The following is a 72,089-nucleotide window of genomic DNA, read 5'->3' on the forward strand; positions in this document are numbered from 1 at the left end:
CATCAGTTTCTAATAGTAGGGCTTTTACGCAACAACAGCTAAAGGTTCAAGTTGTTTAAATTTTCCCTCACGTGTGTGATATTATGGTTTCAACTGCAGCAAGGAACTGCCTTAAAACTACTGTTGTTAATGACTTCTGTGAGGAGAATAGAAATGTTTTGTGGCAATCATCTTTAATTAAAGGTCAGAATTAGTGCCAATCCATAATCTCTGGGATGTATTAGTGTTTCATATAATCAGTGAGAGATATGTAATGAACAGGTTTAACTCAAAATGAATGATGTTCATGCAAAATATACTGAATCATTTGCCTTTTTTTCCAAATGTATCATTTGCATGAAAAACAAATTTTAATTGCAAGTTGTCAAGCCTGTCCTTTTTGTGCTATTTATATGCTTAGCATCTAATTGCATCACCTTTGCACCTCTTGTTGCATTTTTGGTTTTGGGTCATAATATTGGGCATTATATCTAACCTTATAGCTTTGGAACACTGAAAATACAGATAGTTCCTCTGATTTGTGCTCAGAGTGGGTCAGGCTGCATAGGAAGCCAAAGGGAAGGTTGTATATAATGAAGGTGGTGTTTTCTTTGTGAGTGCTTGCATGGTTTTTAAGGTAAATGGAAATATTCTATAGTGACTCTTTACCACAATACGTCTCAGAAGATACTTATGCAAATATTGCTTGAATTATAATCTTGTGATTTAATGGATTGTAAATAATAATTTAAATTTGAAGTCTTGGTCCTTTCAGCTGTAACTTACCATTAGGTACTTAAACAGCAATGGTCTCCTTTGTTAGAGCTTTTGATGCTGTATTAGAAATGTGTTTGAATATTGTGATGTTGTTATTTCATTGTATTGAGCCAAAATAGGTCTCTTCAGAGACAGTCTGCCTATGCAAAAATTAATTATTGATTCAGTTTTTCGCTCAGAATATCTCAAAATGGCTTTTATGCTCTTTATGGAAGAAATCTGCACTACACTGGAACAGTTAAGCAAACTATCAAAAAGACCGTTACATGTGCATGCATGGCTGAAGGATCTGAACTCTTCCCTGTGCAGCTCCAAGAAAACTGAGAAAAGGAGAAAGCTCTATGATTACGAATTTACCTCTCACCTTTCTTTCTCTAGCAAATGTATTTGAAAAAGACACTCTTAGTAATTCTCTAACCTGTCAAGTTTCGTAAAGATAAGTGTTACAGAGGATCTAATTATGTGAACCTCTTTAAATGAGAGTCACAATGGCCTCCAGACTTAAACAAACTGCTTTCAGGGTGCATTGCATGTGCTTCTGAAGTGGCAATCTTTTATCAGAAACTTTCCTACTCGAGGGAGACCAAACTGAAGGTGCCAGGGAATCGAGCAGTCTAGTAAAATTATATTCAAAGTGGAAAAATGTTCTGTAGAGAAACACATTGGTTCTATAAAGACCACACAAGTTGCTCCAATAGTTGGCATTTCAGCAGCACTGCTGAAGAGGCCTCTAGAAATGAAGTTGCAAGTACAAGACCACAGACTGAGTTTAGATTTCTGATTACATGGAGTCTGTCAGCCCTTCAGCAAGAGATTATAGATCACAATAGAAATGGATTGCTCATTGGAATTCTTTCTGGTTTGGTAGCAGAATAGACTTGCCTGTAGTCATTAGTTTTTGATAGGTTTTCACTTACCACTCTATAATCCAATATATCTGACTCATTTTTGGCATAAACTAAGAAGACCATCAGTAAGAACGCAAGTGTTATTTAGCCATTCATAAATACAAGTTCTTAGAGGAAAAAAAATATTCAGGGTTGGCTTAGCATGTAAGTGCAGCATTAGTAGTCGGACGTAAGCTGACTTCAGTTGTCATTTGTATCCTCGTTGGGATATCATTTATGGCCACTTACATAAGAGCAAACTATTTTGAAACTAGCATGGACATAGGCTGTAGGTTTATTGGCTCTTGAGTATACAGGAAGTTATGAGAATCCCAGTTTGTCTGAGATGCACAAGAACACAATTATTATTTAAAATAAACTCTACCAAGAGCCTAGTCATTACTTCAATTGACTCTATCAATCACCATGTTCTTTAGTAAGACTACCTTTCTTATGCTAGTTGTTTTCCTGTAGAGTTTATACTTAAAACCAGACATCCTCTGTCACATTTATCTTAAGTGGATCTCCCCAGGGCAGCAAGTAAATGTAAAACTGTTTACAGCCATTTTTCATTTCCCAACCCTTTTAATATCAGTCTCTCAGGCTTATTTCTATGTCATTCACTTCATAATGTGCTAAGTTTTCTTCCTACTTTCTATTGCTTTGCAATTTCATTCTTCTTGGATGAGCACAATCAAAGCCTGATGAAAATACTTTCTTTCCATGATGATTTCAAAGTTGGATACTGAAGGATATGTTACATCATATTAGTCAGGAGGTTATTTCTCTTCCCCTTTCGTGCAAAAAAACTTCTATTTTAAAAAAGCCATCATTTCATGTTCTTGTCTATGGTTTCCTAATGCTGAGTCTCAAAGCTGCTATAGGCAAATATGGCTTCATTTCAAGAAATATTCTTTAGAGCAGCTGGGGATTATTGGCTTTAAACCTCTCAGTAATCCAATACAGTGCTATAAAACATAATTTTAAAATGAAAAGGATTAAGACTTCCTTTCATAGGATTTCTACAGAACTCAGAATAGGATTCTACAAAACTTAGCATTTTTAAGAGAACTATTGCTAAAGATGAAAATTGTCAGTTCTGTAATGATTTTATGTATGCATTTAGTACATACAAATCTTGCCATGACCTAGAATTCCTCTGTAGTAGAATACTCCTAGAATCTTGGCTGTTTGCACACCATATACAAAGTTATATATATGCTTAGCTCTGCAGAACTGCAACCTCAGATTATAACCTTTGCAACTGCATTGTGCTCCCACGCAAAACAGCAGAATATGAATTGGGGGAGTGTGAGGTTCTCACTATTTAGTGGAATAACTATGAGATTTTTTTCCCCAGGTATCTTTAAATATGAAAACTTCCTTTTCTGGACTAAATACTTTGTCTTATAAGACTAATTATATTTTGTGAATGACACAAAACACTTTATGTCAATTTGCATTCAGATTCAGATGAGGGTTATTTGCTGTTCACTCCAGTGAGAACCGAAATATGCTTCAATGAGAGATTCAATGTTTCAGAAGGGCTCACAGGGAGTTAATTGCTGGCGATCTGCTTTAGAATTGGGAAAAATGAGATTTAGCAGTTACATATGCATCATGAAAATGTTTTCCTGTATCAGAGATCAGAGCTCTTGTCATTGAAACAAAATGGCTTGCATTAGACTACTGCTTATTGGCCTTTAATGCTTCGTTCCCAGTAGATACATATATATATGACTAGTCTCATGGGGTTAGTCATATTCATAAAATCAGTTTGCTGGATATGGAGTTCTTCAGTTTTTAATTTCTTTATTGTGTATGAGATGAGTAAGGGCCGTGGATCTGGCACTTGGAGAGCAAAATCTGCTGATGTGTGAATAGAGCTCTATGTCCTAATGCTTCCCTTGGAAAAGGGGTTCATTTGAGGGAGCAAAACTCCATCTCCTAATGGGATGGTTTCCTCCTGGAGAGATGTGCATAAAGCCCTTAACTGCTGAGGTGCAGCTGAGAGTTTAAAAAGCCGATGTTGTCTCATTCTCCAGTTCAGTTCGTCCCATTAAAGTATGTCTTGCAAAGGATGATGCACCAGTGTTGATCCTTTCTCAGTTCTGCATATCATGTAAGTAGCTCTACCAAGGAAAAATAAGGCATACTCTAGTTCCAGTGAAAAATAAAAAGCCATAATCCTAATTACAGTCTTGTCCAGATTTAGGGTACCTCGAATCTCACAGAAAGTTTGGTGTTCCTCAAGACTGAAGGATTTATTTTAAGAATTAGCTTTGTTATATGTGTTGTGCACACTGGATATGCTGTACAGCAGATCTGGACACATTACATAATATCATTTCATGTAAATAAAATTAGATGCCTTCTTTTTCACAAGTGGGTTGTACAGTGAGTCTAAGATAAAATCTATTCAAAGATTGGTCTGATAATGCAGAATATCTTAAAATCAGAAAGTAATTGCAAAAATTTATATGTGGAAGGTACTGATTCTTGGTATTACATCTTTTTTCATGAACAAAAGGGGCTAGGCTATTCATTTACTTTCATGTACCATTTCCTTGAAATGGGTCAAGGAAGAGAACAAAGTTTTCTTAAACAGGGAAAAAAAAATAAAAAACCCAACTAATTTAAATTGCAAACTAAACCCAAATTTTAAGTTATGAAGATGTGTGAAACTTACTGGCTAGGGCTGAATAGCTTTCTGTAGCAAGAACTAGTATTCTCCAAAATATGTTCATATTAATTTATAGAAATTTCTTGAAAATACTTAGGCATCATGTATTTGAATACAGCAATCTACAAGGGGATAAAAATATACACCAGACTAAACTCTTGCATTCTCACTGCTATGCATACATTTATACATACTCAATGCACATGAGTAATGAAATATGGAACTATTCAACGTCCCTCAATTCATGTATTTTATTAAAAACTCCTAAAGTAGTTAAATTCATGATCTGCCCTAAAGATTAGCCAGTGTGGGCTCAGTATTATTCGACTGATTATTTGATCTGCAAATCTTTTTCCTACATTCTTTCCATGTGAACTGCTCATTTTTCATGACCCTGATTACAGTATTAGAATACTAATTCTAGAATTAGAGAATGTTAGCTAACCACTGAAGTTAAACCATGGAGTATGAACCCTGAAGCTGCTCAGAACAGCCCTTTTCAAAAGCAGAAAATGCCCAAGTTCTTGTTAGCTTTAGTGTGCTGGATAACATGGAGGAGAGGCCCCTGCAAAGCTGGGTGTATTGCCTAGCCACAGTAGGTCCCTCCTTGCCTCCACAGGGATCAGCCATCTGTAGCCACCACTCCATCCTTATGCCCAAAATTCAGGCATCTTTAACTTCAGAACTAATATGATCCAATATTTATTCTGCTGTTAAAAAGCTATTCATGTCCCTGTCTGACAATAAAATTATTGTAAAATAAATCATTCATCTTTTCAACTAATTCTAATTACAGCTAAAGTCTCAATTGGAATGAGAGTTTACTATATTTACTTGATACTTTTGCAAAATATTTCAGAACATAATCATCCATTATTATATTGCTACAATGTGTTCTTGACTGCGCTCTGCCAAGTGTATTCCTGAGAACAATTGCTATTTCAATGTATCATCCAGAAGTTATGGCCTACACAAATCAGAAAAATTGTTTAGTCTATTATAATTTGGCATATGGTCATTTAATAGCCCACAGGAAGTCATCATGGATGTCTGGGATTATCTTTGCTATAAATATAATGAAAGAAATTTAAAATTGGCTAGACTTCACTTCCGCAACTGATGTTGTCATTAAAATAATCTTTGCTGGCTCTTTATTTTTGTCTATTAGTCATCTATGAACAGTCATTCAAATTTGTGTGTGAAGTTTTGTGGAGCAGACTGACTTTAGAATAGCCCTTTAGAGCTGGGATAACTCCACAATGCCACCTCTCCCCTATGCTGTGCTGTGGGTTGAGTCTCTGTGCTTGGCCACCTCAGTGCAAGATTGCACAAAGAGGATGGAGCTGATGTGCTGTGAAGCAGTCAAGACCCTGATTCTACTCTGTGCCAAGTACCTTGACTGATCAATTTACACAGGCAGCACTGGGAATCTCATTGCATTCGTGTGCCACTCTGGTGTGATTTGCTCTTGTGTGGTGGCTGGTTAACTCTTATTTTCCCTTTATCCCTGATAGACCTATTATTTAGTACCAAAATTTGCCAATATTTGTTTGTATTGAGTTCAAATATGTTAATGAAATTCTTCCTTTTGAGAAAAAGTCCATTTTAGTTCATGCACTATGTTTAAGGAAGTGGGAAGCAGACTTTTTTACAAATTTCTTCGGAAAACTTAGGATTTCAAAATTATATGTTGTGCAATTCTAAACAACAATGGAAAAAACCAGGATGTTGCAGTTTGGTCAACTTCCCACTGAGATCGGCTTTGCTTTAGTTGAGGATTATAATCTATGTGCAGAAATAACAATAATGTTGTGGGTATCTCCAAGGTCATGATTTTTTAAATGAACTGGAAACATTCACAGCAAATGCTTCTGACAATTTCCTATCTGTGTAATGTTGTGCAATGTCTCAAAAAAAATGTTTCAAAAAAAGAATTTGTGCCCACCACAGCAGCAATCCAGTCACTTGTGGCAATTGCCTTCGCCAGGTCTCTATTCCATGCTTACAGGATTATGAAGTATTTTTCCATGAGAAAAAGAACCACTTTATAAATTATTTACCTGCTTTTCTATATTTCCTACTTGAAGAAGTAGGAAACTAGAATTTCAGCAGCTGAGTTAAGGTTGAAATGTTTGAAAGGTTTTAAGTATATTTAAGTCTATTTTAGCTTTAACTTAAGAGCATCTTGTGTACCTTGCCTTTTAGGAAGAAACTAGTTTATGAAAAGCCAAACTGTAGCTGTTTTGAATGTAAGTAATTTCACAGACTTCAATGGAACCCTCTTGGTTTATTCTATTAGCTTTTCTTATGCCAACAGGGGTCAGAGGGCTTACTACTGTGGCAGGCAATCACTATGTAACTGAACAGAGTACGAACCTTAGGAAGAGAGGAGATGAGAGATGCATGAGGAGGCCAGGGAGACTGTACTGACTGCAGTTCTAGCTTCAATTTCAACCTGTCTACAAGTAGGTCAGATATTAAAGAGCCAACTTGGTATTACTGGTGAGGAGTCCTTTCACGTTATAACTCAAACCAGAAGCAATCACAGTAAAGAATCTTAGTGATTTTTTTTTTTCCCAAGTAATGGATGAGAGATAAAGTTTTCTTTATCTTGAAGACACGTGGCCTTATTGATTCCTCTCTATACATGTGTATGCAGAAGATAAAACAAAAGGCTACCAAACAATTATTGCTTTAAATTCTTATTAGTAAATTAAGCATGGACATGTGATTAATATTTCATTTCCAGCACTTCACACTAGAATAGCTGATAATAAGCAGCATACGTATCAGCCTGGCTCTTCCATTATTGCTAAGCATCTTTATACAATGTTTACTGATTTGCATAACAGTGTTGAGAAGTTTGGGAATAATGGTCATATTTGTTTACTTATTATCATTATTGAGATCATTATGTGGTATTAATGATGAATAATTATCAGCGAGTTTAATTTTCAAGTGCTTCCAAAATCTGTTAATCTAAACAGTTTGCTTACATTTTTTTTCACAGCAGGTTTGGAAATGCACAGCTGTCTAGGCGTTACCTTCCTATTTCATTGCTGTTTGGAGTATGTAGGCCACATTTAACAGTCCAAGCTCCAAACGCAACGCAGGAGTAACGTGCTGTAGATCCTTATAGCAGGAATACTTGTCCAGCATAATTAGCTCTGCTGGGCATGGCATTGAAGACTGTTGAGCTCAAAGGGCACTCCATAGCAAACTACATCTGAAACTGCAGTATCATTGATTAACTGCATGCAATTATGAAGCCGACTGAACTGGCCTTAATGTATATGTGAATTTCTGTAGACAAAAGCACCCTGCCACTGGGATGTAAATCTAGAAGTGTTTACTAAGCAGGACAGAATAAATCATTTTACATCTGTGGGATGAGTAGAGAATATAATGGCTTGTCTTTAAAAAGATTTACTATGGTTTAATAAAGTTAAATGATAGGGAATCTTGGTAAGTACTGCATACTATGGGCTTCAATTTTGTTTTTTCTATGCAAAACTGGGGGGAAAAGAAGTGTCCTTTCCTGTTAGAATTAACTATTATTTTTACATATGCCTGTATGAATATAACATTGAGGTTTCATTAGTATCTTGCAGAAGAGTGAAGTGAATTACACTGAAAGCTGAAACATTGTAGGGACCTTGTAAAAATTGGCTGTTCTTTAAAAACTAAAGGAAAATATATTGGAAACCCCAGGGATAAGTCAAAGTGGCCTTTATGATGGATTGCTAGCTACTGGAGGTATAGAGCTTCCTTCAGATTTCACTGTATTATGGAATTTCTGCTTCAAATATTAATTCTGACCTTCAATAATTATTACAAAGTAATAAATCTATATAATTCTGGTAGTTAAAAACACAGGAAAAGTAAGAATAAACACCCAAATCAAATGTTATCTCATCAAAAGTATCTGAATATGTTTTTGTTGGTTTGTGGCACTTACTATTACCAGCCCAAAGATGGCAGATTTGGCAATCAGTGCTGCTTCTCTGTGTTGATGACTTGATCCTGAGAGGGAGGTAGAACAGCTACTTCAATGGTCTAAATCCAAAATGTAGATCCTCTGAGTTCTGGCAGCCACTGCTCCTGCCTAGTAAAACACCGGTAGTTATTTTCAGTATGAAAATCTGTTGGCCATCAAAAAGCATTTCCTCAGGCATGTGTAGAATTTTTCCATTCTTGATAAGCAAATATCTTGCTATCTATCTTATATCTAAACCTATGGCTTAACAGCTTATATATAAGCCTTGTATATAAGCTCCAAAGACGACTTAGATATAAATTAGGTATTTTTACGCTTACCTTGCATCTTGGGCTAAATCCATTTGGAAGGATAATAAGATAATATGATTCTCTATCTTTCAACTTCCAAATGAGTCAGGAGCAGCAAGTCAGGAGATTTTACAAGGTGGCGGTTACATGTAACATGTACGCGTAACAAAACCACAAATATGTTCATTATTCAGTATGTCATAATTATTAATATATTTTACTCTTCTTATTATCTTATTTACTAAAGTAGTTCTAGTTTTATTTTGCTTAATAAAAAAATTACTGCACTTCAAAGACATAAAAGAACTGACAATCTTCTCTATTTTACTTTCTTTCAGGAATTAAGTTGGGAAGCTTCAGAGCATTAAAGTGATGTGCTTGATGTATGGTGGCATCCTATGTGCACAACATTTTATCTGAAACTTTTCAGTAGCCCCAAACTTTTTGACTTCAAAGGTGGAAGGGGTAGATTCTTGGATGCTCCTGTGCCTACAAAATAACCAAAAATGAAGGAGGATAATTGTTTACACGCTGCTCTTATCTGCCTGGGCATGTTGTATTACAGCCATGCCATAACTACAGAAAAACTGAACCACACAAGGCCATCACTTCATGGTCACCATGAGAAAGGAAAAGAAGGACAAGTTCTGCATCGGTCAAAAAGAGGCTGGGTGTGGAATCAGTTCTTTGTTATAGAAGAGTATACAGGACCAGATCCTGTACTAGTAGGAAGGGTAAGAATGAATTTCTTTTTTCATTCATCAGTTAATATTCTTAATTTATATTATTGTGTGAGTTGCTTCTTTTCTTGCTGTTCCTTTCTGTTGTGTTAGTTGCTTCTTCAGCAGCTTCTTATTCATCTAGAATTCAGGTGATAAACAAAATACTACTGAAGCAAATACAATTTTTTTTTTCCCATTGACCTCAGCAGCGTTCCAATGAAGGTGTACAAGCTCTTATTTAACACAATAGCAAGAGCCACAGCAACCACTAGAGCAGGAATATGTCTCAAGAATACATGGTATCCCTTTTTGGTCTTTAAAAATAGTAATGTCTAACCCAGCATGTCAGTGAAAGCGTACTGCTCAATAGGTATTTCATTGTCTTTTCATTTTCAAGTTATCAGTAAAATTAAATATATGAGGAGTAGATACAGAGGGAGAAATATCTATGTGCACATGTGTACGTAAAAACATCCTGGACTGATTTTTTATTTTGTTACTGTCTAACACTAACAGAATATAAATACATAAATAAAAAGTGTGTTTGCTAGTTTATAAATGGTCAGCATAACTGTGTTAACCCCAGCACAAAAAGAGTGGAGAACAGGATCAGTGACAGCAAATACTATTCTGGGTATGCTGGTTTAAAAGATGATTAGGGTTGTGCAATTTGTAGATATCAATATAAAATCAATAAGTCTGTAATTTGACTCAATGTTTCCCTAACTCATCAAACTGAAGTGTGCATTGGTTGTGAAAGTAAGAATATTTAGTAAGCGTTTATTACTTCTTTCATATTAAAGAGGTGGCAATTAAAAACTTGTTGGTAATCACTGACTGGATCATTCTTTACATCTCATTTGTCACTTAACACCTTTTACTTGCAACCTATTAGAATATGACTAGTACAAAGTGTACAAAGTGTAAAAATTACTCTTCCTTCCAACACCGTTTGAATAAATAACCTTTTATAACTATCTTCTTATATATTCTCTTCCTGAAATCTTCAGGCTTGGGTCTCAGTAGCACCCTAAGTGTGGTAGCAGCATGCAGGTCTCTGCAGGCATCTGCTCTGAATGCAGGGTGGATGTGTTCACAGCATGTGCCCGAATATGGATTATTGCTTGATGGAAGGCAAGATTTTTGAAAGATGTGAAATTATAGTAATATCATAAACTCTTATTTTCATGAACAGGTACACAAAATGTATACCACCCTGTTAAGATATATCTGTTTTTCATTTTGCAGCTGCATTCAGATATTGATTCTGGGGATGGAAATATTAAATACATTCTCTCAGGTGAAGGAGCAGGAATCATTTTCGTTATTGATGACAAATCAGGGAACATCCACGCAACAAAGACACTGGACCGGGAGGAGAGAGCTCAGTACACTCTCACGGCACAGGCTGTAGACAGGAACACTAACAGACCTTTAGAACCACCTTCTGAATTCATTGTTAAAGTTCAAGATATAAATGACAACCCGCCTGAGTTTCTTCATGAAAACTACCATGCAAATGTGCCAGAGAGATCAAATGTAGGTAAGTACTCCTAAATGCACTTCAATTCCTGGCCTTATGGAAGATGTTATATTGTCAGTATGTATTGACTTTAATTCTTGTTGTCTAGAGTTTGAGGAAGTAAAATTCTCTTCATGCTCAGCCAGTGACTCAGTCAATTTATCTTGTTTGCTGACAAAATCAAGCCCTGCACCCCACTAAGCTTCACGGCTGATGTGTCTCAACGTGGTTCCTAGTGTAGGACCTTTTCTTCCTAGGAAGGACCATTAGGATCCCCTGGAATTTATGGAGTATGAATCCTCTGTGGGGTAAACATGATCATTCCTTTGGCAGAGCTGTGTAATAAGAAAAGGGAGTTACTGCCACACTGTCTAATGCATCTTCATCTCCTGTTTGAATTTGAGTCTATATCAGAGATTTCTACCGGAATTGTTTCTCTGAAACTTACAGAGGAAAATATAAAAAGAAATCTCTATTGTTTGGCTGTCTAATGACAAAAGCAATATAATGCTTAAACTACTGAGGGAGAAACATAATGGTATGGAGTGACTGCTGACTTTTATATCTACCTCACTGTTTAGAACACTAATCCACATCACAGCTAGTGACAAATCTTGTTGGATCATATGAGTTTATTTTGTCATATGTGAATTGCCAAGTAGATTTTTTTCATTTACCAAACCAGGAAATAAAAATGTTAAGAAATAGTTATGCTGTATGACTGAAAGCATCTCTGCATGGTTCTTACAGACATGTTTGATTTTGACTGTATTGCTTCTGTGTTTGCTCTCCATTTTCAGGTACATCAGTTATTCAGGTAACAGCTTCAGATGCTGATGATCCTACCTATGGGAACAGTGCCAAATTGGTTTACAGTATTCTTGAAGGTCAGCCGTACTTCTCGGTGGAAGCTCAAACAGGTATTATTGAGCAGTTTATTTGAGTAGGACCTCATAAATGGAATTCATTAAATGTAGAACTAAATGTATTGATTGAGGCAGTACAGTTGGATATATCTACTGATGTGTTTGAGCAAAACTTCCTTCATTCTCTTCTGATTCTAGCTAAGTGTTTTTGCAGGTCGGTCCCCTGGCATTTGGTAGAGCTTCTGGGTACCCTACCAGTACCCATGACCTGTGTCACAGAGTGATCCGAAAGGAGTCATTTAGTATGACCTCCCTCCCCTTGGGACCAGTGACCAAGTTCATGATACCCTTGTACTGAATTAAGCTGAAAAGACACCAACCAACCAGTTTTATGATTTATTAACACAAAATATAAGGCACGTGGTTAGATATAATAGCTCAACAATGATTGCTTTAACTGGATAAGTAAGTCCCATGTCACTTGTGTTTACTTAGATCTAGTCAATAATCAGTGAAAAAGAGGGGAGAGGAGAAAAGAGAGAGGAAAAAAAAGGGAAAGAAAGAAATAAGAGACGTATCACCACCCATGGATGCCGTGATGTCTTGTTGGTCCTCTTTATCCATGGTATCCTTGGTGGCGGGAACTCTCCCTCTGACCTGAGCCTGTCACTTTTATGCTGATATTCTTTTGGGGTGTTGTCCATAATTTGCATACAAAACATAGAGAGGCATTACTATGATAATGATGGGCACAGTTTAGTGGGCACTTGTGCAGTTCTGAATCTGGGGTTCCCTTAAGAGTTCTCCATGTAGTTGTTGTCCCTCATGTCATGGTACCTGCTTTGCAAATCCATCCTCTGAGTGATCCTTGAGTCACCCTTTCACATTCCTGTGAAGGCTTATCAGCTTTGAAGAAAAGGGTCAGAACAAACCTATCTAATCAGTATTGATAGTCATTGATAACATCCTTGTCATTGGCTTTGTTTAGGCTCAAGCTTCCCATGGTCAAATGCAAATGGTGCCTGACACAAGCTCAATATCCAGGTTCTCACAATAGACTGTGGCTGAAACACTGCTGGGCTCAGTACCGGGTGTCTTCATTCACGGTGGTTATAGGCACATAAGATCAGAAGGAAGTACAGAAGTGACAATACATGTAATCATACATCACACGGTAGCTGTGCCAGTCATGAACAATATCTTCATTTAATAATAACATGTCTAAAGGTAACTGTTTTTACAAAACCAAAAAGTGTCCCAGTGCAAGTTTGAGAATTATGGCTCTGGGAGATCAAAGGATGGTGGTTATCCGGAATGGCAATCACAAGGCAAAAAACCCACATATTAAGATCATATTGTTTCCAGTTAGAGCAATTTGTTACATTTTGGCAAGACCGCAATACTGACTTGTTAGATACTGAGGCAAAAGTGAAGCCTGGTTTGAATGGTGTGAAACCCTGACGGTCTAATTCAAACTAGGCACTATTATTATTGGGTGGTTATTGTGGGGGGAGGACAGGGAGGGTGTTAGCTTGTCTTGTGGGACAATCTCATTCCACTGTATGCACCAGGTTTCATTTATTGGTTGATTAAACTATAGGATGTTAGTTTCTCATCCCCAGTGTTGTAAATATAATGTTCCCTATAAAATCTGATCACAGATAGAAGTTATGTTTAAGCCTTCTTCATAATATATGCAGGTTGTGCTATTGATGGTGCAAAAATTGAATGGCTGATTAATTTGTACAGAAACTTGTCTTCTATCTGAGGAGTAAGAATTGGCTACTTCAAAGAAACCCCAGGTATTCCACAGTCATAGCAAACTTCCTGATATGTCTATGGGAAGAATATCCGTGGAAAGGGAGTCTTCTACAGATTTAGGCAGAGGCAAGCAAGCAGTAATACTAGATTCATTAAGGGCAGTTGCAAACCCCTTTATCAATGTTAGGACTAAGTTGTCCTCCAAACCATGAGTGGTTTGAGTGGTTAAAGTATTTTTATGTTGGTTATGTTCCTGATTCTGGCAGTAGATTTGCTATAACACATATAAATATATTAATCCAAGACATATCTTTCTAACACAGGTTAAAAATGCTATTTGACTTGACTTCAAATCAGTTAAGTTGGTGGGGTGATAAAACTGCAGTTAGCTTACTTAGGGGACGAGCATAGATGAATGAATCACAATTCTCTGATGCTTGTCACCCTAGTTATACAATTTGATTACTGTTGGGTCTGTCACCCAGATGTGGTGGGTAAAAGTGCAAAAAATACCCCATAAAACACTTAGAAATTCCCCAAACCATTGGAGGTACCTGGTAGAGAAAAGTTAATGTAAATGGACTCAGTAGGGGAACATCAGCAGGTGGACACATGGATCTTCCCCTGATTTACTTTTTGGCTAGTCACTCCTGCAAAGGAAATTGTTCGGACTTCATAGTCCAACCATACTTGTACATAATTGATCTAAAAGGAAGGGATGATCCATCTGGTATGGATTCGATGATCTTTCCCATGGGCATCAGTAGCTACCCATGTATACAGATTTTTTTGAGCTTTCAGTACTAGAGATGCTTGTCCCACAGTGGGTAACGCCACTAAAACTGATTGTCCTGGGTAGTACAATGGATTCCTTGGGTTCTTATTCTCTGTGGTTCTGGGTAAGAGGGATGGAGGATTATGGCAAAATGCTGTGAGTCTGGAGCAACCATATACTCCCCATCATCCACTGACTTTAGTTACTGCATCAGATATTTGTCCCACCTATCTAGGGTCATGTGGTCTCAGGTTCATGTTAGGAGTCCATTAGTTCATTTTACAATACCATTTGCCTGGGGATAATATGGGGTATGGAAAATCCATTGTATCCCTTCATCTCATGCCCATTCTTGAGCCACACCAGCAGTAAAGTGGGTGCCATTATCTTGATTAGGTAACTCTGAGTTTAGAAAAAAAACTAAACCATGACTTCAGACTGTCCAATGTATATTCTCCTGTTGCTCACAGGACAGCTTCAACTTGAGTTAGTCCAGAAATTACCTCGACTCCTACCAACTCACACCTTTTTCCTTCTGAGATACAAAAAGGACTGATGTAATCTATTTGCCAAGTATCCCACAGCCCCTTGTTGTCCCTTAAGTGTAGGGTTTGGTCCTTGAGAGAGTTACGTTCCCATAGTCATGTACAGCATAGGCCACTTGCTGAGACAACGGTGTTGCATCACGGACCATCCCCTGCGGACTGCCTCTTTATAACCTCATTTAACATTCTAACACCTGTCCCTATTTTTCTCCTTCCACTTCCACTGCTAATGTGGCTGGATGTGTTAGTGGATCTACTTGATTATTCAAAAGGTGAGCAGGGTGATCTCCTCTTTGGTGTGCAGCTCCCCATCCTACTAGGAAAGATTTCTGTTAAGCAATGCTGAGGATTTCTTTCCATTTTTCTTGCTGCCACACCAGTACTTGACTAATTTCCCATTGGTTTTGTTCTGAAAATGGGAGCCATTCTGTACATCCCTTGAATGCAGCATATGAATCAGTGTAAATGAACACTGGTTCTTTGCTTTCTGCTTCTCGTTCTATCACGTTCCAAACTGCTATCAACTCTCCTACCTGAGCACATGCACAGTGAAGGGAAAACAGAATCTGCACCATCACTGCAAGTATTGCTGTGTTTTAATGCAAGATATAAATGCAGTAACCATTTTCTTATGCTGTAAGCTTGTGAAAATTTTCGTGCACTGTATTTTCTTTGGATTCATAGGAATTATACGAACTGCCCTTCCAAATATGGACAGAGAAGCTAAGGAAGAGTATCACGTTGTAATACAGGCAAAAGATATGGGAGGACACATGGGAGGCCTCTCAGGGACAACCAAAGTGACAATTACACTTACAGATGTCAATGACAACCCACCAAAGTTCCCACAGAGTGAGTAACAACAAAATCCTTTATCACATTTACTACTGGTGTCTATGTATGTATAGTAGCAGACGTACTCTAAACTTAAAAAAGCAGTAAGTGATGGATTTTCACAGCATGTATGCAAATAGATGAGTATTATTTACACATTTTTGCTTGCAACATATACAGCTTTAATACCTGAATTATTTGCTTTCTGTCGCAAAGTAAGAATTTTTAAGGTTAAGATTGCATTACAAAGATTTCTAACCCTACACTTAATTTTTGAAACTGCTGGACCATGTCATATTAGAAATACACTTATGATATGATATGGGACACATAGTTTGGTCTTCTCTGTTAAGAGAGAAAGAAGCCACATTTCTTGAGATCTGTTTTGTGTGTTAAATCAAACCAGTAAAATATACTAGAAACCATACCTGCAGCAGTGCTGGGATAAACTGTCAGTCAGCTGATCGGAGCTAGCCCAGCTAGAGCCGAGCCGACACGCTTCAGCGACCACGAGGTTCAGCAGAGATTAGGAAAAGCAGAGGGGATAGCGCAGAGACATCGCGATTCCCGACATCTCCCGACCCCCGAAGCCCCAGCAGCCCTTGCGGGAGAGCGGCTGACGTGGTGGGGGGCGTTCCCGCGGTAATGGCGACCGCACCCCTGCCCCTTGCCTTGAAAGAGCCTCTGAGAGGGCAGCGACGCTGCCCACCAGGCGCAGGGGGGAACAAGCAGGTCGTGTTGCGAACCCTGCTGCTGGTGTCCCAGACTGCTGACCAATATGGTCGCCTCCAGAAGGAGAGCTTGCAGTAAGGAGACTGTAGCAACTCAGACAGAGACCCTGTCCCAAACCGTGGCTGTTCAGGTCTCTGGCTGCAGGGAGTGCCAGAGCCTGCTGCTGCTGCTGAGGGAGGGAGGCCAGCATTCCACCTGTGTGAGGTGTGAGCAGGTAGAAGATCTGCTTAGCTTGGTGGCAGAACTTAAGGAGGAGGTCGAGACGCTGAGGACCATCAGGGAGTGTGAAAGGGAGATCGACTGGTGGAGTAACTCCCTGGCGTGCCAGCTGGAACGGTTCCAAGGAGATACCCCCCAAAAGGGGATGGACCCCCTGCCCTCTCAGACAGAGGGGGATGGCCCGAGACAGCCCCTGCCCTGTAGCTGTCGCACAGAGGTAGGGGACCAAAGAGACGATGAGGGTTGGAAGCGAGTTCCAGTTCAGCGTCGTGGGCAACCCTCCTCCCTTCCTGCCCTGCTTCCCCAGGTGCCCCTCCGTAATAGGTTTGAGGCCCTGGATCTTGATGGAGAGGTAGGTGAGGATGTGATGCGAGGCCCCTTCTACAAGGTCACATAGGAAAAGGCGGTCGACTTCGCACCTCAAGACTGCCTCTGATAAGAAAGAAAGAAAGGTCACTGTAGTAGGCGATTCCCTTCTGAGAGGAACAGAGGGCCCGATATGCAGAGTTGACCCTCATCATAGGGAAGTGTGTAGTCTGCCTGGAGCCCGGATCAGGGATATCACCAAGGCGCTCCCCAACCTGGTGCACCCGACAGACTACTACCTGCTGCTGGTCTTCCAGACAGGTGGGGGGGAAGCTGCTTCCCGCAGTCTGAGGAGGATGAAGAAAGGCTACAGGGCCTTGGGGCGGATGGAGAAAGAGTCTGGGGCTCAAGTGATCTTCTCCTCACTTCTTCCATCTTCTGGTGATGATGTGGGATTGAATGGGAAAATTCAGTCCGTAAACAATTGGCTACAAGATTGGTGCTGCAGGCAGGGCTTTGGATTCTTTGATAATAGCTGGTTTTATAAGGCTCCAGTCCGGATGATGGCACGTGGGAAAGGTTTATCTCACCAAGGCAAAAGGATGCTGGGGCATGAATTAGCAGGGCTCATTTGGAGAGCTTTAAACTAGATTCGAAGGGGGATGGGGTTGTAACTGGACTTGCCCCAGTGGGGCAGCACTCTAGAATTGATGAAGACTGGGAGGCCTCCTATAATCCTAGGGTGAAATCAGTGAGCTCAGCTCCCTCTTTGAAATGCCTGTACACCAATGCGTGCAGCATGGGAAATAAGCAGGAGGAGTTAGAGACCTGTGTTAAGTCAGGAGATTATGATCTGGTGGCAATTACAGAGACGTGGTGGGACAGCTCACATGACATAGTCATGGAGGGCTATGTCCTTTTCAGGAAAGACAGGCCAGCCAGGCGGGGTGGTGGGGTTGCTCTTTATGTGTGAGAGCAGCTACAATGTACTGAGTTCTGTCCAGGGACAGAGGACAAGCGAGTTGAGGGTCCATGGGTGAGAATTAAGGGGCAGGGTGGCAGGGGCAATACTGTTGTGGGTGTCTGTTACAGGCCACCAGATCAGGGTGAGGAAGTTGACGAGGCCTTCTACAGGCAGCTGAGAGCGGCCTCACAGTCACAGGCCGTGGTCGTTGTGGGGGATTTTAACTTCCCTGATGTTTGCTGGAAGGACTACTCAGCAACCCAGCCACAGTCCAGGAGGTTCCTCCAGTGTATGGATGATAACTTCCTCATGCAAATGGTGGATGAGCCAACCAGGAGAGGAGTGCTGCTGGATCTCATCCTCACTAACAAGGAGGGTCTGGTTGAAGCAGTAAAGGTTGAGGGCTACCTTGGTTGCAGCGACCATGAGATGGTGGAATTCAGGATCTTGTGTGGTACACACAAGCAATAGCAAGTAGAATTGCAACCCTGGACTTTAGCAGGGCAAACTTTGGCCTTTTCAAGCAATTGCTAGGGGAAATCCCATGGGCAAGGCTGCTTGAAGGTAAAGGGGCCAAAGATAGTTGGTTGGCATTCAAGAATTGCTTATTCCGAGCTCAAGAGCAGAGCATCCCGACACGTAGGAAGTCAAGGAAGAGGGCCAGGAGACCTGCGTGGCTAAATAAGGAACTCCTGGGTATGCTCAAGTGGAAGAGGAGAGTTTACAGGTCATGGAAGGAGGGGCTGGCCACTTGGGAGGAATATAAGGCTGCTGCTAGAGGATGTAGGAAGGCAGCTAGGATGGCTAAGGCCTCCTTAGAATTAAATCTGGCGAGAGGGGTCAAGGACAGCAGAAAGAGCTTTTTCAAATACACAGCTGATAAAACTAACACCAGAGGCAAGGTAGATACAGAGATGGCAGAGTTATTGAATGCCTTCTTTGTCTCTGTCTACTCTGCCGGAGGCAGTCCTGAAGAGCCCTGTACCCCTGAGGCCTCAGATGAAGTCAGGTCACTGGAGCAGTTTGCCTTAGTTGATGAGGAATGGGTTAGAGACCAGTTGAGCAATCTGGACATCCATAAATCCATGGGTCCAGATGGGATGCACCTGCGGGTGCTGAGGGAACTGGCGGAAGTCATTGCTAGACCACTCTCCATCATCTTTACCAAGTCTTGGGAAACGGGAGAGGTGCCTGAGGACTGGAGGAAAGCAAATGTCACTCCAGTCTTCAAAAACGGCAAGAAGGAGCACCTGGGTAACTATAGACGGGTCAGCCTCACCTCCATCCCTGGGAAAGTGATGGAACACCTTATCCTTGATGCCCTCTTAAGGCATGTCAAGGATAAGAGGGTTATGAGGGGCAGTCAACATGGCTTTACCAAGGGGAAGTCATGCTTGACCAACCTCATAGCCTTTTATGAGGAAATAACACGGTGGATGGATGATGGCAGAGCGGTGGATGTGGTCTACCTTGACTTCAGTAAAGCCTTTGACACAGTCTCCCACAGCATCCTCATAGCTAAATTGAGGAAGTGTGATCTGGATGATCAGGTAGTGAGGTGGACTGCAAACTGGCTGAAGGAGAGAAGCCAGAGAGTTGTAGTCTATGGGGTGGAGTCTAGTTGGAGGCCTGTATCTAGTGGAGTGCCTCAAGGGTCAGTATTGGGACCAGTATTCTTTAATATGTTCATCAACGATTTAGATGAGGGAATTGAGCGTACTATCAGCAAGTTTGCTGATGACACTAAGCTGGGAGGAGTGGCTGACACGCCAGAAGGCTGTGTTGCCATCCAGCGGGACCTGGACAGGCTGGAGAGTTGGGCAGGGAATAACTTGATGAAATATAACAAGGGAAAGTGTAGAGTCCTGCATCTGGGCAGGAACAACCCCAGGTTCCAATATAGGTTGGGGAATGACCTGTTAGAGAGCAGTGTAGGGGAAAGGGACCTGGGGGTCCTAGTGAACGGCAGGATGACCATGAGCCAGCACTGTGCCCTTGTGGCCAAGAAGGCCAATGGCATCCTGGGGTGTATTAGAAGGGGGGTGGTCAGTAGGTCGAGAGAGGTTCTCCTTCCCCTCTACTCTGCCCTGGTGAGACTGCATCTGGAATATTGTGTCCAGTTGTGGGCCCCTCAGTTCAAGAAGGGCAGGGACCTGCTGAGAGAGTCCAGCGCAGGGCAACTAAGATGATTAAGGGAGTGGAGCATCTCCCTTATGAGGAAAGGCTGAGGGAGCTGGGTCTCTATAGTTTGGAGAAGAGGAGACTGCGGGGGGACCTTATTAGTGTATATAAATATATAAAGGGGGAGTGTCATGAGGATGGAGCCAGGCTCTTCTCAGTGGCAAACAATTGATAGGACAAGGGGTAATGGGTACAAACTGGAACACAAGAGGTTCCACTTAAACTTGAGAAGAAACTTCTTCTCAGTGAGGGTGACAGAACACTGGAACAGGCTGCCCAGGGGGGTTGCGGTGTCTCCTCTGGAGACATTAAAAACCCGCCTGGACACATTCCTGTGCAACCTTATATAAGTATTCCTGCTCCGGCAGGCGGATTGGACTAGATGATCTTTTGAGGTCCCTTCCAATCTCTAACATACTGTGATACTGTGATACTGTGATAAACTGGTTTACTTCATTTCCCATTTTCCTAATTATACTGTGGATGCAAAAGATACTTTAAAAAAGCAAGCAGCGTTTGCTACTCTGCATGGGCAACAAGAACTTTAAGAAATCATTGCAGGGAAATTGGAGGCAGTTAAAACAAAAATCCATACATGTATTGGGAAGGAACAGATTCTTCTGTGTTGGGAGAGTTGCAGTGTGCACACATAGCATGTATGCATCAGAAAGCTTGTCAGTTAGATTTACAGTGTTTGAAAGAATTTCCTAAGTAGTCTTATCACGCTTTTCATTACTCCAAGTTCATAGCTATTTGCCAGTACAGCTATGATGGTAATTTGCAGTGAACAAATCCACTTTTTTTTTTTTGATGAAGATGGACAAAGGAAAGGAGATCTACTTTATGTTCTTACAGTTGCATTTCTCAGGTTTGAATTCTCTTACTTTTCTTGGGCCTTGATGAAAGTGTTACACAATATATTAACAGCTCCTGATTACGCCCTTTCAGGTCTTTGACAGACCTTCAAGTGAGAGAGCATCATTTTTTATTTCACATAGCCTTCCATGTTAAATGTTGATGCTTCATCCTTCACTTCTATAAACAGTTCAAATGAATGATAAATGTCCATAAAGATAAAAGTTAAGACTGGACTCTCAAGACTTATATTTGTCATGGCAATGCAAACTAAATTTAGTACAATTGAATTTTTAAACTGGTATTTGAAGTGTATTGCTCGTGGTCAATAAAGCTATTTTTTTATACCTGTGCTATTTATTTTTCACATATAAAATTAATCACAGCTGACATGAACAGATTCAGTCTTCACAGTTGGGTGGAAGTACATTAGTAGACCCACACATCTGTTCTGCATCTCATCTCCTCATGGGGTTTATGTGTTTTTTTTTTTTTTTTCCTTTGGGTGCAGTGTGCACATCATCCCAGCCCCCCATGGTTCTCCTCTGAGCAACTATTATGACATTGATATATTCTGGACATGACTGTGTCTCCTGACAGCAGCTCTTCTTCCAGTGTTGCAAACTTGGACTCTCATGGAAGTGTTTAAATGACAAAGCCAATACCTACATGTAAAATCTATGTCAATATTTTCTACCATTCTAATAGGAAAGTATTAAAATGTCAGGTTTTTCGTACTTCACAAACATACCTTTTCACACCAAATCGTAGTCTGGGATCTCAGTACATGGTATTTTATTTATTTAACTCCACCAAATTATGGATTTTTCTCTACAAATTCAAGCTACTTTACTGAGTGTTTTGGGAGAATATTTAAAATTATCAGACATTATCACAGTTACTGCACTTAATCATGCACTTCCAACTGAAAAACTTAATTTGGTATGCTTTGTACCTGAAAACCAGGATTTGACCTGTTTATATAAATATCCAAGTGACTGATTTTTTATTCTTCTCCTTTTTTTTTTTTTTCTTGCTCATTGCTCAAACCCTTAATGAGTCATGTGTTTGAGTTTATAGTTCTTTGTGACTGAAGTTAATGACCTATTTCTATGACATGTGCCAACTGTTTTTGTGGGTAATGAGCCAAGTTTCTGCCTGGTGTAAGTATCCTGATATTCCTAGGGTGCTCATGTAGCAACAAAGAGCAATTATGAAGGGGGACATAAATTAGGTTATTTTCTCATGCTTCTTTTTTTCCAGTGTATTAATACTGATGAAGTGGCAGAAAATGCTAACATAGATCTGTACATTTAGGATCAGATTGTGTTATCTGAACTCGAGAATGAGTTGGGAAGGTTCTAGAATTGGTGCTGCCTAAAAGACAACTTTAGGAAAGCAAATTTTTCCAGGGTCACCATTGCTTTCCTCTAGTATGCCCAAATACTCAAGGAGAAACCTGTACGGCACCACATCTATGGGATGCTTGGAGATGGTTTTCCTATTAAAGTCTGATGAGGGAAAGCCATTTTTTGTTTAGTATGGAATTCCATACAATTTGGTATGTATTCTCTGTTGTGTTAAATTTTAATAATCATTGCTACTGTATGTTCACACTCCAAATTAAAGCCATAGAAAGCAACAGATTTATTTTCTAGCTAACACAGCAGCGAGCTCTTATCCAATTCATTGTATGTAATTTGTGGCTCCTGAATGATCAGAAAAGCTCCTGGACTCTACAGAATATAAGGTCATACCATCAGTCATATGAAAGAGAATTTTCCTTCCATTTTTCTAATAACATTTCTGATACGAATGGTAACCTTGATGTCAGAACAATTTCTGCATTCTGAATGATTGGTTGTGTTTTTAACTCCTCCCTGAACAAAGATACACAGATATTGTTTAAAACATCAGTGAGAAGGTAATATTATATAGATTACCAATGAATTTTAAGATTTCACAGATGACTTGCTTCTCAGAGCTCTCTACAACATAAAATTCTCTCAGAGGATGTAAGAACTACTGTGCTTATTTGGAAGTCACAAGTTAAATGGGTAAATATGCAACTGGAAAGCAGACTGAATACTTAAAGGCAAATGCCTTTTCTTCTTCCACCAGGTGTGTACCAGATGTCAGTTTCAGAAGCAGCTGTCCCAGGAGAGGAAGTAGGAAGAGTGAAGGCCAAAGATCCAGATATTGGGGAAAATGGCGTAGTAGCTTACAGCATTATTGATGGGGATGGCATGGATATGTTTGAAATTACAACAGATTATGAGACTCAGGAAGGTGTTGTAAAGCTTAAGAAGGTGAGCAATGCCTATTAATGTGTGGTATTCTTCGATGCTGACAGAATATTTGGTAATAATGGATTGCCACCTAAGCTAAAATATCAGTAAATGCAATTTCACTTAATTTGTTTCTAAAGCTGTGATTAACTCTTAATATTCCATTTCCCCATTAGCTGAATTGGAATGGAAGAAAGTAACCCAGAAGAGTTACATAAATACTGTACAGTGGATTAATTGCACAAACTAAATGAATTCATAATAAAAAGTCACGGTAAAATACAATGCCATCAGCTTCATTGTTAATGAAGTTTTGCCTAGTGCTGATAAGTAGCAGACATTCACTGTTGCTTTATGTTCAGTCTGAATAGCCTCATGCCCTGTAGTTTGAATTCTTCAGCTGTGCATTGTCCACAATATTGTTCTGAAGGAGTCACAGGCTATGCGAAAAGCAGCAAGAATATTAAGGTGATCTCACATACAGTACAACAATGTGATCTTTAAAAGTGTTATTAAATGAATTTTCAATTACAAATTATAAATCATAAATCTTATTCATTATTTAAGCATTATTATTTTGCCCTTTGTATCTTATAGCTGTTAATCTCTCTTGGAGATAATCAAAACTCAAAGAAGAAGGCCTGGACAACTTAACTTCAAAGTTAGCCCTGCCCTGCGCATCGGGGCAGTCTCTCAGGAAGAGACCCAGAGGTCTCCTCTGCTCAAAACTATGCTGTAGTTCAATTACTGTGTCTGTTCTAGAGGTGGGAGTGTATTGTATTTTTTGTGTATTTTAACATGTGAACGAACTGTCACACCATTCAGTCTATGGATTAGCATACTTTGTGAATTGTGGTTGGTACCTGCATGACCATTTTGAGGCTACCAATACTGCAGCACTGCAGCCATTTCGTGTCAATGACAATGCAGATATGCTGTCACTTTGATCAGGCTTCCAAAAGGACTTAGATCATGGGGTGTTATTTACCTCCCCTTTGTAAAGTCCTATGAGATCTATGGATAGAAAGAATTACAGAATTGAAAGCACTGCAAACCATCTTGTTTCCTCTACTGCTTAAATTTAACTTGTCTGTGTCCTATCTCATGGTGCACCTAGTAGCAATTCAAGACACATCCATATCTCTAAAGAAATGCCTACCAGTTTGGGATAGATCAAGCATGGCATTTTATGGAAAACCCTTTCCTATCCATCACCCTTGTGCTACCTGGAAGGTTTCATGTAGAAAAGGTTAATTTTCCCAGCAAAGATTATTTCCTGAGTTATACAGCAGTCAGAGAGCTAGACAAGGACACTATCATGATATTTGAGTGCCGTCCTATGCTGCTCCATACATAGAATGTAGCTCCTTCCATTTGAGTCTTTATGCTTTTAAATACACACATTTCAGTCCAAGCTTGTTGACAGATGCTTACATTTGTTTTATGTCATTGAATACGAGGGAACTGCTTACTGCTTTTGCAACTCTAGTTTTCCTGACTGTGCAATGCATTATTGTCTTGCTTCTTGCAGGTCTTGGATTTTGAAACCAAAAAGTCCTACAGTCTGAAGGTAGAGGCAGCCAATGTACATATTGATCCTAAGTTCATCAGCAATGGACCCTTTAAAGACACAGTAACAGTGAAGATATCAGTAGAAGATGCTGATGAGCCACCTGTGTTTTTAAAGCCAAGTTATATTTTTGAAGTACAAGAAAATGCAGCATCTGGTACTGTGGTTGGAAAAGTACATGCCAAAGACCCTGATGCTGCAAACAGTGCTATAAGGTATGCTTCCTTAGGGTAGGCTGTTTCTTTCTAAGCATTAGCTTTTAGAATTGTTACACAAGTTATTAAGATAGTATGATAGATCTACCATAGTAATATTCTAAATTCACCCAGAATAATAACTTTAACCATACAGCATTGTTTTTATGTCTTGTTCCATAAGCTACCAGTTTCTCAAAGCCTGTATCACTAAGAAAGCATACCATAGCTATGTATAAAATATACTTGACATCTGTGCTAAACTCTATTCTAAATTATATTTTCCATATATATCCTGTGCTGTTATCACAGCATGTTTTTTCTCAAAATTTAGAAGTCTACACAGTAGATTTTATATTATGTTGGCTAATTGCTAAGCATAATGATGAGCACATACACAGGCTCTCTGCAGTTACATTGCATAGTCTTCTATTCATTTATTTTTGTTTGTCGTGTTCTCAGTGTAAATTTAAGTATGAAACTCTTTTGTGGGTATAGTTAACATTTCAAAGAATTGCAACTTAAAGATACATAAAGCAGAGCTGTGTAAAGCCATACAAATGTGTAGATAATGGATAATATTTAGTAATCTGGTATGATTAATTAACATTCTGAGTAACCCAGTGACCAGAAGACTTAAAAGATCTTCATGATTAATATAAAACAGAAGAAAATATAAATATTTCAGTAGATATGTTTATCATGTTTTATAAGAGAAGAAAATACAGACTATTTGGGGGCTTGCTTACACATAACCACTTTAAAAAACAATAGTTTTCACTCACTACAAACATTCTGATGCAATATTTTTTTCTAAATATAATAACCAACCAGGTGAATCTCCTTTTAAAGAGTGCATATCATCCCTTTGACAATGATATTAAGGGTAACAATAAGTGCATTACTTACAGGTTTTTTTTTTAAAAAAAACCTAACCAATTTGGATTCATGAAAATAGTATCTCTTTTATCTAATTACTGACTTGCAATCTTCTTTAGATATTCAATTGATCGTCACACTGACCTTGAAAGATACTTTATTATTAATGCAGAAGATGGCAATATCAAGACAATAAAAGCTTTGGATAGGGAAGAAATTGCTTGGCATAATATCTCTGTCTTTGCAGTTGAAGTCCGTAAGTATTTTACTGAGGTATTTTGTAATCAGTGCTATAAATTCTGTAGACTTCTAATTGTCGTAGTTTGTTAAGATGAAATTAATCTTAATAGAAATACTTTAGCCTATTTAATTTTTAGCTGGATACAGCTGGGGTGTTGTTTGCTTTGAGGGGATTTCTTGCTTCATTTTAATTTCAGTTTTACTTGCTCCTGTAGACAAACAGCACCAGGAAGCCAAAGTTCCAGTTGCAATTAAGGTTGTTGATGTGAATGACAATGCTCCAAAATTTGCGGCAGCTTATGAAGCATTTGTCTGTGAGAATGCTCGAAGCAATCAGGTATGCTCGTGCCCAGCACCTTCCTTTCTTTAGGGTGTTTGCCCAGGTTTGTGTTGGCAGCTCAAATGAGTGCTAATAAACAAACATTTCTTTTGAAATGTTGGCCAAAATGCTTAGAGCATTTGGAAAGGGCACTTTCTGCACATTTGCAGAAGGGTCTTTTCCTGTGTTTTTATTTTTGACAGCTATTAACAGTTATAGATCCAATGCTTCATGCATTTCATATCATTGGTGTTGACTGTGAGTATCCACCATCACATGGGCAATGAAGCTGATTGGGAGCAGCTTTCCCACTTGTGAGCCTGTTTTGTACATTACAGAAATACTCACCATCTTATGAGAAGAATCATAGTACAGTGCTTGTAGAGTTTAGCCTACAGATTTATCCCTGAACAATCTGTGAGGTGTTAGTACCACACAGAAACATGGTTCTACTCATTGTCTGCACTTTTCCAGTTAGTGTAGCAGTTTAAAAAGGACATTGTGTTTAAATCCTTCTGAGCTGCTGATTTTTATGCAGAATTTTATTTAGTTTATTAAGTTATCACTAGAATGTATCTGTATATGAGAATTCATATAGGTGTATACTTTTACATCTATAATTCTGTGTTGTTTAAATGTAATAACAAATAAAAATTGCCTGTTTGTTAGTTTTGAGTCTGATCTATGTTTATAATTGAATACATTTTTTGAGGTATTTTGGGGGTTTCTGCTATTTCAAAGTTGTTTGTATTCAAGAAATTTCTCAGAATGCTCTCTATATGTGATGTACCCAGAGAAGGAGCTGTTTGTTTACAGAGTACTTTTCTTTTACAGCAATTTATTACAATTAGTGCTGATGACAAGGATGACTCAGCCAATGGACCAAGATTTATCTTCAGTTTACCGCCTGAAATTATTCATAACCCAAATTTTACACTCAGAGACAACAGAGGTTTGTGTGAAGATTCCCTTTACACTAGAGTGCAAAGAAATGACAAAGTAAAACTAATAGCCAGCGTAATGTCATGCAACAGCTTTTTCATTAGCTTTGACAGTCTCTTTTCCATAGATCTAGTGGAGGAAGGCAGAAAAAATACAGCTGAAATACAAGGATGTTCTTGAAATAATGTAATGCTTGTTAATTCACTCTCATTTTCTTGAATACATATTTAAAAATACATAATAATACCTTACATGAAAAATCACTGCCATTTTATATCCCAAAGAACAGGTTAAAAACATTGACAGAAACATTCGCTAAATGTAATTGGCAGATCTCCTGGATTTAGGGAAAACTTACTTGTTAAGCTAAAATTAGCTGAGACAGGATAAATTGTTAGGCTGCTTGCATTTGTTCACCTTAGTCTGCATGCTAGTTTTTGTAAATTATGGATCACAAAAGACATGAACTAAGTTCCATTGCCAAGCTAACCTTTTGTAGGACATACAAATGTGGATGTCTGGTCTGAAACCTACCCAGATATGGGTATCACGATCTCTTTGTCAGTTTTCTGCTCATGAACTATATTATTTGAGATACTTGAGACTGTAGTGACAGGACAAGGGGTAATGGGTTCAAACTTAAACAGGGGAAGTTTAGATTGGATCTAAGGAAGAAATTCTTTACTGAGAGGGTGGTGAGGCACTGGAATGGGTTGCCAGGGAGGTTGTGAATGCTCCATCCTTGGCGGTGTTCAAGGCCAGGTTGGATGAGGCCTTGGGTGACATGGTTTAGTGTGGGGTGTCCCTGCCCATGGCAGGGGGGTTGGAACTAGATGATCTCAAGGTCCTTTCCAACCCTAACTATTCTATGATTCTATGATTCTATGATACATATTGTTGTTAAAGTATTAGAAATTTGTCGGCAAAAATGTTCAGGCATAGGTGAACATCAAAACCTGATCGTCTAATGTAAGAGCATCAGTGAACCAAACTTCCTAGAGGTTGAGGAAGCCAGAGAGGGGTAAACAACAACAACAACAACAACAAGACAGGTTCTGCAATTATATGTATTTAATTATATGTATTAATTATATTTATTTTATGGTAGTCAATTGGATATTCTCATTCAATGCTAATTTGTCATTTTCCTGTACAGGGAAAAAACTGCTTCAGCTTCTAAGAAATTGGTTTTAATTAGCGATTTTCAATGTTTGAAGGAAATTTGATCTTTTTCTCAAAAGTAAAACTTGGTTAAACTGGTTTAAATAATGAATCCAAATGATTTCTTTTAGATTGCCAGAAGTACAAAAGGCAACATAATCCAGATACGTGACTTCAATGAAAACTCGTCTCTCTTGAGTGTTATGTTGTGGCATACTTTATATCTCTGTCAGCCTCTGAAGTGAGGGCAACTGTCAGTGGAGTTCCCAAACAAAATTCCTGTTACTCTTGAAGGATCAAAGTAATGCTGTTGCCTGGTGCTTGACACTAGTACATATGTAGGCAATTCAGAATGAATCCAGTGGAGGGGATACATTTATTCTCTTTAAAGTAGTAAACCACAATTTTTGAAAAAATGATGGCTGTATTTTTAGAGATAAGTAAATTAAAATGTATTCTTTGCTTGAGATCCTGAGACCAAGTTGCTCTTTAAAATAAATTTGAGGTCAAATTCTCAAACTGAAAACAGATTAGATTTTAGAATCTAACAAAGAAAGCATAGGTCAGAATTGAGATGCTCTGATGGAGACGCAGGGAAACAGTATTATGGTTCCTGGCTCCAGCCAATTCCACTAATCCTTCATTTCCTTATGCAGCAAATTAATTCCTTTTTTAATGATAAAAGAATAAAACATAAAAATGTTCAATTACAAGACATAAAAATGTTCTATTCCAAAGCATGAAAATGTTTTGGAATTGAAATTATGATGACGATTAAGTGTAGTGACTGTACCTGACAATACTGCAAAAGTTTATTTCAACAAGACAGTATTTAAGTGCTGAATATTTCTGTATAATTTTGTGTTTGGGAAATGACTAATGTAATGAAATCCATCAATTTCCATCTTGTCTTTCCCTCATTTTTGTATAGTCCTCAGTGCAATTATGTTGTTAGTATAACTATTTCTGAGGGGAGGGGGGAGTTAGGTAAGTTATGGTAGAGAGCAAATTAAAAATTTAAAATTGTATGTAGTTCCATATAAAAAAAGCACACTCTCTTAGACTGTGTTATCATTTGCAAATCGAATAACTTACATGATCATTTCAACTTTGGAGTTTCCTTTAGTTGTAAATCTGAGTAGTCTGTATACACCATGCCATTGCTTTCAGAGGGAATTGCTAGTTTCAAAGAAAAATGGCTTTATTAACTGTGGAGAACAGTTAATGAAAACTCCAATGTTTGGGTCTATTACAGAACTTTAAAATGAATACAGTCCTATAATAATCATTTAATAGAGTTTCTTTCTACCAACTCCTAAAAGTAATCACATATTGCAGTAATCCAAAAAATGTAATCACATTCTGCATCCTATTAATAGCCTACTGTGTTACCAGGTTTTTCAGCTGAGGCTATCTTCCATAGAAAACATGAGATAATGGCTTATCACATGCTGTGACAAAACACTGAATTACTTTTGTGCTGTTTACTTACATTATACCACGTAAATAAACAGCATTGTGTTTGCCTAGGCTCTGTTCAATTTTACTCCCATTGAAGCCAGAGCTTCAAAAGAGCGGTAGAGATTCCTGACGCTTCACAGCAGAGAGATGGATTTTTAACAAATGGATCTCCTGCTTTTAATCCTGCTCTGTCCTAAAATGAAATGCCCTTTACTTGGGCTCACTCACCTTGCATGAAGGCCTGGCACACAGCCAGTGTTGCTGGGAGGATAGCAGCCACCTTGCTTTGCCATGCTGCACAAGGACAAATTACACTGCACTGGCAAAAGCGAGGTGTAGTGATGTTCTCAAATACACAAGATAGTGCTTTACAAAGACTGAAATTGAGTCCCTTAAATCAGTGACTGAAATCTGCTTTTTTAACAGAAAATTTTCCTCTGCCTCTCAATTTCAGATGTTTTAATCAACACATTTTGAAATATATTAACAATACCACTACAGGAGTTTGCCATGGATTATTCACATAAATTGTTAGTGCCTGGTAATGATTTTAGACAGTTGGACCTCTGTAATAGTTTAGGTTTCTTGCTGAATCAGCATTCACGCTCTGATGTAGGTGAATAATGTTCACACTGCAGTCAGTGTCTTTAATCTAGAAGCCTACTTACACAATATGTATTTGTTAACAAATACATATTGTTAACAAATGCAGACAAAATTGCCAAGCTAAAGTTGCCTGTGTATAGAGGAAAAATTGGAAAGCCATCAATAAGATCACCAGAGAAAAATATAAAAATCAAAGGTCAGGAAGATCACTATAAAGGTCACCATTAAGTAATGCAATTTTAACTTCTAATTATGAAGATTTTATGGAGAGCATAGGTAATCTACACTTGCAACACTTCTGGATATTGGATATCCCAGACAATAAAAGCTGGAAAAAACAGAGCATGTATGTTTGTCTGGATTGTGTTGAGAAGGCTATTTTCATCCTTCTCTCTTGCGTTAACCCCCATTGTGTTTGTTAAGACTGTCAGTCAAATAGGTCCCTTATGTGTTAAGTAATAGTTATAAGCTGGTATTGACATTTAACTTGTTTCTTTACTTAAAAAATGCCATTATACCTGGATTATAGTTATACTCCTGGGACTTGAAAATAATGAAAAAGGAAGGATGAGAATATTAGCTAGGATTATATGTTATCTTTTATCTACGTAAAAGAGGTTTTTTTCTCCTTATGGATATTATGTTTCTTTTGAATATGAGAAGCGAACATAAACAGAAAAAAAAGTTGAAAAAATTACCTTTTAGAGTTGACATATTCTAGTCCTTTTCAAACTTTAGTCAGGCATGTTGATTGGCTTTTCTTTAAAAAAAAAATTTATTAAACTAGAAATCTTTTAAAGTTAAACCAGATAAATCAATCATTGGATCAAATTCAGCCTTAGTGTAATGTAATTGCAATGGAATTTGCCAGTCTGTATAATAACTGAATAAGTTGCCATCCTTTTCTTACTTCTAGTTAGGAATATTATTTAAGCTGCCAACATTTCAGAAAAATAGAATACATTATAATAAAAAACGCATAGCCAACAGACTAAGTATACTAATATATGATATCACTTTGCAGACTCTAGGCAGTTGTAGCTTAGCCCACTGTTAATATCAGGGTTTTTTTGCCACAAGAATAATTTATCCTATTGTGATCTTTCATTTAATAGAGTAGGTCTTTGTTCTTATATTGAGGAAATGAAGTATTAAACACATTAATTCTGTGGAATAGTTTTATTTTATATCAATATATATTAATTCAAGTGCTAGTTGATAGGTTAATTGATATTAGATGTTACATTTCTGTTTATACCAAATTGTTCTGAGCCCCTAATTTAAAGTCCTAAAATAAAACTCCCGTCACACAGACACTGCTATTACCAAGGTCCTTAAAAAATTGTGCCACAAAGCCTAGCTGGGCAAATGTTGCCTGTAAATATTTAGGAGGTTAGAAAGATTCTTAAAAGAGATGAAGGGCACCTCCAAAACCTAGAAGTAATAAATAATTAAGTCTTTATCAGCTTCTCTGTCCTTAACAAATATGAATATTATATAAAGGAGAAGTTAACAAGCTGTTTGCTATCCATATGTTATTTTTGTGAGACTTCAGTATCAGAAAGACCACAGTTGTCATGCAGAGGTAATAACCACACTGGGCATCCAGTGTGGTGGTCCTGGCAGGAGAGGTGCAGATATAGGGAGATTAATTAATTTGGCATATAACAAGCAGATCCTATCTAGAGCAGTCCTAAATGAATTTCATTGTTTCTGGTATGATCTGCAGAAGTTACTAGTAAAAGTATCAGACAAGCAGGACCCTAGTGCAAACATCCTTCTCATCCCATAAATTGACCTGGGTCCACCAAATCTGGGGACAGTTTCAAACTTCATCCTACATCGGGATACTGCCTGCAAGGGTAGTTAATGCAAGGACAGAGTACTTCTCTTTTGGTGTAATTTATTCACAAACTTTCATGGAAATCATAGTGATTAGATCATTAAGAGAGGTTTTATGATTTGCATTATTAAATTCTGGAATTTGTGCTGACTCTTCAACAGGAAAATGATTAATCTTCTGCAGTGCCCCAAGGCAATAGTAAAATTGTACCGTAGGAGGTGAGCAGCCCTCCCTTAGTAGATAAAAGAACCTTTCTTTTTTATTTTTTCCGTTCTATAGTGAAAAATAGAGAACATGACAAAATAGAAAAGGTTGTGTGAAGTAAATCCTCATCCAAAACTAGTTTTTGAAGGTCTGAAAGCCACGGATATTATTGTTTCATTTTATTTACTTCAGGATGTTTACAATTGTATAAACTTTGGTTCAGTTTGAGAACTGAGAAACAAGGAACACAAAGAAAAGCTGTCCATGTTTCCTAGTCTTTGTCTGGCGTGGCTGGGAGCAGGAAGCACTCCTGGCCATCTCATCCTAGTGTTTCATGTCACACACTTCCCTTTCAAATACTTTTGCCCCAGGAAATGTGCAGGACCATCCAAAATGACCTTCTGTGCTAAGGTGGCAGCTCAATTTCCATCTCCTGTGACAGGAGGCCCATGACAGGCAACCAGTCCTTGAGAAAAAATGGAAATAGTGTTATAACAATATTTTATCTCTTTGTTATATCCACGCAATTTAAAATGTGCCCACATGTACTATGCATGCGTGATCAAGGTCCCTGAATTCTGACTTTGTGAGTTAGGGTAAAAACCAGGTTCTGATAAAATACTGCGTGCTTTAGTATTTCTCACTGAAACAGGCCAACACTGAGGCTCAAACCTGCTAATAGACAGCAAATGTTGGCTTTCATTTTAGTGGGAGTCACAGTAACACAGGCCATTTTCGTGCAGATTTCTGCCTTCCCTTCCTGTAGGTCTGACATTGAGAACAATAAATCAGGGTTGTTGTTTTTTTTCCCTTAACTGGAGGCTTAATTCTGGAAAGAGAGTAAAACCAGCTCAAACAGCAGTGCCAAGGCCCAGTGGTTGGTAGTTGATGAGGTATTGTATTTCCTAGAAAGTTAGTAGGGTGCTAAAGGGAGATACTAACAGATTTTTTGTGTTCCTTATGTTACCCTCATCACCCTAAAATAATTAAAATTGAGTGTGGTATGGAATCAATGAAACACAGTACAGTAATTGTTCTTGGGTTGTTAAGAAGGGGATACTGTGTGTTGGTTTACTGTACAAATAATGCTAAGGCATCTGAAAATTCATAGCCACTGTAGCAAGATTTTTTTTGCAATATTTCTATGAGGATGACTGTGGAAAAATTATGACTTTCTTCTTTAAACAGATAACACAGCAAGTGTTCTTGTTAGACGTGAAGGATTTAGTCGCCAAAAGCAAGATTTATATCTTCTTCCTATTGTAATTAGTGATGGTGGACTCCCCCCTATGAGCAGCACCAATACTCTCACCATTCGTGTCTGCGGTTGTGACAGCAATGGCTCCTTGCTTTCCTGTAATGCTGAAGCCTACATCCTCAATGCTGGATTAAGCACTGGAGCTTTAATTGCCATTCTTGCTTGCATTGTGATTTTGTTAGGTAAAAAAAGTTCTTATTACTCTTCTATATTTGTTTGTGTCAAAGAAATTAGCTTTGCCTTCAGCTCCAAGGTGGATAAATGAATCTTAATTTCTTAGCTTTTATTTTTATAGGAGGTGCTAATCTCACTGGCTGAAATGCAATATTTGATAACTGCAATAGCAAACACCAGTGAATTTGTCTAGGTGTGCTCAGAGAATGTCCTTTTGTCACCTGATATCATACTGGGGACACTGTTTAAAGGAGGTCATGACATACAGTTTTAAGTTTTGTGACCTTCCCTGGATGATAAGTTTCTTTTTGAGGTCAGCCAGGAGTAATGGCTCCTGCCAGCTATTTCTCTCTGACTCCTCTTGTGTTTAAGGCAAATGAGAAGACCTGCTTTAAGAAAGTGCTGTAAAGCATTTCCTGATGATTTGAAAATATTTATATAAAATGTTTTAATTTGCCTATAGCAATTTATAGTCTTTTTTTCCTATGTATTTTAAGTTATTGTATAGAAATTTGAAGTGAGAAGGAACACAACAACAGAGGCATGTGTTTTGAGGTATTGCTTAAGAAAAATTCTAATTTCATGGAAATGAAATATGGAATTAGTTAAGCTTTGGGCATATACGAGAGAGTAAATATTCATCTTTGTTTTGTTGCAGATGTACACCTGATTGGGCTGCTCCAAGGCAGTGTCACTGTTCATGTAACACTGGTAGCCCGCTTTTTTTGAATTAGCTTTGCAGTAATGAGCAATTAGTAAACGCAGTAGCATTCAGCCCAAACAAAAAGCCTCAAATCAGCATGTTCAATTTTGTATACAAACACAAATGTTTTTACCTAGCTAGGTATGCTAAAAATGCAGATGTTAGCAAAAACACATGATGTATTGCAGCACAAAAGCTGAGGTTTCAGTGAATGCATTAATATACTTATAAATGAGCTACAGTTTTAGAGTGCAGCCTAACTTCTTTTTTTCTTTTTTCCTAGTCATTGTAGTGTTGTTTGTAACACTGAAAAGGCAGAAAAAAGAACCTCTAATTGTTTTTGAAGAAGAAGATGTGCGAGAGAACATTATTACTTATGATGATGAAGGTGGAGGAGAGGAAGATACTGAAGCTTTTGACATAGCTACTTTGCAGAACCCTGATGGCATCAATGGATTTATTCCTCGTAAAGACATAAAACCTGAGTATCAATATATGCCAAGACCAGGGCTTCGGCCAGCTCCCAATAGCGTTGATGTGGATGATTTCATCAACACAAGAATACAAGAGGCTGATAATGATCCAACTGCTCCTCCTTACGACTCTATTCAGATCTATGGCTATGAAGGAAGAGGCTCAGTGGCTGGTTCACTTAGCTCCTTAGAGTCAGCGACAACAGATTCTGATTTGGACTACGACTATCTACAAAACTGGGGACCTCGATTTAAGAAACTTGCAGACTTGTATGGCTCCAAAGACACTTTTGATGATGATTCTTAACAAGAAAGTTTAAGATTTGGCCTTAAGAACTGTGTCCAATGATGTGATGAATCCAGAAGAAATGTAAGCAGGTATTTTTTTAAAAATCAAGAAAAGTCTCATTTAAACATTTAAGTCTGACAGAGAGGATTGCTTTGATAAAGGACATAGAAGTGGTAAATACTGTGAAGTACCTTTTCCTACAAAAGGCAGATGTAGAAGTTGGCTGCCAACTTCACTAGTGGAAAAAAATCCACTTACAAAACACAAAATATTTAAATGAAGGAAAATGCTAAATGCAAACTTACAAATATGGGGAATATTTTATGTATTATGAACAGCTAAATCTTTTATGTCAAAGAAGCTTCCACACATTAGGAAAGATAACAGTTGTGAGCTGTAATTTCGCCTTAAACTATGGACACTCTATATGGTAGTGCATTTTTAAACTTGAAATATATAATATTCAGCCAGCTTAAACTCGTATGATGTATGTACAGTACAATGTACAATTATTATGTCTCTTGAGCATCAAACTTGTTACTGCTGATTCTTGTAAATCTTTTTGCTTATACTTTCATCTTGAACTAATATGTGCCAGATATAAAAACTCTTGTCTTGTTGCAGTGGGAGGCGCCCTATTTCTATGTCATTTTTAATGTATCTATTTGTACAATTTAAAAATTCTTATTTTAGTATACATACAAATATCAGTATTCTGACATGTAAGAAATGTTAAAGCATCACACTTATATTTTATGAACATTGTACTGTTGCTTTAATATGTGCTTCAATATAAGAAGCAGACTTTGAAATAAATGGATTCTTTTTTAATTCTTGTTCTGGTTATTAAGCATATAGGGAAAAGCATAGTGTTTCTAATGTCCCATTTATAGTTCTGACTAATTTACTACAATTGTGACCTTTTAATAGCCTTATTTATTATGTGTTTGTAGTTGGTTTGTTGCCTTGTTAAGTGATTATTTAAAAATCAAGTACATTTTAAAAATGTTTTTTAGATTAAAAAAAATGTAATGTCTGGTGAACATTTTGTACCCTCTCTATCTACAGCTTTGTGGCTGCTCCCAGAACACAGTAATAATCTTCATGTAATATGACTGTGTTTTCTGGATTAAATTAAGTGTAATACTTTTCAGTATTTCCCATGTAATATGCATTTATCTTATATCTTAGAAATTCCAGAGGTTTCAGAAATGACTTTGTAAGTGGACAGGAGTACTTACAATTTACTCCACGCTTGTGAATTTCCGTATCTGTGCTAAGCTTCTGTGGGTTCTAGAGACTTAAATCTGACCCAGTTTAGCTGTAAGTTCCCTAAAGACTGTTCTACCTGACAATTACCTTGCTTGAGTAGTAATTAAGATTCTGGCACTTTTTTTCATCTTTTGATTCTTTTTTTTTTTCACTTACTGCAGTAGAATAGCATCGTCTACTGATAGGAAGACATTTTAATTTGTGATGGCAGAAATACAGAGTGCTTTCAGAGTTGTTCTTCGTAATGTATGTTTTTAATCGGGAAATGATCTATAACTTTTTTATATTAGTTCAGAATGAGCAGGGGATATGTTCTGTGCACCAACATTTCAGCATCTGTGTACAGCTGTATTTTTGCTAAACTTAATGGAGTTTGCTATACAGTTAGAGATCAGCAGCTGCAATATGGGAAGAGACAATAAATGGAAATGATATACATTTTTCTATCATTCATTTTACAGACCCTCTCCTTCATTTGCAGTCAGATACCAAACTGCTCGATCTCAGAGGAAACCTGATTTGTTGGTGTATTGCTCTTCTGAAGACCTCCGTATATGTAGTTAGATGAAAATTTAACTTGTTAAAATTATGAATGTTGTTTCAGCTCTATATTCATAACATATTCACTTGTCCCATTATATTCCTATGTTTTATAAGGCAGGGTTTGCTAAATCAGAAGATTTGCTCTACAATGTTTATTGTAATATTTCACTTTACTATAGCTGTATGCATTCTATATAGTTCTATAGTTTATTATTAACTTGATTCAAATTTCTTTGGTTGTTGATTTTTCTCTGTTTATAATCCAAAGAATATTTTGCTAGATTTGCACATTTCTCCATTATAAATTTAAATAAACCTTAAAAAATGAAATTAGTATCAATTTACGAATTAACAAATTGAAATAAAGCAAAAAAAAAAACAAAAACCAACGTAATTTGTAGGACTCCATCGTCATTGATGCTGTCTGGGTTTATTTCACTTTTGAGCAAGTTTTAGAATTAATAACTGCATTTTCTACATTTTTATGTTTAATTTTTATGAAAGACATTGTCAACTGCATTTTTTAATAGTTTTAAATGCCTTGAGTTTTAGTCTCTATTGTTTGTAGCACTCTCATAGATGCTTGGAAATAAATTTTCTTTCCCTGCTGATTTTGTCTTTTCATTTGATTATTTTCCCCCCTCCCAGTGAATATGCATTATCATAGTGCTTTATTAAGTTGGTCTCGCTAATCTCAGCCAACACTACCTCTGAAATGCTGGGAATTATACTAATTATGTATCATCTGCAGCACCCCAAATGAACAGCGTGTTTTGGCAAAACAACAGGATATTTATTTGTGTTAAACTTCACAGCAGTGGTCGCTGGAGTCTCAGGTTTATAATCTGAAAGTGTAAAAACCAGCCCAGTGCAGCAGTACTGGGTTAGTCCCTGACACAAATTAGAGAAGCCTGTGAGCTGGAGTTGTAATTTGTCGCACTGCTCCCAAGGATCAGAGCAACCTGGGAAGGGATTTACTTGCGTGAGTTACTTTAGCATAGTGTCTTTCTCTTTCCTACTGAGCTCAGGGAAGAACTGAGCCTCATATACAGAAAAAGCAACTGAAAGTTTAATTACAACTTCAGTGGGTTTGAAGACAAACCCTAATTAAAAGGAATATCACCATGACTGAGCCAGGTAACGTAAGGGACAATAACAAGTGCAGGTGATGTTTATTCCCTTAAGTCCTGCCTGAGATTTCATTGGGAGGGGGATGGCGGGTGCTGCAGGGCTCAACAACCCCCCCTCCAAATACCCTTAGTAACAGACAGTGTGATGTTACCAGGAGTGATATTTCTTTTGTGAGCTAAGTTTATGCATGTGCTCCTGTTGGCAAAAATACACAGTTCCTTGTCTAGCTGCTTATCGCCAGGAATCTTGCATCTGGGCAAGGCTGACTTGCCCCTCATCTCACATACATCCAAAGTGCATTTGTACACTTTCTCTCATCAAGTGTAAGAAACGATTAGGTATGCAAGTTCAATGCTGGTTGCTAAGGCAACTCTCAAAACTTACACTGATATGGAAAGGAAGGGTTTGTTTGGGATTTTTCAGGTTGCCTTTGTCATGTTCTTGCCATTATGTCAAGCAAGTTTTGATACCGTGTCAAGGGGTGCAAGCTTGCCATCTTACCACCAGCATTCATGTGATCTTGTGTAAGATCATGCCTCAGAAACTGATACAACCACAGATGAGAAAAGCTTTTAAATAATTTGCATGTTTTCTTGGCCACATAATGTTGGCTGACTGACAAAATAAGATGTTGAATTTTACCATGTTGGTGCTGATAAACTTACAGAAAATGTGAAGAAAGGAAGTTTAAATCAGGCTCACAAAGAGGCAGCCTTAGTTTTCTGGGATGCAAAACCCTGGAATTCATTTCTGTCTTTCCCATCCAGAGGAATTGTCAGAATTATGTATTTTTATTGAAAGACTCAGAAAACAAAAAGCTAGGTAGCCCCTATGCATGTTTCCAATTTGACTGATCAAAATACTGAGCTACTGTAAACCAAAACTGAACAATCAGCACCAGAATCACATTCTGTATTAAAATAGTAATAATAATAAAAATGATAGTAAAAGGGAGAGAGAGAAGAAAAAGGAATGGCTTCTGAAAGGGAATGAGTGAGCTTGTCAATTAGATGCAGGTCTCTGGAGCTTTGCTATTGTTTTCACTAATTTGGGCTTGGGCTGAGACTAGGGATCAACCAGTTTGAGCCAGGCATGCTAGTGAACAAATTTTCCATTATTTAATGTCACTAATTTCAGCATTTGATAAGGAAGGCTGTTCCAAATCCTTCACTAACTGAGCTGGGCTGGCTATGACTACGCAAGTCACAAGAAGAACAATTTTTACCAAGAGCGGCTGATCTCCTACCTACCTTCTGTTGCTTTGAGGCAAGTATACAGCATGAGGAGGAGTATATTTTAATTTTACTGAAGTATATAACACAGGACTATTCTAGAATATAGTAGAAGTTCAACTCTGATTTGTAGATTTTTAGTAGTTTGTAAAATCAGGACCAATACCTAAATCTGGGAGAAGACTTTTGGTTTGTCTTAAATTCTTATGTCTAGGACAATATATTAGCCTTTTATTACAGGGGTGCTTTTTTAAAACAAATCAAAATAAAAGCTTAATATTTTTAATTTTAGTAGGTTCAAAAACTAGAAAGAGAAAAAAAAAAAAAACCACAACCTTAGTCTGTAGTTTTTTTCAGGCAATTCCCTAATTTTAAGAAATGTCTAGCATTTTTATGGTTAGTGAAAGAGACTCAGGCTTTGTGTCTGCTCTGGATTGATGTCAAGAATTTCTTTTATTTATTTTTTTTTTCAAACATGTGAAAAACATGTTTGTTTTAATTGACCAAATCCATATGCTGTTCTCCAGGCATTTCTGCAAATGAAGGTTTTATTTTGTTGTTGTTGTCTTCTTTTCCAACCTAAATCATTCCATGAGTCCATGACTCACTACTTTTGCTGCCAAGGCAAATTTCCTCTAGCTCTATCACCAGCAGGCCTTGCAGATATACCTCTCCTCTCACAGATCTGCTTTATAAATATGAAGCACTTCTGTATTGTTCTTTGTGATAAATAGAGGTCTTAATGAGGACAGGGGTGGATATTTTTTGGTTTGTTTTGGAGCTATGGTGCTTTAACTTCCACAGCTACAAAACTGGCTTTCCACGTTTGCATGCTGTGCTCAGTGCCCTATCTCTGGGTGGTAAGGAGCAATTTTTCAGGGAGTAATAAACTCCCTCATAGTTGGCAGGGTGTCTTTAGAAAGCCCTATTGTTCCCTGCTTCCAAAGATGTCTTTCCATCCAGGAGACGATTCTCCCTGCTGCAGCCTGAGCTCACATTTTCCTTCTTATTAGCACACTGAAGAAAGTCATCATTAATCAAATGCAAGCACATTTAGCAAAGTTCAATGTGTATGAAAAATTTATGTCAACCTTTAGGCTCTATGACAGCCCCAAGGCTTCGCTTAATAAGTTCTATAATGACTTACTGTTAATGGCCAATTCACGTTATCTCTTTGAGGTCTATTGGGCCTTTCAGTAACATTTTCTATTATTGATTATGGAGCTGTTGTATGTTACCCAGACATATAAGCAAAACTTGTTTACATTCTTTGCTTTCTAAAATAGAAAGCTGAATTCACTAAACTATAAAACCTCAGAGAGCAGGCTTCTCTCTGCAATACATGTTAATTTATGTAGCTCTAGTATAGTGCAATAGTGACTGAAAGAGTAGCTACTTGTGGGGGCCTGACAGAAGCTCTTGGAAATTACTAGGAATTTGACATAGATTTAGCGGAAATCTACACTTCAAAACCCAACTATCTATCACTCTAGCTAAAAGTCTCAGAAGAGGTCAAAGACAGAATGACTGACTGCCCTAGGTTCTGCACTTTCGATTGCTAATGAATCATATTTAATCTCAGACATTTGATTTCTTCCAGAATTTTATCTGGAGGAAAAAAAAAAATAAAAGGGGAAGGTTCCTGACCACTGAGCACTGCCTATTTCTGTGGCTTTACACCATGCTTTAGTAAATGCTTTCCACCAAACACAATCTCTCAAGATCATTCAGTACCAGTAATTGTATTATTTTCTAAAGCCCTAGATCCTGTGTACACTTACTATTTAGAACTTACTATTTACTGTGAATAAATGATAGCACTCGTAGTAAGTAAGTATAATGGGGTAATACTACTATAATCTAAATGCTCTGACACTCCTGGAAGCTGATATCTTGCCCTGTGTTGAAACATTGTTAAATGAAAGAATATGAACACTTTATGTGCCTACGCATACTGCTGCTGCACTGCAGACTACTCTGAAGTGCCCAGTGTCATGTAAAAATTCCTTTCATAGAGAAAAATTCCTCCAATAACACCTAAACATCTCACTAAGAACTGCTGAAATGGAATATTATTTTGTCCTGACCACCCAAAGAGAACTGATTGTACATTTCATTCATGTAAGTAACAATATGCAACTGCAATAAATGGGAGAAAAAAATAGAAGAGGAAAATAAATAAAGCCACAGTATTGCCTTAAAATGTTTTGAAAAAGCAAGAAGAAAACTGCATGTATTCTTTGTATTGAGAAATATTGTAAATCAACAGTGAGGTCAGCACCCACTATTGACCCACTGCGACATGTAAATCAAAAGTTTTTCTTTCTTGCTGCCCCCTCCTTCCCTTTCCCATCATAATTAAAAAACTAAACTTCTCCAAGTGTAGAGATTCAAGGCCAGAAGCCATTCGACTGAACACACAATCACACCAGTACCTAGAACACAGATAGGAGGCCTTTCGTATGTGCCCTAAGGCGTACTGTAAAGCCACCTAATACTAACTGGATAGATTTGTAAATACATGGCATGGCTTTTGCATTATCAGCTTCACATTTCTGATGCTACACCAGTGGCTTGGTAGTGGAAGAAATGGACAAGCACATGCAGAAATCTGCTGGCTGCTTTTCAAATGAGATCACAGTGTAAACAAGCTATTTATCACCAAACTCTTTAAAGAATTAAAAGCTGTGCATATCCCTGTCTATTCCAAGGAGACTGTTGCTGATAAACTGCTCTCAGCCACAGTGCATAATCAGAAACTTTAGCAACAAAAGCTGTGTTATTAACTCTGCTTCAAATAAAAAGGGCCTCTGTACCTGACTGTAATAAATAAAACTGGTGCAAAATGTCTGCATGATAATAGCAGAGACTACAGTTTTAATGAGAGTTGGGAAAAAATAAAGACTAGAATTTCTGAATGTTTATTTGCCCTTGGTGGATTATGAGATAATCCCTGCTTTTTTTACCATGGAGGTCAGTGTGGAGTTGTGCTAATAAAAGAACATTAGACTCCCACTGCACCTATAAAATTCAGAACGTAAACTAACTCTTCCAGTGCACTGCATGAAGCCTCATGCCAGCGATTCATTGCAGAAATGGCTCCTTCCCATCACACGTGCAAGAGGTGAGTCAAATTTCAGTAACAGTCAGCTGTTCTATTTATTTGGCACTATGGAGGCTACTGTAATAACCTGTCTCCAAGAACATAGACTGTGTCCTTTCTTGTGACCTCCCTCACAAGCCTTGGGTGTTATCATTCTTTGTTGCCAATATGTGTTGGCTGCAGAGTTTAAGGGCAAAATTTATGACACATTTCTGGGAGTCACAAGCTGGAATAGTCACAGATGGGCAAGAGATTCAGGATGCCCTGCCTGGCAGAGGGGACATGGGCTCTCTTGGGAACAGTGTAGGTGTATGAACTGCAGATCTGCATCTGCCACAAGAATGATGTGCTGTGACCAAATCACCATCCTCAAGATGGAAAAACACTTCCCAGCTTGTGGAGTCAGGAAACTAATGAAGAGAAGCATTTCTAGGTAGGCTGCCTGCATATGAAAACTAGGTAACAAAGAAAGCGCTGAAGCAAAAGCATCAAGGGAAGGAGGAGATCAGCTTAAACAATCTTAGCCTCCCTGTACTTACTTTACTATTTGTCTTGAAAGCTGCTTCACGGAAGAGTGGGAGAAGATTGAGGCAAACTATTATGTGGCTGATTGGTACAATGTCATGCAGGACTAGAAATCAAATTCTACAAGACAAGCAAGATAATACGAGCACATACAGAGGTGCAAAATGGACTTAGTTCTCAACGCTTGCATCAGGCCCCATTCTCCAGCTGCTGCTTTGTTTGTATTGCCATGATGAAGACTTGACATCAAAGCACAGTCAGGGAGACAAATCAATGTGGGGAAAAAGTTTGCTCCTCTGCTAGAAGAAGGCTGTTCTGAGGCCATGGCAGATGGAGGCCCTGCAGATCTGTTGAGGGTGAGACATCTCAAAGAATCTAGACCAACACTGACTTGAAATGTAACCTTAGAGCTCTTAAAAATCCCTTTCTCTCATAACCCTATTGATCTTTAAGAATAGTGACATACCCTAGGAAACTTTCATCTGTTCTTTGCTGGGTTCCTTTCCAATCATGTTGTGCTCCAGGAGTCCCCAGTTGGTTTAGTACATTTTTGCCGTCATAGCAGTGAGGGAGTCATATTAGACCACTGTAAAACATGAAATATCCTTTAAGTGCTTTGCTCACAAAAGCTTCCTTGTTCACAGCTGAATGGCAGTAAAGTGGGGTGTCCAGCAGGTGAAAGACTGTTGAGCTTAATGGGCACAATTAAGAGTTATTTATTTGTGAAGAGTTTCCATCTCTCAGAAATGTCAGACTTGGTCACTGTCTGTCATTTTGAATCCCATCATTATTTAAACTCAGACAACTTTATTGTTGTGTTGCTTTATTAGACCTGATGCCTGACAACTTTTTTTTTCAGGTTCCCCAAGTAAAGTTCAGCACACTTTTTTTACTTTATTTATGCTACTCACAGGAAAGGTTGCATGCTCAATTTGGTCTCTGTTTTCAGTTGTTTTCCCTGAAAGATGGTATTTTCTTTCTTGATCTCTTTTAGATTGCTGTTAAAATGTGTTCTGCTTGCCACCTGAGTACTCCATTAATATTGCTTGCCATAAGCATCCAGAACTCAGTGGATTACTCTCTGCTAAGAAAATTTACAGTGTGTCTATTTTTTTTAGTTAAAGATCAGTGTTTTCATGCAAGAATAGTGTCACTCTCACCAGTTTAATGAATAAATACTAAATGAACGAATAAATGAATGAATAAGTGAATAAATGCTAAATCATTGCTCACTTATGCAGGTCCTTTGTGTTGCTTGTGTTTCACTTCCAGAAACTATAAGGAGAATAGATATTGTCTATGAGGGCAAAGTTTGTAAAGTTTAGGCACCATATTAATCAGAAATAAGGTCAGAGGAATCACTAGATTTATGCTAGGGAGAAAGGGGGCCATATGCAAATTTCATGCAGAACAGTCTCACCCTGCCAAAGAAAAGAGAAAGAAAAACACAGAGGATTTTAGGGGCTGCCAGTGCATATTATTCAACTTTCATTAGCTCTCCTAAGAACAAGCCAGAGAATTGAATTTGGATTCTTGCTGCAGTGCTAAACTGCAGCCCATCTGTTTTCCATCCCCGACAATGGTGGGCCAAAATGTATGAAGAAAAAAAAAAAAACAAAAAATTGCTGTAGGATTTGAAAGTTTAAATAACAGTTACCTCAAAATCTGGTGCATCTCCCCTCTTTCAGAGATGTGTTTAAGAAGGGTGTTTTGTGTTCAGGCTTCTTACAACTGTGTTTGAACACTGCTTGAAATGATTCAGGAGTTTTGCTTGACAAACGATTGCTGTGATCCAAGGCCCATATGGCTTGTTTTGGAGTGTGTAAAGGTCATTGCTTCTGTTAATACAACTAGTACAAATACTTCCCTGCCATCTGACGATGTTCCTCCTTATTCAGATTGGCAGCCATTTCCCCCCCACAATCTGGAATTTCCTTTCAACGTGGGTTGTTGAAGTCGAGATGATAACAGTTTTAAAATCAAAGGTTGAATGCTTCTGTTGAGTTGTACTTGGAACCAACCATGTTCTGTACAGTGAGAACATCCCATATGGAATGGACATATGTGTTGGATACAATAATACATAAATAGTGGATACAATTTTATATAACCTTTATATTTTTCTAGCTGTTACATATCCTTCTGTAATGAGACAGGTGAAATAGATTACTTTGATACTGATATTTAAGTCCATACGTTGAAAGCTTACCCAAAAATAGGGAATTTTAAAAGCAGATGTAGTGGTTCACTAATTTTCGCCATTAGCACTGATATAAGATAACCTTGAAAATCTTATCAAAGTGTCCTTAGACAATAATATAGACTGCATTGTAACTTCACATTAACAAGAGTTACCTTGGATGGACATGCACACACAGAGATTCATATTTAGACTAATTTTTTTTTTTTCTGGATTAGTTAAAAAAAAATTAACTTGTTTTTGAGGAACAGAATAGGTGAAAAGCTTCAGTGAAAATTTTAGAGCTAAGGTTAAAAGGATCCTGATGACTGGTTTTGTTATGAAATTTCAGCACTGCTGAGATTTGGAGCTGGGATGTGGAAGCTGGCAGGAGGGTAACCATGTCATCACTGATATACACTTAGCTCTCCTTAGGAAAACCCTTTCAAATGCAGAAAGTGTATGAACTTGTTGGGGGAAGGAGAGGAAATAAATCTCAGTTACTGGTCAGTGAAGACCGGTTAGTACTCGGCAGCAAAATTCTTTAAAGAATCTAGGCAGAAAATTTTCCAGTCCTCTCCTTGTCCTCCCCAGGCTCAGTGCCTAATGGACAAGCTTGAGCATTGAGCTGCCAAGAAGGACAATTAGAATATGGGAGGGGTCACCATAATGACATTCCTGTTTATTTTAAAGGAGTTTAAATAAGTTTTCTTAAGAAGTTATGGTCACTTTATGAACTTGCATTACTCAGTTCCAGAAGTCAGGAAACAGTAGCAATACTTTTCATGCTTATAGCTGCAATAAGCAATATAGTTGCAATCATTTTTTCTTCATAACTACTTTGTGGAACTTTCCAGAAATTATAGGAGTATTTGTTTCCCTTCTAGTGACTGGAACTGGTTTTGTTGGAATAATTTTTTAAATTTATTCTTTTATTTTTTCATCTTTACTTTTCATTTTTCTATCAAAAAATACAAAGCATTGACATTGCTTTGTGAGAACATTTTGAGCAGAAGATTTAGGGAAATACGTTATTCTCTTAACATATGTTCTCTGGAAATTAATCATCTATCGATCAGACGAAGAACCTAATGGTTTGTGGCCATGCAGTTGTGACAGTCACACTAATTACAGAAATGTAACTGCTTTTTTTCAATGGTACTGTGATAGCCAACAAGCCTTACAGAAGAAATCCACACTCTTATTCTATGCTTTTTCATATATCTGATTAAAAAGTAGCTGAGTGTTTAAACTGAGCTGTGTGCCAATTGAATATAAAAGAAGCATTTTAAAGACTTTAAAGCTCTGTTGCTGCCGAGTGCGGGCTTCAAAAGAAACCTAAATCTGAAATGTTCCTTTTTTCAAAGCATTTCCTGAGATCCTCCTTGTAAAAGGATCTGTGCTCCATAAATCTATTTGAAAGTTTCCATCTTCTTGTGGGACCAAGCAATTTTTTGTTTGCTTGTTTGTTTGTTTTCTATCTAAATAATTAAAAATGCTGTGAATCAAACTGGGTGGGAAAAAATCCTACAGTGAATTCCAATGGCCATAGCCAGGCTATTAAAGAATAGATTAACACTGCAGAATCAGAATATATTAACCGGCATGACCACTACAAACTGGGTAGAGAGCTTGTTGCACTCTACACAGGAACAAAATTGCTTCTTCTCACTTAGCAAATGATTCATTAACAGTTTTACAGCTTTACAGCCCTAAGAAACAAAAACTTGACTACTTCATAAGCACTTTCAAGTCAAGTTGCCTAGAAAAGACTTCATTGATTTTTTTATAATACCCTTATTATAACCATTATTGACAAGCTTCAGCCTCTACAGTAGGTAGGTAGGTGTCCTGGGTTCGGCAGTAGCAGTCAGTTTTTCTCCTTCTTAGTAGCTGTTGCAGCACTGTGTTTTTGACTTTTGGCCTGGGAAGAGCTGATAACACTGATGTTTAGACTGACCAAGGACTTTGTGAGTCTCATGCTCTGCCAGGGAGGAGGGGAAGCCGGGAGGAAGCGGGGACAGGACACCTGACCCAAACTAGCCAAAGAGGTATTCCATACCACAGCACGTCATGCCCAGGATGTAGAACTGAGAGTGCCCGGAAGGGCTGGATCATGACAGGGTGGGGGTGAGGTACCGGTTGGTGAGCGGTTGTATTCTCTTGCTTGTTATTTCCTTTATCATTATTACTATTAGTGGTAGCAGTAGTGATTTGTGTTATACCTTAGTTATTAAACTGTTCTTATCTCAGCCCGTGGGAGTTGCATTCTTTTGATTCTCCTCCCCGTCGCTCCAGAAGCAGAGGGAAGAAAGGTGGGGGGGGAAGTGGACTGCGTGGTTCTGATTTACAGCCTGGGCTTAAACCACGACAGTAGGGATTTTCACATCCACCAAAAATGAAAGAGCAAACTTCCATAAGTTTCCTCTACAAACTGTTACAAAAGTTATGATGGGAGCTGTAAAGAGCCTTCTTGCACCCTTCTGCTGCCTCTCACACATTCTCAGTGTACTAGCTCTGATGCTCATCCAACCTTGTTCTGCAACATTTAACTGGCAGAAAAATATATATATTTTAAATGAAGTTAAATTCTGGCTGGTTTAATGAGCTGAAATGATAAAGCAATAATAAAACTGGCTAAATAACAAAATTTCCTGGAAGCCACCCAAATTGGATGCAATGTTTTACCCACTGTGATGATGACCCTTCATTCTTACCAAGTCTTCTGATCACTGCAGGAAGGCACTATCATTTAAAGATGTAAAAAAATCCTGCAGCCCTTTGAATAGTGCAGTTGATCCTGCAAGTCATCCTGTGTGTAACCTTTTATGCCTTTCCTTTTAAAAATAATCAGAGATACTGTGAAGCTTGTTCCGCAAGTCATTCCCAAGTGAAAATATGTTTTTACTCTTTTGGTTTTTTTTAGTGCACATATCATTCGCTGAATCACACTGACACACATGCGTGTAACTTCCAACAGACTGCTGTATATTTTGGCAGCTTTCAGTTATATGCTATTAAATTGTGTTTTTATAGAACTAATTGTATTCATAGCCCTTAAACAGTGCTCCTATAGCAACTGCTGAATTTTGAGGTGGCAGGAAGAGAAGGAGGAAAGGAAGGAGAAAGGAAGGGAAAAGGAAGGAAAAGGAAAAGGAGAAGGAAAAGAGAAAGGGAAAGGAAAAGGAAAAGGAAAAGAGAAAGGGAAAGGAAAAGGGAAAGGGAAAGGAAAACGGAAAGGGAAAGGAAAAGGGAAAGGGAAAGGGAAAGGGAAAGGAAAAGGAAAAGGAAAAGGAAAAGGAAAAGGAAAAGGAAAAGGAAAAGGAAAGCTTACCAGAAAACCTCACATCTTTTCTTATCATGACTGCGCTATAATAGTCTTCAAATCACTGTTTCTCTAACCCAGATGAGCAGCTTACCAATTTGGTGTATCAGCTGCTCCTCCCAGTTTTATGTCATCTGCTAACTTGCTGAGGCTGTACTCTGTCTCATCATTCAGATCATTAATGAAAACCTCAGCCACACTAGAGCTGCCCAAATTAAAGGCTGTGTAGGGGGTTGGAGACACAAGCTGTCATACTGATGCAATCAGAGCTGGCTGCTGAGTTACTGGGCCACTGTGTAGCCTCTGTCTTCACTTCTGGTGCATGTGTTGCTTTTTACTAATTTCTCTTAAGAAATGGGTTTGTCTGCACACTGGAGTACTGCTAATGCAGCCAGACTGAATTCATATCCTCACCCACCGTAACCCAGTAATAGCACTACCAGCCTAAACCTGGTCTCCCTGGCTCTCGCACTCGGAAGCATGACTTCTGACCCTGGACATCTCTGATACACCACCAGACTGAACATTTCTATGGATATCTCTGTATATCTCTATTATTTCTATACAATTGTATTTCAATTTCTATGTATCTCTATTTTCTCTGTGGATATATATTCTTCAAGTGCACCCCCCCTCCATGTTACTTTCCTTGAGACTGCAGAGGAATGGAAATCTGACTCTAAAGGCTCGGAAGACCTCAGGAAAAAAAAACCAAAACAACACCTTACACTTACTACTTTTTAGATCTCAGGGTTTTTTAAATCTCAGGGTTTTGAGTAAGCCTGACTCACTGCTTTTGATCTCTTGGAGTTGGCAGTTTGGGAAGCAGATTTCATTACAGTAAAAGAACAGGTGTCATTCATACTCTTAGCTTTTTTTCTTTTTTGTGTTTTTTTTTTTTTTTTTTAATCGCTGCATAGCATGTATCTGTCTTACTGCTACAACACAAAACAGAAACCCTGAGTACGATTTATTCCATGCCATTTTTCTTAAGGACTGTTCCCCTGTTCTGGTCAAACTCTAATTAATGAAGTAATAACATCACTGTAAAATTGTGCAATTCCTATTTTAAATGCTTAGTGCATACTGCTGCCCTTTTCTGTCAAAGTATTACTGTATGTTTTGGCACAAAAATATCTGCATTTCTATATATTCTACCAATTTTGCAAAGGTTTTATAAGGCTTAATGAATGGAAAATGCTTTGAAAAGCTGTAGATAAAAGGCAATTTTGAAGGCAGTCATTAGTAGTAAATACCCTCATCAAAATTTCTCTTGCTAATCCTTTATGCTCTAGCTGCAAAGGCTGTGCTGACAGCACAAAACTACCATTCCTCCAAGGTTATTCTAATGCTAACTTACAGACGACAACTGTAAGAGTCACTTATAAATACAATTTCACTGGCATGAAAGTCACCCTCTTACCAAATTTTATCAGTTTAAAGTGTGCCACCTTAACATTACAAATCAATAGCAAAAAGAAATTCATAGACTTTCTAATAGCGCACCATTAAAACTAATATTGTGTAACTAGAAATCAACTGCTTCAATTAATGGGAATATATGGCTCCATTTTGTAGGCACAACCTTTACATTTGAAAGTTCAGTGACATATGGGCTCCCACTGGTGCTATAATTACACCATGCTTAAAAGTTATCATTAGTTTAAAATGTGGAGATACTTTTTTTTATAATGAACAATCTTGTGCTGGTTAAGAGTGCCTGAGTCTTTTCTTCTAGTACCAGTTTCAATAGAACTCATTCATTTAGTTCACAGTTCCTCCAATGGCTGCTGCATACCCCTGGATGTCAGCGTGGGATTTTACCTGTGAATTGCAGGCTTACAATGATCCTCTTTAAAATGGCCTATAATTGTAAGACAATGATGTACTGTTTTTCGTTGGGTCAAGGATAATGTCCTTTACAATACAGTAATTAAAACTGCACCCCAATAGTCTTCCCCTGCAAGAAGGTGACAGGAACAGGAACATTTAACACAGGTGGGAGGCAGCATGAGGCTAATTGAGACAGGTCTTAAATGACTTCAAAAAATGTACGGGTGAGACACTGATGGTAACCTGGGAGAACAACCTCCAGAAAAGGAAGACATAAAAAGGCCCACTGAGTGCCTAACTGCAGTTGTTCATTACCAAAATGTGCACTATGAAGGTGATACGCAAGGTCCTGCACCTGGGTCCGAGCAATCCTAGGCACACTCACAGGCTGGGCAGAGAAGAGATTCAGAGCAGCCCTGCAGAAAAGGACTTGGGGGTGCTGGTCAATGAGAAAATGAACATGAGCTGGCAGTGTGCACTCGCAGCCCAGAAAGCAACCGTATCCTGGGCTGCATCAAAGGGAGCCTGACCAGCAGGTCAAAGGAGGTGATCCTGCCCCTCTCCTCTGCTCTCCTGAGACCTCACTTGGAGCATTGTGCGCAGTTCTGGTGTCCTCAACATAAAAAGGACATGGAACTGTTGGAACAAGTCCAGAGGAGGGCCACGAGGATGATCAGGGGACTGGAGCACCTCCCGTATGGAGACAGGCTGAAAAAGTTGGGGCTGTTCAGCCTGGAGAAGAGAAGGCTGCATGGAGACCTCATAGCAGCCTTCCAGTATCTGAAGGGGGGCAATAGGGATGCTGGGGATGGACTATTCATTGGGGACTGTAGTGATAGGACAAAGGGTAACAGGTGAAAACTGAAACAGGGGACAGGGGAAGTTTAGATTGTATATAAGGAAGAAATTCTTTACTGTAAGGGTGGTGAGGCACTGGAATGGGTTGCCCAGGGAAGTTGTGAATGCTCCATCCCTGGTGGTGTTCCAGGCCAGGTTGGACAGAGCCTTGGGTAATATGGTTTAGTGAGAGGTGTCTCTGCCCATGGCAGGGAGGTTGGAACTAGATGATCTTAAGGTCCTTTCCAACCCTAACAATTCTATGATTCTGTGATTCTGTAATTTTTAACAGTCATCTTTGAACACCCAGATGGAAAGCTGCATGAAGGCCATCTCAGGATTTTTGCTCATGATGTTGATCTTTCAAGGTGTGTATGGTCCTCTTCCTAAGCGGGCTTGAAGTTACTCAGTCTCTTGTTCTTTTCTATCCTCTTTGCTATTAATTATTTCTTGAGTCCACTTGGCAATCATTCAGCTTCATTTTATGTGTGTCATAGAGAGGATTAAAGCGATGAAACTGAAGGAAGAAAATGTTCCTACAGTGAGACAAAGGAAGGTAAGAAAACCCTGTGGTGTAAGAGAATGTTGTGCAGTCACTTACAACCACTAGCACAGACTCAGTATGTATCCTGCAGAATCTTATCTGAGCTTATCCTGCAAGAAGCTAAAGGAATGAAAATGTTCATGACTTATTACTGTGTGAAATATTTACATGTGCAGTCTGTGTATCTCTGGTTAGCTCAGTCTGTAAGAAGTCCCCCTAGCTATCCTCTACTTCTCTATTTTCTAGACATTCCTTTTCAATTAAGAAATGTTGCAGTTTGCTTCAATACACAGATCTCTTAACTCCTTATGAGCTTCACTAAGCTATCTCATTGCTAACTCAGGAGTGTTTCCCCAGCCCACACATATTTCCCTCCTGAGAGCACTTGCATTAAGCCAGTCCACTCAGCCCCCCAGGACACTAACCTACATTTCCCTGATGCTCTCCAACCTGTGCTGTGCCCATAGTGCTTTCAGCCTCTCACCCACACCCCTGCTCAAATATCTGCTTTAGTTGGGAGCTGTAAATGTTCTCACACCAGTCGAGCAGAATAGATATCCACTTTTACCAGATTTCACCTGGTATTTCCAAGTAAAATCCCTGAGGACAGTCATTAGGCAATGTTAATTATGGCAATCAGTCTACCCAGTCTGACCTAGTTATAAATAATTAGCTTATCCCTTTATTTCTAAACCTCTCTCCCTAATGAGACTGTACTTTTAAGATTTTTAAACTAGCAAAACTCCCCTCACAGATTTGTTTTTCAGTTAAAGCAATCTTGACATTAAACACCTAAGCCCATATGAAAAACATGGTCAGCTTCTCACAGACCTAGGGAAGAAGAATGGGCCATTCAAAACTTAAGGAATTACAAAAGTGATTTTTTAAGCTGTTTCACTGGTGCAGGGTATTTAGTGGGATATTTTCTAAATAGTTACAGGCAACAAGCTGCTCATTTGCCTAAAAGAAATTTTTTGGATGCCTCTTTTAAAATCTTGTGCTTTCGGATTACAGGAATGCTTATCAGAGATTTTGTAGCAAAGAAAGTAATTGTGGCACAGACTCTCATAGTTTGCAGCTATGCCTAGCATATAGCAAACAATACCTTTGCTTACAGTACCCTCTGGCCATTCTGTTCTATATAGTAATGACAATATTAAATTATTTTCTTTTAGTGAAACAGTGCAATATTTTAATTTCTGCTGCTTCAAGAAGCAAAGATTAGTCTGTAAAATGATATTTGCTAATCCTCAACTGTTGTTGAAAGATTGACTCCGTATGAAATTATATTGTTTTCCAAGTTTATGTTTTGTTGCTCTCTTATTGCATTTTGACAATGAGCCCCACAAATGTGGGTGTTGTGTGATCTCTTATGAGTAACACACTTCCCGTAATTTGTATCCTTGTAGTCTCAAAATATGTCTCTGATAAAAGCCTTTTGTGGAGCTTTCTAGATCCTACTTCTTGGCCCAAAGAAACACTTTTGCTTGAGTTCCTGTAGGTGGTTTTCACTTAGTACATTCCTCTAAGACAAGCACTGACATTCCCCCCTTTTCCACTTGCAGCTCTGTTTCCAAGGCCAGTGGATAATACAGTTTACTGTGTAACAGAGCACTTCTGGGCTTAGGAGCTTCTAGCTATCATTTCTGGGCTTTGTCCACCCACACCTGGGAGATGCTGGAGATGTTTGTCCTTTTCAGACTCTATGCCAAGCATAAGTTTATATTGTCATCCATGATGGACCTTTCCCTCCTACCTTTCCCAGTAAAAAGGATGCAATTAAACCCAGTCAGTGGTGTCACTCTGCAATAATTTTGAAACAATTTTCATTCTAAGGGCTTGTGCTTCTTTCTCATTTGTCCTAGTGCAAAGTATGACCCAATGTGTCCAGATTTCGTATTTTGAATACTAAGTCAAAGTTATTAAAGCCAAATTACTTTTTCTCTCCTATGATTCCCAGGTTTGCTGAATCAAATCTTGTTTACAGTATTTTCCCAAGTCTGTCATGTGCCTTTCTTTGCAAAAGACATTTGCAGAGTTTAAAGCCACTTTTATTTCTATGCAAGGCATTGACTAAAAGTTAGATCTGTAAATTACAAATCTCCCTGCTTGGTCAGAATTTCAACATGTGTGATGACATTTTACTTAAGAAAAATATTCCAATGACTTCAAGTGGAAACTTATTGTGAGAAGACAACTTGTTTAGTAGCATGAAGTCTAAGCACAGTTTGGAGAGAAGATAAAGTTAACTCAAAATACATTTTTTCTATTTTCTTGTAAAACATGTGATTCCAGACACTTCCGAAGGCAAGGTGCTGTGATAAATGAATGGCTAAGAATTGCCAATTCCTTCATTCTGTTTTACTTTACATGGAAGAAATGCTTCCAAGCAAAGTTCTTGGGTCATGGAAACTGCCTTGCCAGAACAGATATTTTGTGCCAAATATCATAAATAAAACACATTTGCAGAACAAACTACTCTAACCAATCTAGCTGAATTTTCCTATTCTAACCAATCTAGCTGAATTTTTCTTGTGCCACTATATTGTGACCATTGTTTTGACTAAGTAAGGACTGTAACTGCTAGGAGTATTGGTGATACTTTTTCCTCAGTGGAGAAGCACATTTTATTTAGCATGGCAAATTATGATGTAAAAGAATGAATAAACAAAACTCTCGTTACAAGAGCCTTCTGTTATGGATGACAAATTAAACTAAACTTAAAAAATCCCCCAACAAAACCTGACATACTTTACACTTAATTTCTCCATGGATTCTTATTCTTGTTTTTATTCTAGCCCTTTAACATCATCTGTCTTGTCTCTTGTTTTTGCTTGACTACTACAAAATGATCGTTCACTCTATTACTCCTGTTTGCAGACATTTGTACGTCTGCCCTAGAAGGAGCTGCATATCTCACGTTTCTTTTGCAGGAATTTCTCAATGTTGCTAACCTTTGCCTCACTTGGATAAAGCACTGCTCGCTGGCAGCTGTCACCTGTCTCTTATCTCCCTGATTCTGGCAGAGGTGTCAGAGTGTCCCTGGGATCTATTAATCAATGCCCTCCTCTGCCATCAGCTCCTTAGAACGTCTCTGTGAACCTGGAGTGCTTTTAGAGATTTAGAGCAAACAGCACAAGAACCTTTTACCACCAATGTCCCTCATAGATCATCTAACGTGATTGATGATAATATTGAGAATTAAATATTTATGCTTTAGAAGCATGGGAAAAATTTGAAATACGTATTTTAAATTTATATGACAGGAGTAATGTCAATGCATGCAAGATGCTTTACATAGTGCACTGGAAAGAGTTCTGTTCTGCTGTAAATGCCACCTTCATACTTTCATCATATTATTTCATATGAAGCATGTATTCATGAATTTAAAAAAATAAAAGTAAAAAAAAAAAAAAAAAAAAAAAGCCAAAAAGTGTAACAGAGGAAAAAAGTTGTCTCAGGCTTTTTGTCTAACCATTAGAAATAAAGAAACAACCTGTTGTGCTTCATATTGCTGAAGTACCACTTAAGGCAGATGCTATATACATATCACATTAATGAATAATTTACTATGGCCATATCATCTAGGGCTATGAACTCATGCTCTCCTCTTCCCTCAAGAAATGTAAGTATTCACCATGTCTGATAGCTTGTGGCTGGAAGACCCATAGATACAGAGGCAGAAGAACAGGAGAAACTTCTATTAGGAAATCACTCCTGCTCTTGTCCATCAAAAGGCATCCTCTACTCACACAGATGTTGAACGTGCTGGAAAAAGCTTTACCTTCATACGTTTTAAAAAAATCACATTATCTCATCATAGCATTTGGAATACTAATATAGAATCATAGAATAGTTAGGGTTGGAAAGGACCTTAAGATCAAGTTCCAACCCCCCTGCCATGGGCAGGGACACCTCACACTTAAACCATGCCACCCAAGGCTCTGTCCACCATGGCCTTGGACACCATCAGAGATGGAGCATTCACAACTTCCCTGGACAACCCATTTCACATCCTGCATTCCCTCTGCCCCAGGGATTCCCCATCCTTGCTAGCAGACATCACCATGCCCCTCACTCGCAGGGGCTCACCATGAAGGGGAACCCCCACCAGGCTGCCCACACCACAGGAGCAAAACAGCCCCTCAGCTCTCCAGGAGCCAACATGCTGCTCCAGTGCTCTCCAGACAACTGCTGCTGTTTAATTGCGTTAATGAAATGACTCTAATTAAACCAATCACCCCCAGCTGAGGGACGGGTGCTTGCTGCAAGCTCAGTGGGGCTCCTCAGCCACAGCCTTGCCCCAGTGCCAGGCGGGATCAGGGTCCCTGTTCCGGGGATGCAGCACAGGAGAAGGATTTTAAATAGGTAGGCCAATTTCTCTTCTATGAACTCCATTTTGGTGCAGATACCATCTTCCAATCTAAATAAGCCAAATACTACTATTACTATTCATTCTATTTACTCTAATTATAGTAAAATAATACCTGTGCAAGGTTAAAGTATGTTTCATTATCCCAGAAGAGTAGTGACATTTCTGCAATCTAAAATGTAAAGTCCTACATATGTTAGACATGAAACCTGACAGCATAATCTTTTATTCCTTTTCTAAGCAAGAATTTGCATGGGTAAGCGTTCTCAGGATTAGTTGAATAGTTCAAAAATGTCCAGGACTTGTTTAGGATTAACAGACTGAAAAAGACATTTTTAAATTAAACATCTAGAATGGGTCATCACAACCTTTTTTCCTGACTGAATGGATTTTACTAAACCTCATTGTACTGAGAAAGTCGTTTCATGTCAGCTAAAATACAAAGAATTTGGCTGTCTGATCTACATAAACCAAACAAAGAAACATTAGAAGATATAAGAATTCTCTTCTGTGCAGGCCAGTCTATGATGCCCTACATAAATGTTCTGGGCAGCTGTTTAGAAAGGCTGATTTCACCCAGTATTATGAATTTTGACATGAAATATGAAATGTTTTAATTGCTTCCATAGGTACACTTAATTTGCTTGCCCACTCCTTTCTTGATGTGTCATTAAGCTTCTGAAAGTGAGCGCAGGAAACACAACACCAGAGTCTGAACTGAGGTCTGAAGGTGTTAGATGGCTTTTTGGGATCTCTGAAAATGAAAGAGATGTATAACACAGCCATAAACTAAGGCATGCGCAGCTAAGAGCATCCATGCTTTGAACACAGCACACTCCCTTCTGGTTTGGTTCAAATTGCATTGCCCTTCACAACATTTGGTCTTATGAAAAAATTTGAACTTACTTTATGCATAACCAAGAGCTAATTTTATAGTTCTTAATAAGTTCTCCAGCTCCAAGGGCACTGCAGCAGCTGCTGAGTCTGATTCCCAGTCAATGTGGAATTCTTCTTTTCCAGCATTCCAGAGGTTATTTTGGCAGAAGGCTTCGAGCACCCACTTATCTACAGAGAAAGATCTGCCCATCTGGCATCAACAAAAGCTTGTTTTGAGATCCATATCTTTTAAGGAATGGCAAATAGTAGGATCAGCTTAGGCTATGACGAGCAGAGCATTATCTGTGTTTTTCTTGACTTTGGTGAGCTCATTTTTTAACTTCAACATTCCACCACAGAAGTCTGTTTTTAATATAGACAGATAGACAACATGATAAGCTTAACAATGTTCTAACAAGGAGAACAAGCCCAGTTTTATCTTCATGTGAACTTTGTTAGGTTCCATACAGTCTTTCAGCAAAGCATTTAAAATTGGATTTTGAGTAAGCATCACATCCAGCTGTTTTATGGAACTGGATCTTGGGTGACTAGAGATCACTGAGCCACTGTTTGTCTGGAAACCAAACTCCAGGAGCTGGGCAACCCTCTTTGTGTCTAGTTGAGGGATCAATCAAATCAACAAAGGAACTGATTTTTAGAGCTGGTGAGACCAGAGCAAAATGAAGACAAGATGGAATTCAGGACTTTGACAGGCTTAGGACTACTGAGGTCCAAAGAGATGTACATAAGATCACATATCACCAGGTAACATGGACAGGACCAAAAATTGGGCCTCCTACATCCCACTATTCTAGCTCTGCACAGAATTTCTATCATAATATTCATTCAGGCTGCATATATATATAATGCCCCTGCCTATCCAGTCATGTTAGTGTGTGCCCTGATGTCTATAATTCTAACGTGGGTAAAAATTCATGTGGGTTAAAAGCTTGCATTAGAAATATATGGTTTAAAAAGAAATCACATGAGAAACCTCACATTGGCAAAACTTGTGTGGGAGTTTGGAAGAGCTATACAATTTTGGCCAACATAGAAAATATTATTGTTTCATAGTTGTTGCTATTATATAAAGCCAAATTATTATTATGGTTTTGGGTTCAGAGGACATAAGGATGCTTCTTGGAAAAGAACAATGTGCACTTTTTCCGTATAGATTCTGAGTCTTCTACTTATCAAAGAATCCAAGAGAAAAAAATACAGTAACATTGTGGCTGTTACAGCTATGTACATAGTTGTAACATTTGCTATGACTTAATGTTAACTTTATGAGTTTGTAGATCTGCTTTAAAAAGAACAGTTTGTTTACATATACTGTAACATTATTGGGCTTTCTATTTTTATGAGAGAAGTGCCTAAGCAATCCTCAATGGATGTACGAAGCTGATAAATGTTTTCCACAAATTATATTCCCTCAGCATTTCCCTTTCTTTTATTTGCACTATTTCTTTTTATTGCACTGATATTTTCCATTAGTTTTTAAACGGAGCAGATGTTTTTCCATCAGTTTGGGATTTTTTCCTACAAAAATATTATCTTGTCTTTTCAGTCTTGTATATAATACCATGGCTGGCAAAACTTTATGAAATAGCTATTCCTTCCTCATGGCACCAGCGTTCTTCCAGCCTGATATTATGTTTCATTCCCAGAAAAAAAATCTGATACTTTAGAATTCCAATGTAATTTGGTAGTTAAAGAAAGTATAAACTGGTATTCTTTAAAAAAAAAAAAAAAAAAAAAAAAAAAAAGTATAGGTTTTGTATTTTAGACCTTAAGTAATATAAATTAGTGTAGCCCGACTGATTTTAAAAGAGAGAAATGTTAACAATTGTTAAGGCTTTAGCTTCTTTAAGTTTTTCTTATAAATGCTTTTGTTGTAATCAGCAGAAGATGAATATTCATGCTACTGACATTTAAAAGTATCTTATACTTTGTATCTTATACAAAGTGGTTTTATGAACAAACATCAGAAATACATCCCAACAACAGCTCTCTTTACTGTAGGGATTGGTGCATGGATGGGAAGCTGCTAGGAGGGACAGGAACCAGCTGACCCAGGGGAGGTGCTTGGGCGGCAAATATAAGGAATTCTAACTGCGCAATAAGTCGTTGATGACCCGCACTCCGTTAATGCTCTATGTCTCAGCCCTAGTTCGGAGGGAACAAGTGCTTCCGTCCCTCACCACACGAGTAGCGAGAAACTACAAGTCGTGACCCCGACGTGATAGCGATGGATGTGAGCCACGTGGTACAGGTACTGGAGGCCCTCGTGCAGCAAGCTGGGTTGCCGAAGGCGATATACTTGGGGCCAGCGGGCCACTGCATCCAATGGTTGCGAGGCTGGGGGGCGGTGGAGGCCCCCGTGGACGTATTAGATACCTCCCGATGAGGACGGATCTGCCAAGAGCTTTTGGAAGCGGTCTTGGCTGGGGAAAAGAAAGCAGGAGATCTAGGGGAGACGTGGGGTGCCATCGAGAAAGTGGTCTCCAGGAGAGGAGCTGCTGGAGGGGCTGCGGGACACGGAGGCGCTGCGAGTGGAGGAGCCGTGGGTGCAGAGCTTTGCGCGGGAGCTGTGGAGGAAGGTGTCCCGGGAGGCGCGGCCGGAGCCCCCGGGCCGAGCGGCCGAGCGGGCAGCACTGGAGCTGCAGCGCGACTGCCGGCAACCGCGGCCATGGCAACAGCAACAGCAACAACGGCAGCTGCAGGAAAACGGGAAGTGGAGTGTTGTGAGCCCTGGCAACACTCCCCTTTGTGCCACAGGGCAGGGGACAGGGGGGTTCCCCACAATGAGCGACAACAACCCTCAAAGCCTACCCTGGGGGAATCCTCCCTACTAACGACATTGTCTTTATCCTTGGCTACCAGGCCAGAGTGTTTAGTTTGGTTTTGATTTTCTAGACAAAAAAAAAAAAAAAAAAAAAAAAAAAAAAAAGAGGTACCCTTACAGCCTTTTGAACACGTTGTGTGAGTGCCGTGGTGGGCTATGGACTTGAAAACCCATATACAACTCATTTGATAGTCTCTCTGTGATCCACATGTACTAGAAGTTGTCAAATATATATCCATGTATATCCATGTTTCTATTAGCCCTTGGAGACTTTTTATGGATATTGCTGACCACTTCTTCCCATGTAGGCTGGCCACCTGCATCGGAATGAGTGTGCATTTTGGTCAGTGTGAAAGCCCAAGGCTCATGCGATGTGGGGGAGACAAAGCCTCTGTGGGGACGCCCGCTAAAGTTGAGCCTGCCACCTCGCACTGTGATGATGCTTCTTGGAGCTGATTTTTGATTGTCTTCACAGGGTCCTTACACCAAGTTCTGTATGAGGGACCGTATAGTGGGAATAATGATTGTCTAGGTTTTGTGTTTCAAATATTGTAATTGTATGGAGTGTGCTTGTGGGATCCCATGCGTGTGTGCGTGTGTGTGTGTGCTGAGGGCGGACAGTGTTCTGTGTATTTTTTGTTGTTGGGTTTGTGTAAAAGTTTTAATGGGTAGCAGATTAACATTTTGGACAAGAAAGGGTTAATGCAAAGTGCTGTTGCTGGCAGGTATTTATGGCTGCTGCTAAGCAGGCAGGCAGCTGCAGCTTCACATTCTTTTTCCATCAGAATGCCTTTGAATCACTTTAACCCAACTCCTTCTCAAGAGCTGATAGCCTGGGATAGGGGGTATGTTTGTGTCCTCCTACCTACAGGTCCATGGCAGCTGCCTGCAAAGTTTGCCAAGCCTTGCCATGAGCTGGACAGACAAGTGGAGGAACCTGATGCCTCAGCTACAGGAGCTGACAGTGAATACCCTGAGCAGAATGAGATAGAGGAAGAGAAAAATAAATGATTGCAGGACATCACTTGGGGGCAACTGAAAAGTAACAACTTGAATATGTGTGCTTGTAATGTAGCTATTATTAGAGGCTGTGATTTTTGTGTATAAAACCACTTGTATTTACTAGCCAGTTGCTAATGAGAAACTATACCTTGTATTGTGTGTACTTATTACTTGTAAAACATGTTAGACCATGCAAATTTGCAGCAGTTGCTAGAAAATGCTAAGGCAAAAGCTAGAAAGATTCTAATATGATGGTAGTGTTATAAAGCAGGTAATGGAACAAATTAAGAGGGTAGGAGAACTCCACTGGTAAGAAAGTTCTTTGGCTGGTTTCTCACTGCCATCAGCATTTTCAACATGCTGTTGTAACCTGTAATAGTTACTCTGGTAATGTAAATCTGTGTATGCTTTGCCACAGTAGCAACTTGTTACTGGATGAAGCAGGTGAAACTCTACATTGACAATGAGGTACAAGAACTGAGGTTGGCCAAATGCCTGCTGCCACAGTCAAGGGTAAGACTGGGTTGGCCTCTGTGTTTGCCACCAAGAAGAACCTTTAGCTCCGCTGTTGCCTGCGACCCAGCAGGTGTGGAGCGATGGGGACACATGCCATGCCAGACCTTGATGTGAGGGATGGCCTCCCTTGTTATCAAAGAGCCATCCAGGAGAAAAAGGGCAGACCCAGCAGCCTGTGATTGACCTATATTGAAGAAATATGGAAACATGCTAAGATCTTACACATGGTGTATGAGGATGGGCAAGCCTTTTGGCTGGACAATTTGTTAGGTGAATGGGGATTGACAGGTTGGCTGGTTGCTCTAGTAAAAGGTGAACTATTGGTGTTTATTATCATTTTAACGATTTTGATTTTGTTGCTGTGTATCTTTAATGTATCCAACAAATGATTATGAGTGCTACAAAGCGTGTTTGGCTTGTATAGAAAGAAAAAGGCGGAGATGTGGATGACTTTCTGGCAAAGAACGGCCATGTACCCAGTTCAGCAAGTGCCTTCGTGGAGTCGGACATGAACCAAGGGACAACAAAAGCTGAAGGAATCCCAGCAAGATAAGAAGGAAGTGACAAATGCTACTATGCTTGCACTGAGTGGGCTCTTGACTGATGTTGATAGTGTTCGTCATGCCACCTTACAAATAGAGCAGCAATCGACTTTTTATTGTTGGCACAGGGGCATGGTTGTGCTGAATTTGAGGGGATGTGCTGCATGAATTTGTCAGATCATTTGGAATCAATTTATAAGAGTATACAACAATTGAAAGAGGGGGTTAAAAGGCTAACGAAAGATGATGGATGGAGTAACTATATTATGTGTGTTAGTTTTATTTGTATTAGTAGCAAGTTATATGTTGCGGTGCGTGATATCTATGGTTAAGAAAAATGTAACATCCGTCTGGTTTGCTCAAAAACAAAAAGAGGGAATTGTGAAGTGGCTGAGGGACAGTGGACATTTCGTGACCAACCCAGACGTGTTAGCCTTAGGAGATGGTGGTTATGAAGAATACAGCTGAACAATCGACATGTGAGCAATCCCAGCTGTTTGGTCTTGGCCAAGCTCTGAGTTAAGTTGCAAGGCCTGAATTCAACTTACCCAGGCTGCAAGGCCTAGCCTTAGGTTACTAAAGGAGAGTTACGTGCAGTAGAATAAGGAACTTGACATTTGCTCAAGGCTAACAAGATGTGGGAGCGGGATGGTGAAACTGCAAGTTATGTGAGAAAGGTAGCGAATGGATAATTTTAGCTAGCTTGCTATCTGCTTCAAAATGTGTGGACTGCACTTCTGAACCAATCACAATCTATATTGGTTATGTCTAGCCAATAGCAGTTCAATTTCTGGAAGCATATACTGTAGCTACTGTAGCTACTGTGCTATGACAGTGATCTGCGGACCCCATTGGTCATTGACTACGATGGAGTGTGCGCAAGTCCTTTTTCAGGCTTTGTCTGAGCGAGATGCTGAAATTTGCCCAAAACACTGCAATAGTCATTCGCACATCCCTGGACTCCTAACTGAAGGTAACAATAGTGCAGACCGTGTTGCACAAGGTCTGCCAGTTCCTGACTGTTGTGCTCCAGTTTTTATGTGCTATTATATATATGTCACGGTTGATATCTGTAGCAGTGTCATCTTGGCTACGGCACAACACAAGCAAGACGCTAAGGCAGCCATTTTGCATTGACGTGTGGTCATGGCGATTTTGGGAGTCCCTAGCCAGATCAAGACCGACAATGGCCCAGCATATTCAAGTCAACTGGTGGCCTCGTTTTTACGACAGTGGGGCATTAAGCATAAGACCGGTTGTCCTTATAACAGCACTGGCCAAGCTATCGTTGAACACGCGCACCGGACTCTGAAAGCTCGCCTCATGTGTCTTGAGGCGGGGGAGTCTGTACCCAGAGAAACTCCCGCAGTCCGTGTGCGCCAACTTTTACTTTCTGCTCTGACTAGTTTAAATCAATTCTCACGTGGATCAAGTGAACAATCCCCGATGAGCTCACACTTTGCCCCACCTCTAGACAAACCCCTGTATCCACAGGTATGGGTGAAAGATCTGGAAAAGGGTAAGATAGGTCCATTTGCCCTACGTGCTCATGGGCGAGGCTATGCCTGTGTGGAGGGGGAGACTGGGCTACGCTGGGTACCGGCAAAATGGCTATTACTGTATTTGTAGCTGTGTGTGTAAGTTTGTATTTGAGCTATATTTTACAGGTGGTGATTGGCGCTCGGCTGTATCTGGGAGAGAGTGATGGAAAGAGGTGTGAAATGACATCCCTGGCCCTCGTGTGTCCAGATGACTTCACTCACGGATCCAGTCACGACGTGCCTTATGAACTTTGTAGCCGGCAGTTGAATACGACATCACAGAGGCCGGAAACACCTGCGTCTACGTCCTTTTAGGCTGATGCTCTGTGTTTATTAGTATTAGGATGTTTGTTTCCTTCTTTTTTGATTATGTAATACACACCATGTTTGAATACTTAGTGGCACAAACCTTTCTTACTTAGTTAATAAGAGTTATAAGTTGTTATCTGGAATAGCTGTTAAACCCCTGAGTTTTCTAGTCTTGAGGCGGGGGAGATGTAGGGATTGGTGCATAGATGGGAAGCTGCTAGGAGGGACAGGAACCAGCTGACCCTGGGGAGGTGCTCGGGCGGCAAATATAAGGAATTCTAACTGCGCAATAAATCATTGATTACCCGCATTCCGTGAGTGCTCTATGTCTCAGCCCTAGTTCGGAGGGAACTAGTGCTTCCGTCCCTCACCACACGAGTAGCGAGAAACTACACTTTACCTCCCTAAAATCCAGCCTCAAACCAAACCTCAGATTTTTCTATTATTGCTCTTGCCTCCATTTATGGAAAGAAACTGTACTATGCATATGTTTCACCAGTTATTGACAGATAAAAAAAAAAAAACAAAACAACAAAATTCTGATAAATTACTCCATGATAAATCCTTCTTTTGCTTGATTCACACAGAGTCAAGCCTGAAATTTGCAGTAGAAAAGTAGAAAATGTAGTGTGCTTAAAAACACTCAGACTCATTTCAATTCAAGCATCCATTCTCTTCTCAAAGGATTTCTTTCAAAAGGACCATTCTGAATCTACTACTAGTTGCTTTGAGGACCTATTTTTCCTTTAAAATTCATGAGTAACTTTAAAATAAAATATTAAAAATATGTCATTTAAAACTGTATCTACATAATAAAAGAAAGATTATTAGAATAGAGCAAGACTAGATCTTAATGATATTATTTGGATAGTTTTCTCTAGGAAAGATAATGAGGGGATGATTTTGCAAATGTTCTCCACATTCCCCCAAATCACTGTGTTATTAATGGCTTATATTCTGGACAGAGACACTTAAAACTTCAGAGGCTTGAGATACTTTACTTGCTTTCTTGAGTCTCCAACATTCCTCTTACATGCCTCTATGTTATGTTAACCAGAATTGCTTCTACACATTATAATTTTCAATTACACTTCAATTTTCTAAATGCATAAATTGTTATGGCATAATGTAAAACTCAAAAGGTGTGTGAAAATGCTGGGTCAGAAAATTGTATCATAATTAATTGTTTTATAAAATACCTTCTTTTTCATTATAGGTATTATGTGTCTAAATACTTGAGGTGAACAGTAGTTCAGGTCATGAAAAACTGCTGAAAACAGTCTTTTTAAAAGTTAGTGCATTCTAATAAATGATGATGAGAATAAGAGAGTATTCCAAGCTGCTATTCACAGTTGTTAAACAAGAGAGATAAAGTTCCTATTTAATATTTTATCTCATGTTGCGAACGATTCATTAGCCATACAAAAAAAATTCAAAGGCAGAGATGGAAAAAGGCACAACAGTTTACTTAAGATTTTTAGTGTTCGAAATATATTATCAACAGGAACAAAGATGAACAGCATTTCCATTTTCCTAGAAACATGAATTTAATTTCTTCCAAATGCATAAAGTTTTCTGTATTGAACCTTTTGTGAATTGCTGTTCCTGTGATCTCCATTTTATCAACTGTATACCTGGCTTATTTCGATTTTTGTATACTAAACTTTAGATTTTGACAGCTCTTCAGGGTAAATCACTTAATACACTCTAAGGAAAATTAATGGGAGCATAATTTTAAATATTGGCTGCATGGAGACCTTATAGCAGCATTCCAGTATCTGAAGGAGGCCTATAAGGATGCCAGAGAGGGACTCTTCATCAGGGACTGTAGTGATAGGACAAGGGGTAATGGGTTCAAACTGAAACAGGAGAATTTCAAGTTAGATATAAGGAAGAAGTTCTTTACTGTGAGGGTGCTGAGGCACTGGAATGGGTTGCCCAAGAAAGTGGTAAATACTTCATTCCTGGTGATATTCAAGGCCAGGTTGGACAGAGCCTTGGATGACATGGCCTAGTGTGAGGATTCTCTGTCCATGGCATTGGGGCTGGAATTAAGTGACCTTTAAAGTCCTTTCCAACCCTAACTATTCTATGGTTCTATGATTTGTCTTCATTAAACACACACATATATGGTGTATTTGAATGAAAGGGTTATCATTAACTTTCTATCCATTAGGACAAAATTTATAAATGTGAACTCTATAGAGTTGTTTATGTATATTCAGAAGATTCTAATAATTTAACTGAAATAGATATCTAGAGCTCACATCAAGAAGTCTTGATGAAGATTGAGGCCTGTAAGAGCACCTTGTGGTTTAAATTGAGAGGGAAAGAAATAAAGCAGGAACTTGGCTAGGAAAGCAGAAAAGAGGTGTTTAACAGCCAATCTGGATGGATCATCAGCCAAGATAATATTCTAGTATTCAAATGTTATAAAGCAGCCAGATATTGGGACAGAAAAAGAAGCTGAAGACTTCAGATGCAGACAGATTTACAGTTGCTTCATTTTTTTTTCTCCCAGTGTTACAAGGACTTAAAAATGCATATAGTTAATATACTCTTGCATTCTCAATAGCAAGACCTCAGTTTGAAATATATTATTTCAGAATGGAATGCAGTTTAAGCCTTACTAAAACCCGATTTCTTCAAAAAAGAACATTCACATAGTGGATTATATTCCCCAAAACATATCTGTATTAGCACTAATTTCTAAGCACATGGGGAATATTCAGCTCCAACAAAACTCAGTACAGGAATAGGAAGTGATTGCTTTGATTTCCTAGACTGATAATCTGATTAATTTCTAAAGTTTTTGAGATAATAATTAGACAAACATATCTGATACCTGTAATGTGAGGATGTGTGTGATGAAATCCCAATGTTGGCAGAAGAGCTCAGGTATGTTTTTCTTGATCCCTTCTCCTTAAAATCTCTTCTTTAGACCAGAGCCAAAAGATTCACTGGACTTCAGCATTTCTGTCCTGTAACTGTTTATTACTGATACATTTACCTTTATTTTCTTTTGCCAATATTATGTTACTATATTGATTTAAATGAATACTATATTTTGTTGATTAGTTTGTGCAGCTATATAAATCAATAAACCTCCTATTGCAAAACTTAATAAGATGTTGCAAAGAATCAATATATTTTGACTAATAAGTTTCTAGCATTATGCATTGCCATAAAAATCTCCATCTTTGAGAAAAAAATCTTGATTCTGTGGTGGGCAGTGTTTTCTACCAGCTATAATTATATGTAGGCCAACCAATTTTAGGTATATGGGACAATCAAAAGTAAGGTTGGTTGTAGATGCTTAATTTGAAGGGCATTATTTTTAGCCCCAATAAGGACTAGTGGCATGAAAACAATTAGGATCTTTTGTCAAGTTAATTAAATTTTACTAAGTGTAGTAATCTCAGTGGGTTTAGTACACCAGAGGAAATGTTAATTAAAACTTAAATTCTTCCTGGTATAATAAGGATCTCTAATTCTAGTAGCAAATGAATGTTTTGCATACTGATAGATATTCAAACACAGATTTTTCACTAGATGAGGGTGAACCCTTAAATGATTCAGATCTGTTGAAGGCTCACTTGAGAACACCAGTAAGTATGTTACATCTTGGAGAAATCTACCTAAGGAACATCTTGAAAATTTACCTGTTTCTTAATAGAAATGGCATCAACTTTACAGCATGGTGCAAATTTAAAGCAATTCAAACGCAAAAGAAATTGAAACATTTTGAAATATGTGGCAAAAGAAAGAAAATACTTCTGCAAGCTCTCTTTTCCTGAATACTTTTTCTGGTGACTTGCTAAGAATCAGAGATTTATTGAGATGTGTCGATCTGTGGCAGCTACAAAAAGACTGACTGCATTTTTCACTTTAATTTTTTTCTCATTTTGTAAGTGCCATTTGATTTTCAGTGCCTAGCCAATCATTATTTGATCTTTCTTTTTTTTTACATCATCTTCATCATGATTTTCTTGAAGGAAGACATGTCCAATAGCCTAAGGGTTAAAAAGGCATAACAGTATATAAAGCTTTTGTCTTAGTTTTGTGTGCTTCTTTTACCTTTTAATTTACAGAGCAAATTCAGGCATGTGTAAGACATTCCTTCAAAATGACAATCACCAATCTGGACCAACCTAGAAAAGCCTTTGGCTTGAAATTTTATCACCGTTGGAAAAGGTAAGCAAAGAGCATTATGGCCTTTCCACTTCCTGTTGTGAATAGTATTTAACAACTGTTTACACCCTTACCATAGTTAGGCTGTATATCAGCACACCACATCTTTACCCTGAGACAGAAACCATGGCTGGTGTGAAGAGTTGTCTCTTCTAAAAGTGTATATGCATATCTTTTCCAGAATAAGATCGGTGTAACATTGCATATCTGCTCTGTTGCACTCTAAGTACTGTGAATACTGATGCAAATCTCTTTGTCGGATGGCTGACTGCTTAAATTCATCTCATGTTCTTAGCTTGTAGTCATTTGGGCAACTAATGTTCATTTTGCAACCATTCAAAGGAAGGGTCAAACTTAGGACAGAAGGATCAGTAAATTACAAGAGATCTGCCTGACTGGGACACAGAACTGCTCCCTGGGAAAAAGAGCGGCTGTGAGAAACAGCGTGCACACTGCTATGCCCTTGCCACCATATCTATGGGCTGATGCTGCCTCTTTCATTTCTTGGGTCTCTTATCCTTATGCCCCTGGGACAGTGGGATGAAGGTTGGCTGTTTCTCTGTGAGCAATCACTGCACATACCAGTCGTGGATTACCTGTGAGCCTTGTGAGTTAAAAGCAGACTACTCAGATTTGGGGGAGAGTGGGGTGAAGAGGGAAAAAGAATATATGCAGCTTATGGTGTTCATCTGCTTGATAATAAAACAGAATGGTTTATATAGCCTGGAAATACATGGAGCCTGATTGAAGTATGAGAGACAGAAAGAAACTGAGACTCCTTTTGTAGCTGTTTATGCAGCTAACGCTCAGTAGTTACTAAGCTGCTTCTGCTAAGCCATTACTGGGTCAAGTGCATAAGTCAAAGAGCAATCTTTTGTACCACCCACTTTTTCCTTGTTTGCCTATGTACACAAGAACTGCAACATACCTCTTTTGAAATTTCCTTAAAAATTTTGGAATTCACTCAGAAAAGTTGCAGAGTTCAAACACAGCCTGCAGAGAACTTTTTCTGGAAGCATTCTTCAATGTCAGACAGATTGAACAGTACAGAGAGAGCACTCACTTGAACAGATTCAATTTTGTCTGTTCCCAAGTGCTTCCAGCAACCAGGAAAACATCAATGGAGCCTACTGTAGCCACTGAAAAATAATGAACATTTTAGTGTCTCTATTAGTGTGCTATTCAACGTAAGTTAACACTGACAAATTCACAAAATCTTTGACCTTGAAAGTTTGAGGCAGCTTTCCTTCAGAAATGGAAATACCTTTTAAATCAGTTTGGCACACTGGTGGTGGATTAGCAAATGCAATACATAAGAAAAATGCACAATAGCATATATATCCATCTTCTATTTTGACAAGTGAAGTGTAAATTATTGATAACAGACTTGTAAACATACTCTTGCATCTTGCAAACCCAACTTACATTTTGAGGTTTTCTGATGGCTCTGTTACTGGGTCTTTTCTTCTCAGAAGCTGAAAGAGGCAACATATATTTTTTCAGTATCAAAGTGTAATATCAGTTAGGTTTATCTGTGATGAACTATCAATAATGAAAGAAAAGGTTTTATAAAACTGGATTTCTGTTCTCGGCACACAGTGCAGAGTCTTCTCTGCTTCACAGCAAATAGTTCCTGTCCACCCTCTAAAACAATAACGAATCAATAAAACAAATATACTTACTATTGAAAGTCATTTTAAAAAGCAAAACCAACAGCAAACCTAAAGTGTTAAATTAATCAAAAGCAAATTACAGTGCAAATAATGAATCAAAAAATATATCAGCTTGAAATTTTTAGAAAGCCTTCTACTGTACATATCCATTCCACAATAGAAATGTTATTCAAGCACATTAAAAGAGAGAGGAAGACAGATACCATTTTTTTTCCACACAACAAGCTGTGGCAGGACACCCCATGTACTTACCTTCCTAGCACGAGGTAATTACATTGCATGTCTGACAAGGAATGCGCCACACCTTAATGTTAATTTGTGGAGGATGGTTTAGTTTTGGTTCTACTTCAATACAGTCATGTATTTTATAAGTAAGGCTGCTACTATTTGTGTGTTTAGTGTCAAACAAAAATTCTAGTGTTTTGCTGATTTGACATATCAGACATGCTGTATGTGTTGTGATAATTATGTCCATTTAGTGACATCGAATGCAACCCAGTCAATTACCGTGACAGTATAAAATTGTCCTGTGGTAGAACGGAAAACTTTCTTCCTGTGTCCTTAGCCTATACTTAACCCCTGAGAAAACACAGAAGATAAGGATCTGCAAAAGAGTACATTCACTTAAAACACACATATGCTATATGCTGTGATGCAGCCATGACTCAGCTCTCAGCTCTGAGTTCAGAACAGGCTGAAAGGAATGTGTCATTAAGACAGCTCATTGCAGATTACGGTTAGTGGTTTCCAATATACTTTAATTTTCAGGCAAGTAATACAGATAGCATGGCACTGACCAGTGCAAATAAGAGCTTGATACAGACAGTTCCTTAGTTGCCCAATGCCTATACTTGGTTCAACTCACTCTAATTTATATTTCCTGAGAAGTGTAGTCTTGTTTCTTTCTTAGAATTGTCATTCCAGAATATAAATCTGAAAGGGTATTTTTGTATGGTGGATGACATTTTCTCTATTTTTCTGTTGTTTCCAAGATATATGCAATACTCTACTATTTTTAATAGTATTCTTTTAAGACTCCAGGTTCAATTTTATGCCCTTCAGATCTCTTCTCCTCCATTCTTAATTTTCCAATTTTTATTATTATTATCACTATTATTAATTTCCAATTTATTATAGTTTAAACATTTATGATGGTTGTGTTGTGCTTCAGATAACTGTAGACTAAGAAGAAGGTCTTTCCTTCAGCTGCTAAAAATGAAGCCATGGAGGAAAGAAAGTAACTGATGGCTCAATCTTTTCTTATATTCTAGGGCATACATGATTTTATTGAAACAAATGGTATGAACCTTGAAATTTCAGCAGCAAAGCAGAAGTTTCCAATTTACTCTCCTGTCTGGAAAAGTTTAGTAAGTATAAAACCTGTCTGAGAGACATCAGATCAATTTTAACTACAGCTTCTGAATTTTCTGATGTGTCTTGTTATTTTAATACTTTGTTGTTTTCTTTTTGCTGTTTTCTGGGATTGGTATATTTGGAAATCTAATAAAAATAGAAGTGTTCAGTGAACAATATTGGAAGGCACAGGAACTGGTACATTCCTAAGAAGTTTCTCTACTGTTTTGGTACCAGAATCAAGTTACAATGCCTGGAAACTTACCAGGAGATACTCTTTTAAGAGAGGATATACCCTGCTGTCTTACCATTTGATCATAAACAAGATTTTCATTCTTCCTGACAGATACAGAAAAATCGTTTTCTGTTTGTAGCTGAGAGTTATCTAATTTTAGAGCTGGAGATTCCATATTTCCCTGCTATTTTTTACAGGTTTCTATGTCACACACTTAGATTTACAAGGGTCACATTAACTCCTCATTATTCATTATTACAGTAATCACCAAATCAGTGGAGAAATCAAGTGATAGTTGTCTTTGTATAACTGCACTGAAATTCCCCCTGTTCTGTTTTTGCTTCTTAACTCTTCCTACCTAGATAGAACTCAAGAGCTCATTTTCTATACAAGTGATTCATAATAACAGCAAGATGAAGGGAGCTTTGTTGATGACTGATCATCTTAATATATTCAGTGTTTGCAAGGATACTGAACTGTCTAATGTGCTTAGTTATAATCAGACAATAACTACTGCATTAAATACTTTAGTTTACCTTGGACTACATTTCATGTGTCATTTTAGTTCCACGCTTTTCTGAAAAGAAATTTCAATGATAAATCAACATGAG

The 72,089-nt window shown here is 38.6% G+C and overlaps 1 protein-coding gene across 1 annotated transcript; it reads left to right on the forward strand.

Annotated features, from left to right (window-relative positions):
- Nucleotides 1–9,119: 9,119 nt before the first annotated feature.
- On the forward strand, nucleotides 9,120–35,517 carry CDH11 (cadherin 11; the record flags this gene model as incomplete). The annotated part of the gene is made up of 11 exons (XM_080638423.1): nucleotides 9,120–9,347; nucleotides 10,584–10,878; nucleotides 11,658–11,777; nucleotides 15,489–15,656; nucleotides 23,017–23,204; nucleotides 24,715–24,968; nucleotides 25,946–26,082; nucleotides 26,282–26,403; nucleotides 27,220–27,337; nucleotides 33,791–34,042; nucleotides 35,021–35,517. 11 exons carry the CDS (start codon nucleotides 9,120–9,122, stop codon nucleotides 35,515–35,517), a joined length of 2,379 nt encoding a protein of 792 aa, XP_080494549.1.
- Nucleotides 35,518–72,089: the final 36,572 nt, after the last annotated feature.

Source organism: Psittacula echo (assembly GCF_963264785.1).
Source record: "Psittacula echo genome assembly, chromosome: Z".
Lineage (NCBI taxonomy): Eukaryota > Metazoa > Chordata > Aves > Psittaciformes > Psittacidae > Psittacula > Psittacula echo.